At 45.4% G+C, this 72,089-nt stretch overlaps 2 protein-coding genes across 3 annotated transcripts; one reads left to right on the forward strand and one right to left on the reverse strand.

Annotated features, from left to right (window-relative positions):
* Positions 1 to 1,618: 1,618 nt before the first annotated feature.
* RPL28 (ribosomal protein L28) lies at positions 1,619 to 19,258 on the reverse strand. Of its 2 annotated transcripts, none has more exons than XM_086930421.1 (5): positions 19,154 to 19,258; positions 14,898 to 14,986; positions 10,668 to 10,791; positions 7,344 to 7,462; positions 1,619 to 1,758 (listed from the first exon to the last, which is right to left on the reverse strand). In XM_086930421.1, exons 2-5 carry the CDS (start codon positions 14,976 to 14,978, stop codon positions 1,669 to 1,671), a joined length of 414 nt encoding a protein of 137 aa, XP_086786547.1. In that variant the 5' UTR covers positions 14,979 to 14,986; positions 19,154 to 19,258; the 3' UTR covers positions 1,619 to 1,668. The 2 variants fall into 2 exon arrangements, with proteins under 2 accessions (XP_086786547.1, XP_086786548.1); XM_086930422.1 differs by having other exon boundaries at positions 19,032 to 19,156.
* A 507-nt stretch (positions 19,259 to 19,765) lies between these two features.
* CHLSN (cholesin) lies at positions 19,766 to 36,548 on the forward strand. The gene is made up of 2 exons (XM_086930420.1): positions 19,766 to 19,855; positions 34,103 to 36,548. The coding sequence occupies exon 2, from the start codon at positions 34,136 to 34,138 to the stop codon at positions 35,042 to 35,044; it is 909 nt and encodes a 302-aa protein (XP_086786546.1). The 5' UTR covers positions 19,766 to 19,855; positions 34,103 to 34,135; the 3' UTR covers positions 35,045 to 36,548.
* The last annotated feature ends 35,541 nt before the right edge of the window (positions 36,549 to 72,089 follow it).

The following is a 72,089-nucleotide window of genomic DNA, read 5'->3' on the forward strand; positions in this document are numbered from 1 at the left end:
GCCCCCTCATAGAGGGCCTTTATAGCTTTAAGCAGGGTGCCACCACTTAAAACATGAAAGAAAACTGTGGCTCTTAAATGGGGCGGCGTGAGGAGGGCTCCAAGGTTAAGTGGGTCCGGAGGAAGGGAGGAGAGAGTCCATGATATATAGGAGTGTGGCTCGGATTTGGCCATCCTTGAACGCGAGTCCAGGATCTCTTGCTGGGTAGATCACGAGGCGAAGTCATCAAAAGAACGAGAGATGTGAGACTGGTTCAGGACAGATTAGCATTTTTGTATTTCCGTCCTAGAGGTCATTCAGCCTACTACAAAGCACCATTCTAGGAAGGCAACGTACATAATTGGAGGGTGCAAACACATCTGCGCTTACCACCACTGGGCAAAGGAACTGGCTGCTCACCTGACGTGTGTTGGTGTCACTCACTACTTATTACTTGGGTCATTCTTCAAAAACGACCCCACACCCAAGGCGTGTCTTATAGCTCACAAATCCATGCATAACCAATCAAATCACTAAAGTGATTCTTCAAATACTTGTTTGTATTACAATATGTACCATATGCACCTGCCTTGGTATAAAGGGAAAATAAAAGTGTGAGGAACAGTTAGAATATTGGAATCAAGCGGTAGGATCAAACATCACATCAGAATGTGGGGACAGGGCCTTTGAAAAATGGGAACAAGGAGAAAAGAACAAGAGGTGAGTTGAACCCCAGGATAAACACGAGCACTCAGATCAAGATTACAACAAAGCAGCTATTTTTAAATCTTATGATAAAGCCACATAAATCGCACTTCAAGGCTGTCAATGAAAAATTGCATACATTCCTAGACCCCAAGCACAATCAACGTCGAAAGAGAAAACCTCTTTACAGAAGGCGGAAGTGGCGCTGCTTAGAGATATAGTAGGTTGAATAAGGGACTTTCTACAAAGCAGAATATTCAGTATGTAGTGGGATGATCACGGCTCAGTATGGACAGATCAACTGTAGCATTAGGATAGTTCTGTAGGGTAAGGATCAATGTTACAAATGTAGTCAAAGAGGTGCAGAAGGAGTTGTCCGATTAGAAATTGTAGCGGCAGAAAGAGAAGAGGCACATCTCGGGGATTAAAAGGAAACTGTATGACTCCGCAGACTTTAAGGAAACATGTAGAGGGGTGAACACGGGTTGCTCTTGCCAGCAAGGAAGTTAGCAACTATCTACTCTACGGTAATTCCCAACGGATGAGAGAATGAAGGGGCTGAGTGGAGGGAGCAGACGTTCCGATGTCTGGTTAGATCTAAAACTGAGGAGAGGGAAAGCCTTCCAGCGGCAAGATCTGATTAGTATTAGTACAGGACAAATGTGCTGTACAAAAAATAAGCAACCCATGAAACAAGCTGGAACTACCTTATTTGGTACTGGCCTATTACAAGCTAAGAGCAAATGCTTGCTATTAAAAGTTAGCTTCCTCTCCATTCACAGGGTACTTTTCTGTCTTAAATAGTGGGTTCCATGCTAAGGTCACACTTTTGGACAGGAGCCTTGTGTCACAAACAGCCAGGGTTAAATCCGAGTAATGTTGTCTCACTCAGCTAAACATAGTAGCTCTTCACAAACAAATGACCGATACAAAATCATTGTTATTTTGTTGTTTTATTATATTCAATAAACTCTATGAAACAGGTTATGCAGTCTTGGTAGCCCTGGTACGCTTCTTCTTAACCACCACAGGCTTCTGGCTTCTCAAGATGGCACTGGCACGACGGAGAGCCGCCTAGAATAAATTGAGAGTATTACTAAAATACTGAACTTGTTTAATAACTTCGCATACAATTACTGCAAGCAAAAATTACAATGTGCAAAAACGTGTACAATACAAATTCAAACGCAGTCTGGAGTGCAGAGAAGAAAGTTGGTAAAACCTAATCACAGGCTTTAAATGGAAGGGACTGACCCAAACACATGTAAAGCCCAGTTTAAGCCCCCACCTTAGCTTTACTACACTTTCAAAGAGTATCACTATTCCCAATTTAAAGGGTGCGTAAAGGTGGAGCATTAGGGGTGCAGAGTAGGTGTATACTGAAAGTTGGAGTAAAAGAAGTGCACATCTACAATAACTGAAGGCTTCTGGGGAGGTGGTTGGACCCTTGTGAATCTGCAGCACTACATGCTACAAACAGATGCTTACAAGGTAAGTAACATTCAGTTTGTATGATGTGGCTGTAAAAACGTGCTCTGCATAGACAGTAAGGTAGTACACCAGTTAAATGGGGATAGCTGGAGGATGTTGCAGAGGATTGAAACAGTTATTAGGACAGCTTGGCCAAATCTTGTTTGCAGTCGTGCCACAAAGTAGTGTTTTGCGAATGTGTGTGGAGCTGCCTTACGAATGTCAGCTATGGATATTTTTCAAAGGAAAGCCATAGTAGCCCCGTTTTTGCAAGTGGAACTATTGATGTAGACGAGGGCATGCTTGACAGGTGTAAAGGGCCCTCTTAGCCATCAAGTCTGGTTGTGGGTAGAAGAATGGGCGCTCAATGGTTTAAGGCAGTGGTTCCCAAACTTTTTTGACCTGTGGCTCCCCTGACCTAATCGGCAGTTGGCCGTGGCTCCCCACCATTTTTTTACCGGTGGGTGGCGTGTACCTCCTGTTATCTTCCTTAAAGTATTTGGGACGCAATGAAGGTATTATATTGGTTGGAATGCTTGAATTATTAATCTCATCCACTGGCTGCATCCCAATCCATCGTTTTTTTCCCCAACAGAGTACCTGGTCCCAAACCCTTATTTATGCCAGCTGCTGCTTTCGGTACCTTTTGGTACTGAGACCCGCTCTGAGAAAATGGAACATTGAGCTTGGTCTGTCGTAATCAGTATCCCCAGCCTTATTTTTACACTAAAAAGGTCTGTCCTTCCATCTGTGTGCCCATCTATATCCAAACATTCAACCATTTGCACACCTATCCACAATATATCCTTCCGTCCATCATTTCACTCATCCATCCCTCCATAGACCCTTTCACTCATCCATCCATTATTCATCTACCCACCCTTTCACCCCATCCATCTGTACAATCATCCATGCATCCACTCTTCCACCCAGCCATCCACTTACTCATCCATCCACCCATTCACTTACTCATCCATTCACCCAGTCATTTATCCTTCCACCCATTCACCCTTTCAGTCATTCATCCTCCCTTTCTCTCTCCATCCCCTTTTCACTTATCCATCCATCTACCCACCCATTTACTCATCCATTCATGAATCCATCCACTGATCCTATTACTCATCCATTCTTTCACTCAAACCATCCGTTCACTCATCCAGCCATCCGTTCTCTCATCCATCCACCCTTTCACTTCACTCATCTATCCATCCTTTTGTCCATCTACCCCCTTTCACTAACTCATCAATCCTTACATCCACCCTTTCACTCATCCATCCATTCACCATTTCACTTATCAATTCATCCATCCACCCATTCACTTGCCCATCATCTAACCTTTCATTCATCCACCCATCCATCCTTTCACACACCCATCCACCAATTCACTCGTCTATCAGCTGCCCTTTCACTCATCCATCCATCCACACACCCATCCACACTTTTACCCATCCTTCTACATTTGCACCCATAGATCTACCCTTCCACCCATACATCCATCTATTTACATTTTCTCTCATCCATACTTCCATTCATTCACTCATCCGTCCATCCTTTCTTTCATTATCTATCCATTCCCCCTTTCATTCATGCATTCATCCTTTCAGTAATCCATCCAGCCATTCCTTCACTTATTTACTCACCCACTTTTTCACATTATGAGCTGAGCCTTTGTTTGCAGAGTGGCAGGCAGAAGAGTCCCATCAAGAATGAACTAAAGCAAGGGGTGGGCTGGTGGAGAGTTCACTATGCCCCTGCACATAGGCAGACTGAAAACGTAGAAGTCATGCATGATGCACAGTGCCAGGATGTGAAGTTACTGTAACATGGTGTTGTTTCCGGGGCTTTAAGCGGTGTAAAAAAACTGGGGGGGGGTCTCTTCAAAGGGGGTGTTTGACGTAATTAAGAGCGCAGCTTAAAATACCTAGGCTAAAAATATGCGCTTAGCATAGTGTTCTGCCTCACTGGTATTATGGTGTCTCTGTCATTGCATCCAGATATATAATACAGCAAGTATCATTACACCCCAACAAGCCAGGACTATTGGCTTTGTCAATGGTTGCTAGTTCCTTAAAAAAAAAAAGGAGCAACCATGGCTTTGTTGATACAATATTGAAAATACTTCCGTTCTAAAATGACAGGACAGCGAGAGGCCTGTTCTTTTAAACTTATTTTACAGGCTTCTATGAATGAAGTGCTTTCTAACGTTGCAGCGTGGACGTTTTACTTTTTATGGTACAGAATGCCCTTCTGTACTCTGAGGCAGGAGGAGGCCGCCACATGGTGTCACACCCCCAGACTGCCCCATTGTCATTCAGTAAGTGGCAATCAGCGGCATACTGAATGACAATGGGCGGGAGGGGCTGCTCTCGTGCTCTTGGAGGAGTGCGAGGCGCCTCCAGCAGCAGGGGTGAGGCCTCACAGGGGAGCAGCGCTGCTCCTTGTGATGGCCAAAATTACAGATGGTGTGCGCGGCGCCCCTGGCACCTCCTTACGGGGCGCCGCGGCGCACAGTTTGGGAACCACAGGTTTATGGTGAAATGAGGATATCCCTTTGGAAAGCATTTGGGGTTTGTACTGAGGACAATTCTGTCATTATGAACATGAAAGAAAGTGAATTGCGGGCCTTCACCCTGGAAGAACCTAACACTAATGATGTGATGGCGACACTGAAAGCAACTTTTCAGGAAAGTGTAGCAAGTTCCTTTAAGGGCCTACTTGGTTCTCCCTTATTTTAGCCTAATGTAGGCTGCATTACACACAACACCTTTTATTTTGTGCCGTAATATTTTAGAAATATGCTGCACATTCTTGTTATTCAGTTCTTCCTGTGATTCAGACTGAACATTGCATACAAGGTTGAACAACTTAGTGCCCTGTTTTTCTGAGCTCGGTCAAGCAACATTTAACGTTTTAGACAACACGAAGGCACCGCTGCTGTTTTCCAACAGTGCACTTATATAAACTGACTTTTCATTTGAAAAGTAGAGAGGAGAATTCTAGCAGAGGGTAAAGGTCCTGGAAAGAGCGCACCAGCCTTGCACAACCTTAGCTTGCGTCTATGATACGGACAACTTTACTACAAATGCCAGGTACGGGGTCCTGTTCCAATTCCAGAGAAAACTGATATATCACAGTGCTCATGAAGTAAGGGTAGGTTTAGACAGATATATAATTCATCATGGTAGGGCTTTTCATTGTACAGTTTGCTCGTAATGTTGATTAATTTGCTCAGATGTAAATGTTTTCTGACCACAGCACAATTGCTTCAAAATCAAGCACACTAGTTCAATCAATATTGTAAGCTTTCCTTGTGTCTTTCTTTTGTTTAATATGGACATGCATAAGTGAGAAACAAAAGGTAATGATCTTTTTCCACTGTTCCCTTGGGGAGCAGAGTTGTGTTCTAGGTTGCCAATTCACCTGTTACTCTGGAAAGGTTAGGAGGGCAGGCAAGGCACTGTGAGCTAGTCAGATAGGTACTGATGTTGTATGGTGATTTAATCCCTACATTCTGTGATCCCAGACAGTTCTAGAAATTGTATGGGGCACAAGTGTAAAGGTTCAAATGGAGAGCCCATGAGTCTGGTATGGATAACATTAAAGTTACAGACACGGACAGGGGTACTCTGGGAGCAATACGCAGTCCGAGTCTTTCCATGAAAGCCTTGTTGACAAGGACTCTTGATAAAGGAGTGTGTTTCCTGTTCTGCAAACAAGCTGCAACAGCATCTAAGTGAAATATAGGCAAGACCCGATTTCTGTAGATGGAGCTAAACAGGGGTGTGGAATTTTTTCAATCTACTTGTTCAAGGGACAAAAGTTCTAGAAATCTACATGTCCTTTAAAAATCACTTGTCCCAGCGACTCCTTCAATCAGTCATATGGGCTAATAGAGAAACTAAATTTGTTTTGTTTTTGTGCATTAAGACAAACAAAACCAAGATTTGCAATAATGCTAAAGTAAAATACGAAATGTGAAGCTTTTACATGTCTTTCCTTTCTTCCTACCTTCTCTCCGGTTAGTTCTCTCCCACCCTGGGGGAGTGACCTATCCTGCTATCAAACACTAAACCCTGCCGAAAACATCCCCTTGGTGCAAATGAACTCTGCAGGCATTCCTGGCACAGAACCACAATGTCCCCAGCACACAGCACAACACCTCTTGAACAGATATGCAACCCCAGTGTAAACAGAATACATTGTTTAAATCGTTCATCCATTACAGACAACCCCTCCAGGTGCACACACCCATACGCACTATCACCCTGAAGATACTATGGCTAAGGGCAGAGGGGACAAGGGCAGTTGCCTGTTTACACCTGTTCGAGACTGATCAGGGCCAGAAATGCTGCACATTTCCCCATTTAGCAATACCCAGCCCAAACCATCCACAAACTTAAGGTGCTTATGGATCTATATATTTATCTCTTCTATTTTGGAATTTCCAATGCACTACCCTATTTCTCAGCTTATACAGTTATCAATATATCCTCTAGATCCTCTCATTTATCCCAAACCCCATGCCACTACTATGACCCCCAAAATAACCCTTTCTCGACTCTCTCGTACTCTACCCCTCCTTGTAGCATCTGACACCTTTCTACTATAACTATCCCCCAAAAGAAATCTTTCTAAACTCTTCTCTGACTCCTTCCCTCCAAAACTCCTTATTACTCATCCAAAGGCCTCCTCCTACTGTTAAGACCTAAAAAAAAATCCTTCACTCTTATCTCATTATCCTTTTGAACCAAAATTAACAGACTAACATGTTCACTTCTCAAATTCCATATTCAACTATACTAATTCACCACTAATCCTTTATGGGTTTTGAAGTGGCGTGCTTTAACAACCCATCAGGGGTAACAAGTGCTATATGAATGCAAACCTTTCTTCCCCTTTTACCCTTCCGCTATCCTTCTCACTCCAAATAACTGACTAATATCCACCACTGAGATTACTTTCATATTTCACCATACTAATTCACCACCAATCCTTTATGGGCCTCCGGAGTAGCGTGCTTCAACACCCCATCAGGGGTAACAAGCGCTATATAAATGCACTACACCAGTTTGGAAAATTTAAAGCTTTAACTACAAGTAAGATGTAAATCGCTGTTTGAGTAACAAAGTTGCCTCACTACATCGGTGTTAGGTCACTAATACAAGTAGAGCAGTTTATTGAAAAGTTACCATGCGCAGGTCCTTCCTGTAGTTGTTCTTGCGAATGATGTGACGTAGGCTGCTCAGGGTAGCCCGAGCATTCTTGTTAATGGTGATTTTTTCGTAGGCGGAGACTGGTTTGCGCTGACCTAAGGAAAGAATGTGTAACAAGTAAAAACAAATTCATGGACACAATTGGCACAAAGACAGGATAAAAAACTAGCATCTTCTACAAAACTAGCTTTAGTCTTTGTGTTTGCTTAGTATTCGTAAATTATCCAGGACAACCCTGTGAATTGTGTAAGATAATGGTTCTTAACCAGTGGCAATGCCTGCTCATGGAGTCTGCGACTGGTTGGAAAATTAAATATTAGCATATGTATTAAGTACATATACATAAAACAAACAAAGTTACAATCATTAAACGTGTAAGAATTCTCAACTGGAAGCTAAGAATTGAGTTTGTATCCTCTTCATTTGAGGAAAAGCGCAAACAACGCAAATGGACTCTAGTCAGACCCTCCAGGATTTCGTGATTTGCCGCAAAATCGGCATTTTTGTAAAAATGCTGCGATTTTTACAAAAGTGCTCGCGAAAATGAAGGAAGTCTGCTATTCACTGTCTGCATACGAATAGTAGCAAGTATATCGTTCCTTCATTTCTCATTTAATGAAATATCTACCTCCATAAGAAAATGTAAAAAAAACAATTTACTAGTGAGCAAAAAATATCCATACTAACGAAAATGCAATATATATATATTTTTTTATCACAAACTTCTTCTGATGATAGCATGAGAAAGGCATGGCTGCTGAAACGTGCCTATTGTTAAGCATTCAAAGAAAGGTCCTAAGAACAGTTGGATTAAAGTGAACAATGATTACCATCTCTAATGAAAGGTATGCCATGACATTTTCTCCAAAACTTTAAAAGGGACTCAACTTTTAGAAGTATTGTACACTTGCTTAAAGTATTTTTAAGATTGTTTCCCAGCCTACACGAACCGAGTCACTCGTTTAGGGTTGCAATACTTGCATTAATTAAAAATCCCAATCATCAATTATGATTCTCTGCACATATCCTGGAGAGGTTGACAACCTTGCATGGTCTCTCTCTAGCAGTAGGGGCTCGCAAATGGTGTGCTGCGGGGTAGTAAGGCAGGGCTAGGGAGGAGCAGGTTGGGGGTAGTGGACTCCGACATACGGCGGAACGGAGTAAAGTAAGTAAATAAATATAACAATTTACCTTGCGAGCGCTGCATCGCTAACTCGGCGATGCAGCGTGCGCAAGGTAAATTGTTTTATTTATTTACTTTACTCGGTTCCTCTGTATGTCAGAGTCCACTACACCCCCCCCCCCACCCTTCCCCTCCTCCGTCTTACTGCACACCATCTGCAAGCCGCCACTGCTCTCTAGTATACTTGTCTTTATTGTAAGTGCCCAGTTCTGACAAAACTTAGGACTTTGACTTAAAACATTTCTAAATCTAACTGTGGGAATATATATATATATATATATATATATATATATATATATATATATATATATATATATATATATATATGAGAATCAAAAAAAAAAAAACTTCGCAGGATTATTTATATTTTAAATATTTGTTTTTTTAAAGGGATCCACAAGGTCTATGGATTTGTAATGCTTTCCTATGGCATTAATAGTTTTAGCAGTAGAGCATTCTGACCATGACACCGGGTTGCATTTTTCAACATTACATGTAATGGAACAGACATTAATTGGCGAAAAGGATGTTACCATAGGTAGATAATTTCAGGTATGAAAAGGTTTGCCCAACACAGGGGCAGGTGAACATTAAGTGAAGGCACAGTCTGGGAAATATTTATCCCTGCTAGTGAGTGCGGCTGAACAAACTATCCAAGCGCGCTCATGGGCCTTCAAAGGGGGTTCAGGGGTGCTGAAGCAAGGTAACCTTCCTGAAGACAAAGGAAGAGGAGTTGATGAAGTCACCGAGACGGAGACACATAGTAAACATTGTGGGTGCCAGCAGCCGACCTCCCATTCCTAAGCAGAGAGATAACATGTACACCATCAATCCTTACATCACAAAACTTCTACAGCAGTTATGAGATGAACAAGAGATTTTTGAGCTGCTAACATGGGCCAAACAAACATTCAACTTCAGCACATACACTCAAACTTCATGTTATAGCAAAGTTGTACTGCAATAAATCACGAAAATAGGTTTAAACAAAATTAAGTATATTTATTTCTTGTTAATATACGTAAAAGCTAAAATAGGAAGCCCTTTTTAATAAACCTTTCAAATTTAGAAGTTGCATTAATATATGAAAGTATGGGTTGTTCAAACTCATCAAGATATATTTAAATACAGGCACATTGGAAGGTGAGGGGGGTAACAGGCAACTAGAGCATGGGCGTCAATTCACTAAAATCTTAGGGGTAGTGGAAAGGACATCAAAGGAAATGACACCACATCAGGGCTGGACTGGCCGCATCGGCCATTTGCCAGACAGGCTGGAAGGGTGAGTGCCAAGATGTTTTATTGATGTGTCGTAATTTGCCTCAAAGTAAAAAGTAAAAGGTCAAAGTATTGCACTGTTGTATAGTGTCTTTATTACGAGTTTCTCCTCTGCTGCTCCGAAGTGGATTCCACAGGTCATATACTCTTACTGGTTGCATAGTTTCCAATTTCTTTTGGTATCTCCCTGTCCCTCCAATCTGGACCACCCCCCAGAGCATACACTAAAGTAGGTTCTAGAATGCCGTTTCCCACCGGATGCTGTCCGGCCATCTTTGATGAGTTTCTCCGAACCTTTACTAAAGCAAATGGAGGATTGCATTTCCAAGGGCTAGCAGCCTTCACCTGTGGGCTGTTTCCTCTGTTCGATATCCCAGGTTGCCTATTTCAAAGTGGAATACTCTGCTAAAAAAGCTTCCATTGTTTTAAAGCTGAAAATGAATGATTATGAATAAAATAAAGTGATACAAAATGCTGCAAGATTTCCATATTTGTGCCGCTAAATTTGCTTATCCATTCTGCAATATCCTGGGGGGGTCTGCCTAGTAAGGATGATTGGTGGCCCACCTTGAAACAGCACTGGATGATTGGCGGCCCACCTTGAAACAGCACTGGAAAAATATCAGGAAAGCTCTGAGGATGTTAGAGGAGGCTCATAGTCCTTCACAGTTCACTAGTTCCTAACTTAACTTTTACAATGACATTAATGATAATGCAAAACTAAAGATGTTCTTCAAAGGGCAGCAATACATCAGCCCCACATTTCAGCTCTGCTAGTAGAGATTCCCAAACTGCACTAAAGCATGAGTAGATGCTTTTAAAAATAAACAGAAGCACACCTGCACGTTTCTTCAGAACCACAATGACTCCTTTTCCATCAGCTGCCGGCTCCACACCGACTGTTTTCCTGTGGATGAGTCCATTGTACCGGAAAGAGTTCCTGGCCTTCAGATTGTTGGGCTCCTTTAAACAAAGAATAAAATATATATCACTGCATGATGAAAACAAGGATTTTCAATGCAAATAGGTCTCGCAAAAGTTTGAACTATTGGCACTGTAAATGACAATGCCTTTTATTTAAGTGTTTTGAAAAGCAACCCATAAAAGGCATCGTTATTTCTAATGGCGATAGCTCAAATTGTTCCCAAAGGCGAGACCACTTTTATAGAGATCAAACCTCTTTCTTTAGACGATGCGCATCTTACTCAGGTTACAGTGAGCAGCGTCTATTGAAAGGGGAAATGCCAACATCGGAAGATCTCCTGATAGCCATTGCTAAAGGCATTAAATCAGGCTCCCCGCATGATCCTGCCCCTGCCAAATTTCTGAACAGCGCCATGAGTCATCTGGCACCCTATGTTGGCCATGTTCTATCTACCTCCTTTGACACCGGCACGGTCCCTCTCCGGTGGAAACAGGCAGTCGTACTGCCTCTGAAGAAAAAACCCAACATCAGTGTGTCCCAGCTTAGTAACTTACGCCCCATTTCGCTTTTACCCTTCTTTTCTAAACTGGCGGAAAAGCTGGTTAACCAACAACTCTCCGCGCACATAGAGTCCAGAGGCCTCCTGCACACCAACCAATCGGGCTTTCGTGCACGCCACTCCACAGAATCAGCCCTCCTTTTTTCAACTGAGGCACTGAGGAGGCACGTAGATGCGGGACATGTGGCAGCACTAGTGCTTCTGGACCTCAGTGCAGCCTTCGACACTGTAGCACATCATACGCTGCTGCAGTGTCTGAAGAAAGGAGGGGTGACAGGCCGGGCCTGGTTATGGCTGGAATCTTTTCTCACCAACCGCAGCTTCTCGGTAGAGCAAGGAGGAGCACGCTCCGACACCTTTGACCTTGGTCAAGGAGTGCCGCAGGGCTCAAGTCTCAGTCCAACCCTTTTTAATCTATATGTCACCCCAGTGGCTTCTACGGCAGAACGATATGGGGTAGAAGTAGTGACATACGCAGACGACACACAGTTGGTGGTCGCTCTGACCCAACCTGCTGAACAAGCTGCCGCTAATTTCTCAGCATGCCTCCAGGACATGGCGGGATGGATGGCGAAGAATTGCCTCCGTCTTAACGGTGACAAGACTGAGGTGCTGATTGTTGGAAAACCTCCCTCAGTCTGGACATCTGCCTGGTGGCCACAGACCCTGGGGCCCTTTCCTACCCCTAGTGATCAGGTCAAGAATCTGGGAATATGGGTGGACTCGAAATTGGACTACGACTACCATACCAGACGGGTAGCCGGTACGTGCTTTTCGATCTTACGGAAACTCCGCAAAACCATCGACCTGCTCCCTGAATCATCTAGGAAGACCCTTGTCCACGCCCTGGTCACATCAAGATTGGACTACGGCAACGCCCTATATCTGGGGGCCAATGCCTCTAGCCGGCGGCGACTGCAGACTATCCAGAACGCTGCCGCCCGCCTGGTCCTCCGGTTGCCCAGAAGAGCCCCCTCAAAAAAATCCCTACAGACTCTTCACTGGCTCCCGATCAATGAAAGAATTGATTTCAAAGTCCTTTGTATCAGTCATAGGATAGTACATGGCAAGAGCCCGGCCTTCCTTCAGAACCTTTTATGCCCCTACACGCCCACTCGTCAACTCCGCTCGCTAGGAGCAGGCCTCCTCGCTGTCCCCAGACACAAGAAAGCCAGAATGGGAGGAAGATCCTTTCGCATTCTGGCAGCACGTAAATGGAACTCTCTCCCCCTGAGCTTAAGAGCGGAAACATCAGAGCTCATCTTCCGTAGAAAGCTCAAAACATTCCTCTTTCCCAATGATTAGCCAGTCTTGTTTGTCTAACGGAGTCGATGGCTCTTCTGACAGCGCGGGGACACACGGAAGTGTAACCATGCGCTCTACAAATTCAGAAATAATAATAATAATAATAACATTAAAGTGAAAGCACAAAATGGGACGCTTTCACTTTAAAAATATTTTTTTAAGTTCCTGTAGGGCGACTGCTAAAGTGAACGTGAACCACGCTGCAAATTAATTAGGTAAATCAGTACAGCCGCTAAAGTGAATGCGGACCGCACGGATAGTTAAATAAAAAATCGTGGCTGCTTAAGTGAAAGCGGAACGCGCTGTAAATAAAGTGTGGCCGATAATTTGAGAAGCGGACCGCGCTGCGGGCGGCATGCTGTGAAGTCGTGGGTGGAATAGGGGAAAACCATTAAAGAAAACAGTGCTCCATGACTAGATAAAGCAGACTAACACCACAAGTAAAAAGTCCAGTCGTTAAACAAGGTCAAGGTGCACCACTTCAGAGTTTGCATGAACTGATAACTTAGATGAGGTTAACAGCAATAATCACATTAGTTGTTATTTTTGTTCTTTAAGAGTTCTTTAATTGAGTTCAGTTGTAAGTAACAAATCACACACAGGAGCTACAGCCGACGCGTTTCGTCCTCTTGGGACTTCTTCAGGGCGAAGTGAAAAATAGGATAGTGTCCTTATGTCTTCTCTCGTGACTATCAGGGTGCGTGGAAATATCTGTAACGATTTGTCATGCTCGATAGGGCATATCAAGAATATGGATGTTGATCCAAAGAGAGCTGGAACCAGGGTAGTGGAAAATGTAGGTTTAGTCTGGCTATCTATTGTAGGCTTGTTGTAAGAAAAGGGGTATTAAACCTTCTGCTTAGGCACTCTTAATAAAGTGAGCTAAGGCATCCCCTGGTTCCTATATCCACCTGCAGTACAACGTCCTCCTCCGTCAGGTAGCAGCAGCCCCTACCTGACGGAGGAGGACGTTGTACTGCAGGTGGATATAGGAACCAGGGGATGCCTTAGCTCACTTTATTAAGAGTGCCTAAGCAGAAGGTTTAATACCCCTTTTCTTACAACAAGCCTACAATAGATAGCCAGACTAAACCTACATTTTCCACTACCCTGGTTCCAGCTCTCTTTGGATCAACATCCATATTCTTGATATGCCCTATCGAGCATGACAAATCGTTACAGATATTTCCATGCACCCTGATAGTCACGGGAGAAGACATAAGGACACTATCCTATTTTTCACTTCGCCCTGAAGAAGTCCCAAGAGGACGAAACGCGCCGGCTGTAGCTCCTGTGTGTGATTTGTCACTTACAACTGAACTCAATTAACGAACTCTTAAAGAACAAAAATAATAACTAATGTGATTATTGCTGTTAACCTCATCTAAGTTATCAGTTCATGCAAACTCTGAAGTGGTGCACCTTGACCTTGTTTAAAGTAATTCAGTTCATGTTTTGAACCAACATTGTAACGGTGGGTGTTATTGAAGTGTGCACACATATTGTCCCATGTATTATAGTGTGGGTCTAAACTAATTTTGGGAGAATATTTGACCAGGTGCTGTTCTGGTGGGAATCCTCCACCGTTGTTCTTTTTCCAAAACAAAAAGTCCAGTCGTGGTGAGGTTACAAATGCAGACATGGTGGTACCAAGGAGGGACTAGTAAGCCTATTGAAAAAATAAAAAGCAACTATTTTGAAAGGACTAACATGAACCAATTTAAAAGACGGGTGGAGCCTTTTTTCCCATACCTCAATACAGCATGCCTCTCAGACCAGAGCATGCGCTGCCCAGGCTCGACCTAAAAACGAATGTGTTGTACCGAGGGGCACAGAATTCAGCATGATCATATTCAGCATGATCACACCTGCCATAAAAACTGCTGTCCAGGTAACAATCAAAGGGTAAATCAGCAAGCTTTTGTAGTTAAATAAAAAAATTAAAACACAGTAAAATTATGTATATGGGTGAATTAGCCATTCAAGCAAACAAGACGATACAGGCAAAAAAAAATTATAAGCACACCTATCTATTTAACCCCTTCCACGCTGACGACGAGCTGGGCTCGTCATGGCGTAGTCTCCTCGCACGCTGATGACGAGCCTAGCTCGTCACGTAACATGCGATTTAAAAAATCTCAGCGTGCGAGCGGAATTCCGCTAGCGCACATGAGGTTAACTCAATTTATAAAACTAAGAAATGCCTACCAATTAAATGTTTGCTCTTGCATCTCGTATGTAAAACATAGATATCAACCTTACATCCATAGTTAAACTTACCGTACTGTAAACCTGCTTGTTCCGTTTAATCAGGAAACTAGAGGAATTGCGAATAATCATCCATTGCAGGTGGGCAGACATCTTCACACCTACAAAAAATAATGTCTGATTAGCTTTGTTTAACTTCAGTACAAACATGAGAACTTGGATATTTTATTAATTTAAACTGCTTTAACATGGCAGGTGCCTTAGTGAACAGAACAGGTGCACCTACAATGAACATTGTCATAGTTGGCCTTCGGCACACAAGTCTCTTGCTATATAATAAGTTATAATGTTATACATTTACACATGCAGTTCCTAACCAGGGGTTGGTGGGCTACTGGGGTCTCCAACTCAGGGTAACATGGTTTTGAAAATAAAAATGACCAGATTGATATAGTATATACTTAAAACTCTAAATAAATAGGGTGGCCTAAATTAAAGCATTGGTATTAGCCAATTAAGAGCATGCATTAGGAGTGACAAGGCAATATGCTAGAGTCTAGGACATTGTACCATTTTCTGAACTGAATCTAGACTTTGAAAAGCTCCATCTTCCCAGTAAAATACCGATTTTAGCATATGTGTGTGAATTAAATATACCATCATTTGTGTACTTGTATTTTTAGAATATTTCCCAAATTTCATAAGGGGGATGCTTCCAGAAGTGTTGCAGTATAGTACACAATCAATGTTATCTATTGCTGATTTAGGTGTTTCGAGGCTAAACCGAATTGCACACTTCTTTACAAGTATGTTAATGAGCTATCCAATCTTTTGTCACTAAATGGTTCAAAGTGAAAAATAAAACAGTGAAAGAAAAATTCAAACTTGTTGGGTTTAAGACAAACCATTTCGACACAATGCCCAATGGTGTCCTCACGACACGCAAGAGATATGGACTAACATGTATACAATACCCTCGATATTCCAGGTGCAAAGCACTGAGAATTGAGTTATCATGACCCTTGTCACATGATTTATAAAGGGATGACATTACACAGTTATCACTTCGTAAAGATGGACATCAAAACTCTTCCCTTGGGTGCCAGGAAGAGCGTAAAGTCAAATTGAATCCTAAGCTGCATATCAATTATAGGTTTTGGAAACCTTTTAACCCCGTGGCCAGTATACAAAATAACTATGGTCCTCGCATACAACTGCAATCACGTTCTTTGTCTTGCTAGATTAAACTTTAGACAACTGCAATTCAATCAAGAATAGACCACATGAATGGCAACAAAATTGAAAGACCAGCACCTCTCAATCCAACCCATAAGAGAACACATTAGTAGCCAACACACGTAGAAAATGTGTCACAGAACAGGAGCCCATTCCTGTGGCGAATACTGTGAGCATGAAAGTGGAGGCAGTGCAGCAACTGAAACGTCAGAAAAAATTAAAGACCCACGATAAACCATACATGCATAGGCCTACCTCCATAACATGGTGGAGGGTAATAAGGCATGGGCAGCCTTAAATGGGGCCAAAGAACTAAAGCTGTGACAACGGCAACATCCTGAAATGTCAAATGTCACTAGGCCAGATTCAGCTCAATGTGAAAACCATGAACAGTTCAGACTAGCATTCGCCTCAAAATCCCTACATTTTAGATTGATTGGAAATGTATTTTGCTCGGTTCGAAACAGGGCTCCTGTACTAATAAACCTGTCTAGAAGTAACTCATTGAAACAAGATACAATATTTGCTGCAGGAAGCTAGAATAGCCATTTCGAAAGCAGCCCGGCTTTGCGCACATTCGTTTTTGCTCATTCTCCTGTCTTTGGGTAGGGCTGAATTTCCTGTGCTTAATTGATCGCAATCCTGTCAATGTGCAATATAAATGAAAAGCAGGATGTGAACAATGATGTATACCAAAACATACAGGAAAGGGCAGCCTGGAACACCCTCTTCTGCCACAGTACACTGACTGGAGATGCAGGAAAATCTTAGGTCACACTAAAGACAAGTTGTGCACAACGCACCAACATTCTGCCACTTATTTGGGACGTGTAGCATTAATTCTTGGACACAGAACGTTCCACACAAATTTCCATGTGATCATTTGCAAAAATAAATATTTTTTGAATTCTAATAAAAGGTTATTGATTCAAAGATTTCTGCGAGTAGTTGTGTCATGGTGGGATTTGGGAAGTTTGAAAAATCGAGTACCCAAGTTTAATAGCAAGAAAAGCTAACAGAATGATTTTGTTAAGTAATTTTGGAAGGCTCTTCTCGATCATTGATTGGTCACCTTTTCTGTTCTTTGCTGCATTTTGGGTGTTAAACTGGTACTAATGAAGGTGAAACCTTTTCCCAGATAGGGTCAACGTACAAAAACAGAATGAGGCAATACTGTAACAAAGACCTGCTGCATTATTTAGTCAACCCTGCCAGTTAATTCGGTCCATCCCTGCCGCAATATTCCAGTAGCCCAGACTGCCCAATGAACGTACCAGCCTTCTGACAAACAAGCATTGGCAAAGCCAATAGATATCACTATCATAATTTAATACCAGTCTGTTGGTTTGCCGTTTGTAACATTGCTTAAAAAATGTCAAACAAAATACCATTTCAAAATACAGGTGGAAAAGCAAAGACATCCCAAAGTACCTCAAAACTAAATTGAACTGGTTTTAATATTTAAAAAATTGCATTTTTTTCTGCCCTTTTATCTGGGAACTAAACAATTAAAGAACAAGGAAGTGTCCAATTGTAATGGGTGACTGTTGCCAAGGCTTTATTAACTTTCCATAGGATTCAAACATTTGGTTCTCTGTGGTAGCCAAGGGAGCAGATTTATGGACCTCCAAGAAAAAGGTCATGCGTAGCACTCCTTTTGCCCCAGACGCCGGCTGAGTGCAGCAGATGCCTCCCCAATACCAGAAAGAATGCGAAAAGAAACCTCTCCCATTGAGTCAGAGTGAAAAAAGGTAGTTCCCTTAATGTATGCAGTGTAAGACTACAAATCAGCCAATCAAGTAGCCTATACAGAGGTTACAGGGTAGGGACATACAAGAGAAAGAAGCATATGCAATAGGTCTCACATTTACGCACATGAGCTATTGGCATTGTAAATGACAATGCCTTCAATTTACATTTGGGCTTTTAAAACAAATATAAGACATTGTCAATTACAATGCCAATAGCTTAAAGTCTCTCAAATGCGAAATATATTGCATTCCAAATACTTGAAGGCATTGCTGAGTAGCCCCTTTCTGTCTCCAATGTCCCCTAAAGAGCTCCCCGTTTTCTACAAGTTACACAAGCGGCGGTCACAACTGCGCATTAAGGACCCTCCTGCAGTAAGAGAAACTCAAAGTAGTGCTCACAGACTAGGGCCAGTCCTCATGGGAGATTACAAATGAAGACAAGGCGGTACTAAGGGGAGACTAACAAGCCTAATAACAAATCAGATGGCAGAACTTAAGGAGGACAATAACAATTGTGTGCAGAGAGTGGGCAGGACTTCAAGTACATACGCCAATAAAGCACTGCCCAGGCTCGACCTAAAAATGCCAACAAATAGGCACTTCTAGGAGTTAATAGGGATTCGACAACCTGTCTGTTAAGTTGGGCCTAAAAGAAAAGACTCCAAATATACTGCTACAAGCTTCCTCCATTAGTATCAAAATCGGTTTTAAACTTCTTGGTAGCATTATACTGGTGGCTCGGTTTTCTACGTGCACCAAAAAGGATGAGGGATATATGTGCATCTTACACAAGGCAATCTTAAGGTCCCATCCTTGGACGAACAGTTGACTTTTTAACCAAGGGGACTTTGCATTAGGGGGCATCTATCTACTAATTACAAGGTAATTAACAAAAAAGTACTCAAATCTTAGAATAAAAGTTATCGGACTAAAACCCACCACCAGCTGCCGTCTCGCGTGACGGACTATGAGCCGTGTGTTCGTTTTGCATTACGGCGATGACTTCAGTCTTAAAGTCAAATACACAGAGGGAAAACGTGCGTAGCACAAAATATGCCTCCCTGTGCATAGCACTACAAAAAACTATTTGACAGAGAGCAACTTTGCAGCCTCAAAACACGCAAGTGTAAACCAAGCAAACGAAAACTATTTTAATAGCTTCTGCTACTGGAAGGCCCCCACGAACAGATTACACGAAGCGGGAGATAGGCGGCTTAACTGAATCGAGATGAAGGTATCACGGAACAATATAGGGAATGCGTGTAATATATAACGTCCGGTTTCACAAGACAACGATTTATTCACGGGAATTTGAGCAGTCCGACAGCAACTACACGTTACCTCGCTACTCGTTGGTCAGAGAAAAGGGAAAGGAAGTAGGCGGAGCGGGAGAGGTCTTATCACCTCTCTTCCGGTCCACAAGCCCATGCGCGGGTGGAAGTTGCGTCAGAATTAGGGTCGAAGCAAACATGAAAAGGGGGCTGTTATTAGTCTTGCAATTAGCGCCATACGCTGCCAATAACGACTATGATAGGAACGAACTCAAATTGTGCCCAGACCCTCGCTCATACATACTTTGTTTTAATATTCGCCCACATTGAAAGTTGAAAAAAACGACTAGCATTATTTGGTTGTGAGGGTTAATGACCGCCTTTGAAAAGGGTTACATTATTAACTCGCTAGGAAAATACTTCTTAAAATGCTTGTTAGCAATATTTCCAAACATTTGCATACGCTAATCTGTAGTGGTGAATAGTAAAGTGTATGAGACTTGCACTGCAATTTAAGCGATTCATAGGATTTTCAAATAACATCAATGTTACTTTGAAAATGGTTATCAAGGGTACAATTATTTCTGTTCCAAGATGGCCTCCAGATTTACCAGAACAGGAAATGGGTCTGTCTTTTGTCCCTTTTCTTGGAATGAAATTAACTCAGCAGCCATGTTGAAACAGGCAGGAGAGGCGCATTACTGAATGAAACATGGTTAGCAGCATGGCCATCGGAGGTTCCTTGATGTAGATCATTCTACGACAGAGTAAGGTATAACCAAAGTGCTTTTCGTTTGGGAAACTTCTGAGACGTAGCAGTGGTTGGGGATGAGGACCAAAGGTGTGAAATAGAATAAAAAGTCATATTTTCTCATGGCGGGTGTTTTTAAAAGTTCTGAGATGGTTTCACGTGTCAGTGGGTCAGCTGGTCTTGTTTTAACATTTCCTTTTTTTAACATGACCAGGGAAAATCATTTTTTTTTTTTTCTTTCGAAGTTTATTTCTATAGCAAGGAGTCTTTTATTAATAATGCGCTGTTATTACAGAAAATGAGCTGTTGGTGTGTTACTTATCTTTTCATTATGTAGTGTCTGTTCGGTGTAAGCATTGCATATTGATCGTCTTTAGGTGGTTTGACGGTTGTCATTTAGTTTCTCGCCGAGACACCATGCTCCGAAACCCTGGACTTTCTTTTGACAAATTAATTGTATTGTCGTGGAAGAAGTAGGCATTTACAGGTAAAGATTGAGGCTGACTAGCGCGAAGCTCTCAGGTTCCCCAGGACCATTCCGTTCAGGTTTATTTTTTTTGCATTCTGGGCCCTGTGATTCTGGTTTTATAAAGTGGTAAACAGGACTGACTACAAATCCCAACGTGCAATGAAAAATACTAAACTGGATGCGCTACACACGCATGACCTGGAGGACTTGAGAGTTCTGGGGTTTCCATTTTTAGGTCTCGCCTGAGAAAGCGCATTTGCTGTCACTTGCACGATATTGTGAATAACTATAGGAGAATTAGAGCCTGCATATTCCTGATCATTGGTTGGCCCCTTCGTTACTTTAATTTCCTTGCTTCTTATTGGACAGCTGCAGTTAGGCTTCCTTCCTCTTCATGTGTTTATCCCTCCCCTGGACCATGAATGCATTACTTGTGTCCTTATACTGCTCCTTTTGATGGGCACAACTTTTTTATTTTCATTTAGGCACTCTACAAGATTATGGTTTTTGTTCTGCTGGCTCCCTCATGTGCTTCTCCGAGGGCGTCCTGGGCTCAGAACTGCTGACTTTTGAGCGGGGAAATGAGGTTTTGATCTTGGCTAGGCTCAACATCCTGTGATCCTGGGCCGATTATCCCCAGAGTACTTATAAAAAAGCATTTGCAATGCAATAGGTCTTGCATTGGTGTGAGTTAGAGTTATTGGAGTTGTAAATGATAATATGTTTACCTATGTATTTTGTTTTGGCGTGTAGTGGATGTATGTGGTGTGTTGTGGAATTATGTCGGTTTTATTGGAAATGTTAGTTGTGGAACTGTGTGTTGTGTAGTGTATTTGTGTAGTATATTTATGTGGCATGGTGAATAGAGAGTGGTGAGAGCTGCAGAGAATAGACAGAAAAAAAGAATGAGAGTGATGGGTAGCTTATGTAGGAAGCAGTTATTGAACTTGAGATAGAGGAGCAGAGATGGAAAGAAAAGGATAGAAGGCTATAGACGCATAAAGTGGGAGGTTTTGTGTATGTGGATTCACCCTAAGAGGAAAGCGTGGGTTTGAGGGACGGAAACAATGAAAAGTTACTGGGTAAAAACTGTGCTTGAAGACCTGAAGTTAACCACATGAAGAAGTGGGAATAGTGCGTGAGAGTACGAGAAAGATGGTTGAGAAAGAGTTCCAGAGAGAGAGACCTAGAGAAACATGTGAAAGGGGCACCTGAGGGGGGTGAGATGTGGCTAAGTGCACAGTGTGAAAAGGTACAGGAAGGTAGCCTGTGTGAGAAGGCAATATAAAGAGGAGACAGTGTGAGTGAGGGATTAGAGAGGGCAGTGGTATTTTGGGATGAGACTGGGGAGTCGGAGTGAGTGAGAGAGAGAGATGAGGGGAAGTGGGTATGTGCATTCCACCACACATTAAATACGAGCAGGCCCTTTGCAAAGAGTAAACACTAAACCTACCTACACATGAACATTCAAAGACCACAAAATAATGAACTATTAAAAATAACATTATAATTTAAAAAATGTAGCGAGTCTACATTTTCGTATGTATAAATGTGACAGATAAATGCAGCGTTTGCACAGTTTAACTTTTCTTTGTTTCTGAAGAGCAAAAATATTGTTGCATGTGGACAAACCCCTTCGCAGACAGGCACCATCATCAACTTTTTACACCCTAACAACGGGCTTCTTCGGATCTTGCAGGAATAATTCTGCAACTATTTCAGGGCGTCAAACTACCTGAAAAGGGGTTTGTAAATACCCAAGCACTCAAGTTTATTGTGTTTTATTGCCCACGTGCGAAGTGCGCAAATTGCTTTATGAGTTGAACTTTTTTTTTTTTTTTTTTAATGATCGCGGTTGTATAACCAAATCACAGGAACAGGTTGGTATTGTAAGGGAACTACACAAGAAAGCACATGTTGCTTATGTGAGTTTTTGGGTGTTCACCTATATTTATGGAAATCTCCTACAAACACTTCCATAAGAATAGATTTGCTCATGGCAATGCAATTTCCACCAAAGTGCCGTAGTTTTAACATGATCAAATCCCGTTTACAAGATAGGTGCCACCCACCACATTATGCGAATCGGGGGCAACCTTTCCTCTCTGCGTTTCCTAGCATGCACTACGGCAGGATAGACTGCAGAGCACCTTCTAAGCGAGCAGAAGTAGCAGACCCTAAAAGTGAATACTTTAATAAGCCAGGCATTTACCCAACACTGCAAAGGGGTGTCTGCCAACAAAAATCCGCACCTCCCAAAAAATGAGTGACATGGCGCATACAGCGAAAGTAAAACAAGTACTAGTATGCAACAAAAACAGGATGCTCTGAAATATCTGCAGCTGACATGAGTAATATCTTGGGAGTATTACAAGATGGGGTGTATATTTTTACGACAAGCTAACAAGTGCTATGGGGTTGGAACTATAGGGAAATGTGTACATTTGCCATGTTTTCCAGTTACACCTTTAAGGTTACCCCTTGAATAAAGGCGTCACGCCGAGTCCTGTGCTCCTAGTTAATGACGTAAGTGACTACTCGAGTGCAATTTTACTCAACCGAACCAATTGAACTAACGCGCAGTAACGTGTTGCTTCCTCCCCGGACCCCAACTCTACTGACCGTCTTGAAAAAAGGTGTTCCAATGAGATGATGGGGTGGCAAGGGACACCCGAAATCACACATACCAGTAGACCACATTCAAGAGGGAAACTCCTGGATTTGTATGCCAAAATGCCCTATTTTCACTGTTGGAGCGGCCTATGCTTCAATAGAAATCATTGTGGAAAATACATTCCCCCTATTTTATTAACAAAGTCTCCCACTAAAATGTTGGCATGATTGCTTAAAATGCAGATTAATAATTAAAAAAAATCGAAGGAGAACATCGTTGACATGGACACCTACATATGAAAGGGAGGCAGGATCATTGTTTGAGTGACGAGGAACAAAAGGGCGAACAGCTCTGAGTAACAAGTGTATCGAGTAACACTTCGGAGCCCCCGCCCAGGGGGGACTTTGTAAGAAACTAGCCAAAATAATCATCTCGCACGTTCATGCTGAGGGGCGAAGGACACTTTGAAGCTCTTCTTCAAGACAATTGGTTTGTCCCTTCTCTCTGCTAAAAAACGCACTCGCTTTTCTTTGCTAAAACTGCCTTATGACCACTTTAAGGCACCTAAAACAAAGCGCAAACTTATAACTCGTAGGACAAAGCAGACCTCGAACGCACTATACAAATATATATAAGCCTCTCGAGGATCGTCACATATTATCGTTTCCTAGAGGGTTTCACTGGCTCACATTACCCGGAGCAACTTATCCAGGTCTGGTTTTGTTTGGTTTCGGACTCTTGCATTTCTGCACTTTTCATTACAAACACAGAGCTGTATAGAGCAGGTTGCAAACAAAAGGCAAGACAATTTACCTACATGAAAAGCGGGTACTAATTTATCTATGCCTAACTCTTACCTATCACAATGTTGTTTTGCCTTTGCTGGGGTTGGTGGGCAAGCGCTGCTCCAGAGACAGACCCCGTACTATCTGGAAGTCCTACATAACGATCCCGGAGCTGCTCACCTGTTCCAGCCCGTCTCCAGCGCTGCAACCGAAGACTCTTCCTGCTTGGGATCCTGTCCATTGTCTCCGACACCGGACTTCAAGCCGCTAAGTTAAAAACGACCAATGGATATATAAAAAGGGCACATATATACATTGTGTACATATAAAAAGTGCAATGTAGAATATGCTATAAAAACAAACATTTTGCTCACTCAATGGAAAGGAGGGGGGAGGATTGGAAAGGAGGGTGAGGGAGGTGAGAAAGGAGAGGGACAGAGAAGGGAGGGTGGAGGAGCCCGGGTAAACACAAGACAACGAAAGCAAAACCGGCGGGCATGGTGCTGATAGAGCTGGGCTTTGTGAACTCTGCCTGAACCTTGATGCACGCAGAAACCTGATCTGTTACTACACGCCTCCTTCAGATAAGAAATACCTTCACGACAGCCGTGAAGCAAGCGATCCAGTCCGGAGGGGCCGTCCGAAAATTAGACAGGGTAGTAACCAAAAAGCATCCTTTTCAATGGCAAGCCAGCGTTTAGCATAAACTCTGACACTACTGTAGAAGACAGGAAGTCTTATTGAATCCAAGAATCAGGTGTTCATTAAAGAAGTTTATTTCCAAAGGTTTCCAATCACAAGAGGAGCGCCTCATCAGCCAGGAGTCCGACTAGCAACTGAAGATACACAACGGACCCCTGGCCTCTGAAGGCTTCATACATTTAAAAGAATACATTCTCTGACATTCTCTGCATGCGCTAGCGCATGCGATACCAATACAAACCCAGCACGAGATGAAAACACTTTTCAAATACATTACACTACATCACCTTCCCCCTTATACAGAAACACAAACAAAAACAGCAATAATCAATAAGAAATAAATTCATTATATCTTGCAGGAGCTTTTCTGATAAGTCCACTGCGACTACAAGAAGGGACAGCAGAATTATCAGCATTGCCAGAGGAAGGAGAAAAATCATCCGTGGAAGTGAGAGAATGAGAATCCAATTTAATATCTGGTTGTAACCAATGCATCCAATCACACCCCTCCTGAGTTGACAAATTTTTCCTCTTACAGATAAGTGCAGCTTGCTCCCCAGTCAATTTCGCCAATTGTCTGACATTCCACCAGCCCTTGTCACCCAAGAAAACAGCATTCTTGCTAACTTTAACAACCTGGACGGGACTTGAAAAAACAGAAATCCCTTTTGCAACCCTGTAGGGTTTCTTAATCATAACCCAGTCTCCCATAGCCATTTGAACATCCTTCACACTTTTGACTCTATTAAAATTCTCTTTCATCGCCGACTGCTTATGCTTAACTGTAGCATTAAGCTCATCATGATTCAACATACACTGATTTGAATCCATCCTACCCAGCCAAGAAGGAAATAAAGGAGAATGCAATATTCTTCCCCTCAACAATTCGAAGGGAGACACCTGAGTGGTGCAATGAGGAAAGACGTTATAATTCCAAATTTTCTTTTCCAGAAATTTAAAGACATCCACCCTAGAGGCCAATGCAGTTTGAATACCTTCCTTCAAAATCTTATTCCCACGTTCCACTAAACCATTGGAATAAGGGGAATAAAGCGCCGCTTTAAGTTGTTTCACATCATGAACCTTCAAAAATCTACACATTTTGTCTGACACAAAATGAGTCCTGTTATCCGTAACCAAAACCTGAGGTGCCCCTTCCAGTAAAAACACCCTTTCCAAAAAAGAAATAGTATTATCCGAATTCGGGGCCTCCACGAACCTGTAATACATCCACTTTGAAAAGTAGTCAATAGCCAAAATAAGGTATCTTTTCCCCTCAGGAAGTACATTATACAGACCTGAAAAATCCAGACCTACTTTCTCCCAAGCAACCTCAGGAAATTCAGAAGGTTGCAATGGAGAATCATGTGTTTTCCAATGCTTATCCGACAACAAGCATTCCTCACAGCTGTTTACTAAAGCCCTCACCAGGGCATCAATACCCGGCCACCAATAATGAGATTTAATCCTCATGCATGTTTTCGTCACACCCAAGTGACCATTGTGCGCCAGCTTAACAATAACATTACTCAAACCGCTAGGTGGAACAAATATGTCACCCCTCAACAAGACGCCATCTTTCACAGAGAGTTCCTCAGCAACTTGAGCAAAATTCTTCAAGTCCCCCGATAAATTCCTCATGTCAGCCAAACCTTAGAAGAAAACTCCACCGCTTGAGACAAAATGACATCCTTCAAACTAGCTTCTTTCCAGTCCTTTTCAAAAATGGCAGAACTCAATTCCTCAACGGCATCTACCACCGACACACATTCCACGTCCTCCTCCACCATATCATCGTCATCATCCTTATCCATCAACATCCTGGATAAACAATCAGCCCTGAAATTTTTACCACCGGCAATATACCTTAACGCGAAATTAAACTCTTGAAGTTTAGAAACTAGTCTGGTTAACCTAGGAGAAAGACTGTTAGAACCAGACACCTTGCTAAAAATAAAAGAAAGAGGTTAATGATCCGATAACATTACAAATTTACGACCCCAGATGTACATCTTAAATTTCTGAGCAGCCCACACACAGGCCAACGCCTCTCTCTCAATTGTGCTATAGTGTTTCTCAAAATCTTTCAAAGACCTTGAAGCAAAAGCTACAGTTTGCTCATTTCCATCCACCTGCTGACTCAACACTGCACCCAAACCTTTCATACTAGCGTCTACTGAGATAACACAGGGAGGATCATCCCTGAATGCATGAAGTGACCGCGCTGAAACAATCAACTCCTTGACTCTAACGAAGGATTCATCCAAATCCTTAGACCAAATGAATTTCTGACCTTTCTTAAGAAGTAGACGAACTGGTTCCACCACCTGTGCATAATTTTCCACAAACCTGGCATAATATCCTGCCAGCCCTAAGAAAGAACGCAGAGAATCTTTATCCCCCGGAGGTTTGGCTTCCATAAGAGCTCTGACAACAGAAAACTTTGGCTTGATACCGGACTCCGAAATCATATGGCCCAAGTATTCCAACTCAGACACCCCAAACTTACACTTGTCCTCTCTCAAGTCATCCCTCTTCCACCCAGAATGGACAACACTTTTCTCAATAAAATGTTATGTTCGTCCATTGTCTTTGCAAAAATTAAAATATCGTCCAAATACGCTTGAACCCCCACCAGATCTTTAAAAAAGGAATCCATCAATCTTTGAAAAACACTGGCTGCCGATGCTAACCCAAACGGCAGCCTCAAAAACTTAAAAGCGCCGAATGGGGTAACAAAGGTAGTCAGCTCTTGTGAATCTTTTGACTAGGGGATCTGATGATAAGCGGATTTTAGATCCAAAAGTGAAAACCATTTAGCCCCACCTAGATTTGCCAACAGTTCCTGAATCTTTGGAAGAGGGTGACAGTCAATCTTAATATTTTTGTTGAGACCCCTGAGATCCGCACATAATCTTTTGTCGGGCTACGACGATGGGAGAGACCCATTGAGAGGATTCAGAGGGTTCAATAATTTTGTCATTGCATAAATCCTCAAGCATTTTCTTAAACTCTGCCCTGACACTCAAAGGAACTGGACGTACCTTATAAAAATCTGGAGTTGCCCCTGGAATTAATCTAATTTTGTGTTCAGCCCCTTTCACCAGACCAATTTTATTGCAAAAAACATTCTTGAATTCATTCAAAAGATCCACTTGATCAATTTTTGCTTCTTCTACAAAACAAACAGGACACTCTCGCACCTTAATAGGATTTTCATCACCTGGGACCAGATATAAACCCATCTTAGCTAGGTCCTTCCAACCCACAATATCCTTTCCTTTTATCGCAACATAAATCTTAGTAACAATAGATCTCCCAAGAACTTGTAAATTTCCCAAGAAAAAACCCAACATATCTATATCTTTCTCTCCGAAAGCTTTCGGGTTGACATCAGATTGTGTTAATTTCATATCTCTCCCCCACTTGTCGTAAAAAGTAGTGTCCCGGAGAATTGTAATGGGCGAGCCCGAATCCGCCATTATATGTACATTAATGTTATCAATTGAAGCTTCACATATAGGCCCCTTAATAAAAACAGAACCCTCATCAGCATCCACCATTAACATAAGGTTGTCCAAATTTTCACAACATTCATCCATGTCCACATAGTTAACTTTAACTGGTTTCTTTTGAAACCTACATACTTTTTGAAAATGGCCAATTTTCTTACACAAAACACAGCGTTTATTAACAGCTGGACACCCTTTAAAATTCCCAATATGGAATTTAGATCCACACCTAAAACAAAAGTTTTGTTTGTTTTGATTAAAATTCGGTTTACCTTGCCACTTCTCTTTATTTTCTTTACCAGCAATAGCATATAGACCTTCCTCCGTCATCTCCTCAGAAACAAAATTTACTTTAGGAGATGAATCAACCATCATTGCCTTTGTAGAAATTATCGATCTTTTAATACTAAGACTCAGATCAATAACTTCTGATAAAGACGGATTCTTACAACTGAGAATCCTTTCTTTAACTTTAGGAGAAGCACAATTAAACACAAATTGGTCACGAATATAGTTATCAAGCAGAGGACCAAAATCACAAGTAATTGCCAACACTCTTAAAGCAGAAATATATTCATCAATTTCTTTCGTCTTCCTTTTGTTTTCTTTTATAAAATTTATGTCTCTCTAACATAATATTAGGAGATTCCTCAAACTGTTTTTTTAATCTTGCAATAGCCTCAACATATACATTCCACTGACTATCACCAGATTGACCAGACGGAGGAGGAATAGGTATTAGACTCTTAAAAATAAGTTGTGCCGCTTAACCTAGACTACCAAACAAAAGAGCAAACGTCCTAGGAGGTGAATAGTCAGCAGCATCAATAGCCATAATGTGGTTCTCAAATAAGCCAAACCACTCCGACCAAAACAAAGTAGGTTTTCCAGTCTTTTCGAGAAAAGGAGGAGGTGAGTGACTTCTCTAACAGCATACATGTTAAAAACAAAAAAAATCACAGAATTCAGTAACCACCAAATAAATAAAGTGATGTTGAAATCACTAGTAAAGAGATCGCATAACCCAAACCAAAAGTGAAGAAGACTTGGTGAGCTAATTGTTCACACAGTACCAAAAAGACGAAGAAATGTCTTCCAGAACGATAAACCTTCCACTTGCATGAAGAGAAGTGTGTGAATCGCCGCTAAGCAGATCACACGTAAACTGAAGAACTGAAGTTTTCAAAACTTCACCAAAATGGCCGCCGAACGTAACGCGCAACGTGAAACATCACACGTATTCCCAGCATGCACGGCGAATAGGAAATTACCTTGTGACAAATATCATGTGACCCTCCAAACGAGTTAAGAAATCACACACAAATCACCACAAATCCGACCCCTCGACAACTCTGCTCCTCATCAAGACGCAAACACCTCTGTAGAGATTCCAGGAAAATTCCTTGCCCCAAAATAATCCTGAGATGTCGAAAAAGAAAACAACTTGTAGAAAATCAATCCCTTTCTTCTCTGTACGAAGATTCCCAAAGCGTCACAGAGATAAAAAGGTCTCAAACGCTGAACGCGTAGAAATCCAAGAAAATCACCAAACTGTAGAGCAATCCCATTGCGTGGGTCGGTGATTGGAAACAAAATCCCGATCGTCGCCAATATGTAGAAGACAGGAAGTCTTATTGAATCCAAGAATCAGGTTTTCATTAAAGAAGTTTATTTCCAAAGGTTTCCAATCACAAGAGGAGCGCCTCATCAGCCAGGAGTCCGACTAGCAACTGAAGATACACAACAGACCCCTGGCCTCTGAAGGCTCCATACATTTAAAAGAATACACTCTCTGACATTCTCTGCATGCGCTAACGCATGCAATACCAATACAAACCCAGCACGAGATGAAAACACTTTTCAAACACATTACACTACAACTACCCAATGAAAATGATGGGCGGGGGCGCGCTGCAACGCTAGGCGAGACCTAAAAACTGGGGAGAGATAAGGAGAGGCTTGTAATTACGCTATTTGTTTGTTCCTACAGGCTGTTTTGGGGTTGAATTGACATTTTCTGTCTCTAAGGGCAAATTAAATATTATAATTGTTCCTGTGGCGGTGGGTAGTTGTAGCCCAGCCTTTCACAGACTTGATTTAACAGAAGTTTATAGCTGCATGGTATGACATTTTCTGTCTCTGAAAGGTAAATAAATACTATAATTGTTCCTACTAGATCTGGCAAGTTTTCTGATAAAATAGTGTTTTGGCTGTGGGTAGTTGTAGCCCTGCCTTTCAGATACTTGATTTAACAGAAGTTCATAGCTGTATGGTAAGATCCTTGCCTTGGGTCTATGGGTTGCAAGCATTGCTCACGGGTATGTGTATGAATGCAAATGAACCTCATTTGATTCCTGTTCAAGCTGCACAACAAAGTTCATCACTGAATGAACCCAATAATCGAAATATATATATTTCATCTTCACTTTTTTCACTGTTTGCTCCTTTACTTTTCTCCTGGTTTTGTTTGTATGTCAACAATCCATTTTATTTATTCCCATTTTTATGCAAAACTCTCCATAAAAACACAGCAACAAAGTCAGTTTTCACATGTCGCGCCTTTATTTTAAAAGTTGACCAATGCATTTCGGGATACTTCCCTTCGTCAGGGGTATCTAAAATACAAAAATAGATATGTGAAACCATCAGCATCATTGTTTACACACCTAATTACTTTCACATACTGAATACTTCTATTTTACTGCACTCGTTTATGCAAAATTCCTATTGACTGAAACATGCTGCATGTACCACAACCAAAATCCGTAAGAAAACTGCTATTCTATTTTTTACCATATTCGCCAACATGAGCAATCCCTGTTGCCCATTCTAACTACTGCAACCTAGACCTCTCACTTTTCTAACATTTAGTGCTTCCATAATGTTTGTACCACGTAGTGACCCATAGAACCCCTATTTTATGATATTTACAGTGATGATCACAACACACTTACCGGGACATGTGTTGATCTTCACTCCTAAAAACCCAATTTAGCCCAATTTTTACATAGCTCGACAAAAATGTTAAACGCCATTCTATTTTTGGATTTTCCATAGTATGCCCCCGCGCATCTCTCCTTTGTCAATAGTAACAGCACTTAGGGCCCGATGTAGGTAATATTGATTTCCCGATTTTTAATTACCGAATTTTACCGATTCGGTAATTGAAAATCGGTAAATCAATGTGCTTGACATGTAGGTATTTCCAGATGTGGAAATACCGATTCTGTAACATTCGGTATTTACCGATTCTGTAAATACAGAATCAGTATTTCCCATTGATTCCGATGGGCTTCAAAGCCCATAGGGATCAATGGGAAATACCAATTCTGTATTTACAGAATCGGTAAATACCGAATTTTGCAAGGGTGCAGGGGGTGTCATTTTGACACCCTCTGGCACCCCACAAATAGGCATGTGCGCCATGTGGCACACAGACATGCCCTAAGGGCATGTCTGTCTGTCACATGGCTAGGTGTGCATGCACACCTGAAATCGCTATTTTACCACACAATAGGATTGTGTGGTAAAATACCGATTTTGTAGGGCCTTGGGACTCAGAAGAGTCCCACCTACATCTGAGATTTACCGAATCGGTAAAAATACCGATTCGGTATTTTACAGAATCGGTAACTTTACCAAATCGGTAAAGTTACCGATTCTGTAAAATTGTGCCCCTACATTTCAAATCATGTATACCGGTCGGTAACGGCCGAAAATACCGATTTTCGGCCGTTACCGACCGACCTACATCTGGCCCTTAATGTTAGGCAGGTGAGCGGTGTAGGTTGCAGTAGTTAGAATGGGGAACGGGGATTGCTCATGTTGGCGAATATGGTAAAGAGAGGAAGATCTCTTCCCACAGAAAAGGCAGACTGCTTCTAAAAGCATGCTCTTGAATGCTTGTTTTTTATTACTTTGTTGTGTAAATCAGATGCTTTAGCCTCGGAACGTTTGTGATATTTTCTATTTATGCCTCAGTACCTTTCTTTGTACTTTTTTAGGCATTAACTGATTTTTATTTATTTATTTTCCTCAACTTAAATATTTGGTCATATGATCAAATTCTGAATGTTGTAATAAATCTTGCATGTTAAAAGTAAAGTTAATATACAAGCGCTTTGCTATATTTTACTACTAAACGCGAGTGCAGTTACCTTGCAGACAACCGGGTCTTGATTTAAATGGTGCAACAGATGCAGTAGCACCGGACCCAACAGTTGACTCCTCTATGCACATTTATATTGCTATATTTGACTACGAAACAGGCAGTCACAATTGCAGTTACTTTGCAGTTAAAAGGGGCTTGATTTGAATGGTGCAGCCGGTGCACTGGCACTGGGGTTAAAAGCTCTAGGGATCCCACTAAACCCAGATTATTGCTAAAATGTAAAACTAAACAGTCAGTCACAAGTGCAGTTACCTTGCTGACAGCAGGGTCATGATTTGAATGGTGCAGCAGGTGCAGTGGCATCAGGCCTAAAGTTGTCAGAACTCCTGTAAACACATAATATTGATATATTGTACAACTAAATAGGCAGTCACAAGTGCAGTGATCTAGCAAGCACTAGGGTCATGATTTAAATAGTGCAGCAAGTTCAGTAGCACTGGGACCAAATGCTCCAGGCTCCCCACTAAACATCTAATATTGCCATATTTTATACCTGAACAGGCAACCACAAGTGCAGTTACCTTCCAGACAACAGGGTTATGGTTTGAATGTTGCAATAGCACTGGGCCCAAAACTTGTCAGAACTCCTCTAAAAACATAATATTGCTCTATTTGACTACTGAACAGGCAGACGCAATTGCAGTTAAAAGGGACTTGATTTGAATTATTCAGCAGGTGCGGTGGTACCTAGCCCAAAATTTGCCAGGACATCCTTGAAATGCCAAATACTGCAATATTTTACTACTATACAGGCAGACACAATTTCAGTTATCTTGCAGTTTAAAGGGGCTTGATTCAAATGGTGCAGGAGGTGCAGTGGCACCAGGGCCAACAGCTCTCGGGACTCAACTAAATGGAGAATATTGCTAAAATATACTACTAAACAGGCAGTCACTAGTGTAGTTATCTAGCAAGCACTAGGGCCATGATTTCAATGGTGCTGCAGGTGCTGTGGCACTGGGGCCAAAAGTTGTCAGAACTCCTCTAAACATCAAGTATTGCTATATTTAACTACTAAATAAGTAGTTACAAGTGTAGTTACCTTGCAGGCACTAGGGTCATGATTTCAATGGTGCAGCAGGTGCAGTGAGTGACACTGGGCCCAAGTCTCTAGGAACCCCTCTAAACAACAAAATCCAATATTTTACTACTAAAGAGGCAGTGAAAAGTGTAGTACAGTCATGATTTAAATATTGCAGAAGGCGCAGTGGCACTGTGGCAACAAGTTGCCATAACTTCTCTGAACACTTAATATTGCTATCACATCAATTAATTATATTATTTCCATCTTTCATTACATTTTTCAAAATGTTGCTCTTACTTACCCGCACTATTCCACTAGTAACAGCACAATATGTTGCCTTTTTGTGCATAAACAAGTCATAACACTTTAACAGACTTTCTGTAACTTATATTGTACAACTACTCAGCAAGCTACAATTTACAACAAAAAACATCTTATTATTAATCACGTAGACGAAACCCAATGCTTGTTTATATTTGTAATACACATGTCGAACAACAAAGCAGAAATATGGAATTAGTGCAATGCCAGACTAAATTTGTTCCATTTGTAAAGTCTAGTACAATTGTCATGTTATGTACTTCACTTTATTCTAATCACTGTAATCTAAAAGCAAAGTTAATTTATTGGGGAGCAGTTACAAATGATAGTGAAATGTGTGAGGGCGAGACAAAGTATCAAGGATGTTTGTATGTGAATGCTGCAAGTGGTTCTACGAATATTACATGTTTCGCCTATGTGTTGCATTCCACAGTTCATTTCTTTTCTACATGATGACTATACATTTCCTTTATGTATGTTTTGTCTTCCCTTGCTTCCTGTAAAGAATCATGAAGTGCCTTACAACAAGCTTGTCCTGTCTGTGGAATAGTGGTTAGCACAAACGGTCTAAATGATGGCTAAGGGCAATATTTGCTTGTAACACGCACAGGTTTGATAAAGCACAACTTTTTTTGCAAATAGCATTTCTCTTTTTTATTTTTGTTTATAGGCTTGAGAGTTGAACCATTGGCCAGCCAGCAAAATGGGCAAAAACCGGAAGAGGCATGCAGAAAGTGAGTCGTCTATCAACAGGCCACGGAAATCCACAGAGAACTTTCTTCCAAAGAAAAAGAAAGTGTGTGAGGAGGTGTCCTTGACATCAAAAGGGATAGAGGATGAGGAAGCGCGAGAACGGACGATGAAAGATAGCAGGGAGCTGGAGAGAAAACTGAAGAAAGAGCAGAAGAAGCAGAGGCGAGAGGGAGTTGTGTGCACCAAACTACTCGACAACACCTCTGAAGCTTCACGGACATCAAAAGGGATGAATAAGATTAAGATGGGACAGCCGGTGGCTGTGGAAGAGATGACCTCTGACAAGAAGAGGATATTTGAGAGGAAACTGAAAAAAGAACGTAAAAAGAAGGAGCGATTGGGAGCGGATGGTGGGTGTACTGAGGCAGCACATGTCAACTCTGGGGCTTCTCAGGCCTCAAACGGGGTAAAAAGTGTGGCAAAGCTAAAGACTGAGGAAGACCTGACCCCAGAAGAGATGAGGATAATTGAGAGAAAAATGAAAAAAGAACGTAAGAAGGAGGAGAAGAAGCTAATGCGGGAGGGTCATGTTGACACAAAGAAAGCGGAGCCGGAGAAGCCCTCGGGCTGTGACCTAGCGCTGCAGTATCTGACCAGCTGGGCCCAGAAGGCGCAGAACTGGAAGTTCCAGAAGACCAGGCAGACCTGGCTGCTGCTGCATATGTACGACTCGCAGAGGATCTCCAGGGACCACTTCACGGTTCTGCTGGACTACCTGGAGGGCCTGAAGGGCAGCGCCCGTGATCTGACTGTGACCAAGGCGGAGGCCGTACTGAAGGAAAACGAGGCCAACACAGAAGACAGCTCTGGGCTGGAAGTGACTGAGCGAGCCAGACAAGTCATCCAGCTGCTCTCATGAGGCCTCTTGAACACACAAAACTGTTCTACCCAATGTCAACTGTAGTAGCAACGTTGGAGAACTTACGCTGTCTGGTGTGAGTAGGCCATCCAGCTCTGTTCATAATTGGGCATTCTGAGACATGCATCTTGATGTGTCTCCAAATGCAGGACTTCTTGTACCGGAATCTAAAGAAAAGTACAGGACTAGATAAAACCTCCAATAAGTGACCTGGTGCAACTCCTGGCCAGTATTTTAGAAGATGAATTTTCGCGTGTTTGTTGACTCCTTTGCAAATGCTAAAGGTGAATCTAATACTGGCCCTGCCTTTAGGCTTATTAATGAGTTAGCATTCGTCTATACATGTAGCCATTAATAAAGGCCTATGTCAGTGCCACTGTCTTTGAAGGTATGCTTTTGCTAGCCTTTATGCTGTGGGTCTAGTTTTCCCAGACTGTATTCCAGTGTTTTTCATCAAGTAACTATACAGTCCTCGTCCATAAGTTGCACATTTCGGGTGATGCTTCTGCAAATTATTATGTTATGTTTTTAGTAATTGATTATTCTGTTGGAAAAAAAGAGGCCTGGAAGTATTTCCCATAAAATATTCTGTACAGTCATGATATTCTATTATTTTGTTGACCATAGTTTATACACCTGTCGTATTGTGTGTGATGGATGTATGGCAAATGTTTGACAATTATTTTCTTGAAACATAACCCTCTGCTCATAATACTCAATTTTTTTTACAGCACAATAAAACATTGGGTAAAGAAATACCCTGAGGATAATAGTATTTGTAGGTATAATTAAAGTAATCTATTGATATCTTATTGAAATCCTAATTGTAAAATGTCCTTGAATATCTGTTCACCCAGATGGCGAGCACTTCTATCAGTCTACACGTGGGTATGTATTAGCATTCCAATACCATGCTGTCATTCATCTTTGTTTATGGGGTGATTTAATGTCTTTCACCAGCAGATCTCAAGCAACCACCAAAAATGACTTCTCAATACACCTAAGAGTCGGTGATACTTTAAACTTTTTCGAGTAAAACTATTCGCCCCAGATGACGGATTGAAGGAGATTATTTTCCCACAATCAAAAAATAGTAACGTTTTCCGATTAATATATATACATTCAAAGCTGTAAGTTTTGCTGGGTTGTGTCTCATTTGAGGATGAAATATTTGTTTGTGATTTCATTAATGGTTTTTACTGGAGGAATTATGACAAATTTTCCCATTTTTACAAATATATACAGGTGAAAATGTGTTTTCATCTCAGTATTTTTAAACATGTAAAAATATAGAAAGAATGTCTATGAGTAACTTTCCATGCTGATAATAAGGGAGGAGATGTGGTGTAGTAGCTCAGGTGCTGACTTTGAAACCTAGGGTTGTGAATTCATATCCCGGCTTTGTCACTTGACTGAAAATCTTCAAATTCTTGACAAATGATTAAATCTCTGTGCTCTTAAAATTGTAAAAGTGTGAAAAATTATTAAATTATATGAAAAGTAATGTCTTTGTGCAATTCACCAACTAATATTATACCTTTTTATTGCATACCCCCTCTCCTTACTCTATTATGTAAATTCCCCTTTTGTACGTAGCCAGGTTTGGATTCAGATCTTTACTACAATACTAATGCTTCTTTCCAGATGAATTTAGTGTTTTAATATACAAAGCTGCTCAGTACTAAAACCAGATAATCATCTGATTGAGGAAGTATGTTTATTGGTAAAATAAATGTGAAAATAGACTGAACACATGATGTATGAACAGTTGTTGATAAGAAGATGGGTCAAAATAAATATGGATAAATGGAGACTGAAATGTTAAAAAATAAACATCCTAAAAATCGGAGCACTATTCATGAGTATGACACAGGTGCGATTAATACTTTTGACTGAAATTAATGCAGACTATGAGGGAACCTTTGAATCCATGTCTTGGTGATCTCGAAAATGTGAACAAAAAGAAGTTGAGTTTGTCTACAAATGTAAGAAAATGGTGAAAAATAGTTTTTTTAACCCCTTCGTGCTAGGCCTTTCTCCCCCCTCTCCCCATGCTAAACCTTTTTGGGGGGTTATTTGGGGCAGTTTGCGCTTAAGCCCCTGTAACTTTTTGTCCACATATGGTGTTCACACCAAATCTGTTTTTTTCTTCAAACCTCCTGAGAATTCTAATGGTACCCAGGGTTCGCAGATTCCCCTTGAGAGGACTAAGAAATTAGCCAAAATACAGAAAAATAGGAGAAAAGTGCTGATGAAGAAAGTGTCATTTTTTTCTGTGCAAATGGTATCAACAAAGGGTTTGTGGTGCTAAAATCACCATCTTCCCAGCTTTCAGTAACAGGCAGACTTATGTCAGAAAACCAACATTTTCCACACAGTTTTGGCATTTTACTGGGACATAGCCTATTTTTGCTAATTTTCTGCTTTCAACCTCCTTCCAGTTCGTGATAGAAATGGGTGTGAAAGCAATAATCGATCTAGGAAAGCTATTCATTTTCGAAAAGTAGACAAAAGTCTTAATTCAGCAAGGGGTTATTTGTGTAGGTCCTTCAAGGTTTTCCTATCGAAACTAACAGTTGAAATAAAATATCGAAATTGAGTTAAAAATAAACAGCCATTCGTGCCAACGTTTTCACCTGTAACTTCGAAGTATGGCAGATTTTGAAAGCAATATACCATTTGGTTGCAGTGATTTATAGGGCTTGTAGGTTCACCAAGAACCCGAGATACCGAGCGCCAATAACTGAGCTGTGCCTTGCAATGGTTTTTCATTGTGTACTCGGTATATAGCAACTCATTTTGTAAAATATGAAGAGTGAAACATAGGTATCAAGGATATATATACCTTTCTGGAATAGGAACAAAATATAGAGTTTAGAAGCAGTAGTTATTTGCACATCTCCCAAATTCTGAGTACCCATACTAGCATGTGAATTAGAGGACATTTATCAAAATGACTTCAATTTTTTTACACATTGTCTTACATTTGGAAGGCAGGAATGCATAGAAAGTCAATTGGTACTAACATGTGTTCTACTGTTCTGTGTTCCCCCAAGTCTCCTGATAAAAATAGTCTCTCACTTGCCCACGACAAGAAACTGCCCAAAACGCAACATGGGCATATCACGGTTTTCAGAGTGAAAACGGACCCTTTTCTTGCAATGTGTGTGTGGATTTTCGACCCTAGCTCAGCCAGCACCTAGGGAATCGTAGAAAAACCTGTACATTTTTTAAAACTAGACACCCAGGGGAATCCAGGATGGGGTGACTTGTGTGGCTCTCACCAGGTTCTCTTAGCCAGAATCCCTTGCAAACCTCAAACTTTATTTAAAAAAATATATATATTTCCCCACTTTTCTTTGAAGGAAAGTTCTGGAATCTGTGGGGAGCCACACATTTCCATCTACACAACATTCCCGCAAGTCTCTCAATAAAAATGGTCCCTCACTTGTGTGGGTAGGCCGTGTGCCCGCAACAAGAAATGACCCAAACGCAACCTCGGCACATTACATTTTCCAGTGAAAACTGATCCTTCTTATGTCTCGCTGAACCAACGCGCATTCGTTGTTCAGCGAGAGTAAAGTAAAGAACTTTTAAAAATGCTTCCAAAGTCTGCAGGCGGATCGGGTACAGTGCATGTGCGCCGGGCGCTCGCACCATTTGTCCGCCTGCAGACTTTGAGAGCAATTTCGCGGCTGCTTTGATGTTTTCAGTGAGCCGCGCGGCCACTGAGAACATCAAAGCTGCCGCGAAAGTGCTCACCATTTGTCACCCCCTCCCTTCCGGCTGGCATTTCCCCCTCCCTTCTCGCCCAGTCCTTGTTTCCCTTGTTTTTATAGTACATCACACCACAAATCTCACATTTTGTCTGCAAGTCCCACAACTTGGACCATTTTCTTTTGAACTTCTTGACAGGAGTCTCGTTCACACCTGGAATTCCCTATTGCAGCGAGAAACTGCTTTAAATGGCACTGATTTACGTTGAGGGCATTGTGTACACTCCGTTTGATGTAACCAGGTTCCAAAATATGTATGTCTGTGTGTTCTTTCACAGTGCGTTTGTTGGAGCACTCTAACAGTTTTTGTCAATGTGCGTGTAATGCGTGCTGTAAAACCATTTCAAAGTGCAGTTCATCACTTACCAGCGAGTACACAAGTGAAGCCACTTTCTTAAAGCAGTACCCTTCCCCCTACCCCACCTGCCACAGAGCTCTCAATTTTTCCAGGTTCACCCCCCAACACACACAACCCCACACAAACACACACAACACCACACACACAACCCCACCCTCACACACACACACACAATCCCCCCCACAAACGCACAATCCCCCACACACATGCACAACCCCACCCCCCCACACACAACCCCTTCACACACACAACCCCACACACACACAACCCCACACTCACACACACACAACCCCACACAACCACAACCCTGCACACACGCACAACCCCCCCCACACGCACAACCCCCCCCACACACACAACCCCCCCCCACACACACAACCCCCTCCACACACACAACCCCTCCACACACACACAACCCCACACACACAAACCCACACACCCAACCCCCCCACACACATACAACCACACAAACCCACACACACCAGACACACTACCCCCCACACACAACCCCTTTGTTCTGTGCTAAGACCTGTGTGTTAAAACAGTGAAATGGTTTTACAGCAAGGAGGTCACTGTTTTAACACACAGGTCTTAGCACAGAGCAAAGGGGTTGTGTGTGTGGGGTAGTGTGTGTGTGGCTGTGTGGGGGGGGTTGTGCATGCGTGTGGGGTTGTGCATGCGTGTGGGGTTGTGCGTGCGTGTGGTTGTGTGTGGGGGGGTTGTGTGTGTGGGGGGGTTGTGTGTGTGGGGGGGTTGTGTGTGTGAGGGGTTGTGTGTGAGGGAGGGGTGTGTGGGGTTGTGTGAGGGGGGGTGAACCTGGAAAAATTGAGAGCTCTGTGGCAGGTGGGGGTAGGGGGAGGGTACTGCTTTAAGAAAGTGGCTTCACTTGTGTACTCGCTAGTAAGTGATGAACTGCACTTTGAAATGGTTTTACAGCAAGGGGTGCAAAGTGCAGTTCATCACTTACCAGCGAGTACACAAGTGAAGCCACTTTCTTAAAGCAGTACCCTCCCCCTTAATCCCGCCTGCCACAGAGCTCTCAATTTTTTGAGGTTCACCCCCCACACACACAACCCCCATAAACACACAACCCCCACACAAACACACACACACCACACACACAACCCCACACCACACACACAATCCCCCCAAACACACACAATCCCCCACACACATGCACAACCCCCCCACACACATGCACAACCCCCCACAAACAACGTCCCTCACACACAACCCCCTCACACACACAACCCCACACACACACAACCCCACACACACAACCCTCCACACACAACCCCACACCACACAACCCCCCCCCCCACGACCACAACTCCACACACACATGCTCTGTAAAACATAAAAAGCACCACCCACAGTTTTCAGTCGCTCCTCTCTAAAAACCGGGACAGGAGCTGCATTTCCTGAAATTTTCCCGGACAGCAGGTGATAAACCGGGACCGTCCGGGCAAATCTGGGACGCCTAGTCACCCTAGGTAACAAGCATTTACAATGCAATGGTTTTGCCTTTGTTAAAGTTAGAGCTATTGGTATTGCTCTTGACATTATTTTTATTTATGTTTTTTTAACATAAATAAATGGCATTGTCATTTACAATGCCACTAGCTTTATCTCAATCAATCAATCAATCAGTGACACTTATAAAGCGCGCTACATACCCGTAGGGTCTCAAGACGCTGGGGGGGGGTGGGGGGGGTAGCCGCTACTGCTCGAACAGCCAGGTCTTCAGCTTCTTCCTGAAGGAGAGGTGGTCTTGGGTCAGGCGCAGGTCGGTCGGGAGGGAGTTCCAGGTCTTGGCGGCCAGGTAGGAGAAGGACCTTCCTCCTGTAGTCGCTCTTCGGATGCAGGGGACGGCGGCGAGGGCGTGGTTGGCTGATCGGAGGTGGCGTTTGGGAGCGTAGAAGTTGACTCGGCTGTTGAGGTAGCTCGGGCCTTGGTCGTGTAGGGCTTTGTGTGCGTGGGTGAGGAGGCGGAAGGTGATTCTTTTGTTGACGGGGAGCCAGTGAAGGTCTCTCAGATGTCCGGAGATGTGGCTGGTTCGTGGGATGTCGAGGATGAGTCTGGCTGAGGCGTTCTGGATCCGCTGGAGTCTCTTCTGGAGCTTGGCGGTGGTACCGGCGTAGAGGGCGTTGCCGTAGTCCAGTCGGCTGGTGACGAGGGCCTGGGTGACGGTCTTCCTGGTCTCGGTGGGGATCCACCAGAAGATCTTCCGTAGCATGCGTAGGATGTTGAAGCATGCCGAGGAGACGTTGTTGACTTGCCTGGTCATGGAGAGGGAGGAGTCCAGGATGAAGCCCAGGTTGCGTGCATGGTCTGTCGGTTTGGGTGCGGTGCCCAGGGCGGGAGGCCACCAGGAGTCGTCCCAGGCGGAGGGAGAGGAGCCCAGGATGAGGACTTCCGTCTTGTCCGAGTTCAGTTTCAGGCGGCTGGTTGTCATCCACTCGGCTACCTCTTTCATCCCTTCGTGCAGGTTGGCTCTGGCGGCGGCGGGGTCGTTGGTCAGGGAGAGGATCAGCTGGGTGTCGTCGGTGTAGGAGATTATGCTGAGGTTGTGTTTGCGTACGATGGCCGCGAGGGGGCTCATGTAGACGTTGAAGAGGGTGGGGCTCAGAGATGATCCTTGGGGGACGCCGCAGATGACTTCGGTGGCCTCTGACTTGTACGGTGGTAGGCGGACTCTCTGTGTTCTTCCGTCGAGGAAGGAGATGATCCATTCCAGCGCCTTGTCCTGGATTCCGACGCTGCTGAGGCGCCGTACTAGGGTGCGGTGGCAGACCGTGTCGAATGCCGCGGAGAGGTCTAGGAGGATGAGGGCCGCTGTTTCTCCGTTGTCCATCAGGGCTCGGATGTCATCGGTGGCGGCGATGAGGGCGGTCTCGGTGCTGTGGTTGGCTCGGAAGCCGGACTGTGAGGGGTCGAGGGATCCGTTCGTCTCGAGGAAAGCGGCCATCTGCTTGTTGACGGTCTTCTCGATGACTTTGGCTGGAAACGGGAGGAGCGAGATGGGGCGGTAATTCTTGAGGTCGGTGGGGTCCGCTGTTGGTTTCTTGAGTAGAGCGCTGAGTTCGGCGTGTTTCCAGCTCTCAGGGAAGATGGTGGTGTCGAAGGATGTGTTGATGATGTCTCGCAGGTGGGGTGCGATGACAGCGTCGGCCTTGTTGAAGACGTGGTGAGGGCAGGGGTCGGTCGGTGATCCGGAGTGGATGGAGTTCATCGTGCGGATGGTGTCTTCGGTGCTGATCGGAGTCCAGGCGTGGAGGGTGGTGGTGGGGGGTGGTTGTTCGGTCATGGTGTGCGTTGGTTGGTTGTTGAAGCTGTTGTGTATGTCCGCGATCTTGTTGTGGAAGTATGAAGCGAGGGAGTTGCAGAGGTCTTGCGATGGGGTGATGTCGTTGTTTCCTGCGCTGGGGTTGGAGAGCTCTTTGACGATGTTGAAGAGTTCCTTGCAGTTGTGTGCGTTGTTGTCCAACCGGTCCTTGAATGCTGTTTTCTTGGCGGCGCGGATCAGCTGGTGGTGTTTCCGGGTGGCAAGTTTGAAGGAGGTCCTGTTGTCCGGTGTCGGTTCCCTTCTCCAGACTTTCTCGAGGGCTCGGCAGTTCTTCTTGGAGCTCTTGAGTTCGTCGGTGAACCATGGGGCTTTCTTGCTGCCGGGTCTGCTGGGCGGGGTCCTCAGTGGGGCGAGTTCGTCCGCGCAGTTGCTGATCCATTTCGTGAGGTTGTCGGCGGCCTGGCTGGGGTTCGCTGAGCTGGCAGGAGGGTGCTGGCTCAGGGAGGTGGCGAGCTGGTCTGCTGTGATCTTGTTCCAGCTTCTGCGGGCGGCCTGTTGCTGGTGGTGGTGGGTCGTTGTTTTCTTGAAGGTGAAGTGGACGCAGCTGTGGTCCGTCCATTGAAGCTCTGTGGCGTGGCTGAAGTTGATGTCCTTGCTGGATGAGAAGACCGCGTCGAGTGTGTGTCCGGCGAGGTGGGTGGGGGTGGACACCAGTTGCTTGAGTCCCAGGTTGGTGAGGTTGTCGAGCAGGGTGCTGGTGTTGCGGTCGTTGTTGTTCTCCAGATGGAAGTTGAGGTCTCCCAGGAGGATGTAGTCAGCGGAGGGGAGGGCATGCGGGCTGACGAAGTCGGCGATGTCCTCGCAGAATTGTGTGCGTGGTCCAGGGGGTCGGTAGATCAGGGTGCCTCTGAGGGTGGTGTTCGGGTTGGTGTGGATCTGGAAATGCAGGTGTTCGGCGGTGGTCAGGGAGTTGTCGGTGCTGGTCGTGAGACGGATGGTGCTCCTGTGGATGATGGCGATGCCTCCTCCCATCTGGTTGGCGTTTCGGTCCCTCCGGACGATCTTGTAGCCCTCTGGGATAGCGATGGCGGGAGCTGAAGAGGCGTTCATCCAGGTCTCCGTGAGGAAGGCAACGTCTGGAGCTGTGGTGTCGAGGAGGTTCCAGAGTTCGATGGCATGTCTCTGGACGGAGCGGGTGTTGAGCAGGATGCACTTGAGGTGGGTGCTGCTGGTGTTCGACTTGGCGGGTGCTGGTGCGAGGCAGGTCCGGATGCAGGTGAACTTGCAGGCGTGGCAGCTGAAGGGTCCGTGGGTACGTCGTGGAGTGGCTTGGTGGCATTCTGGGAGTCGGCCGGTGTTGAGAGCGGTGAGGGTGGCGGCGGAGTACGTCAGGCGGGTCGGTCGGGGTCTTCGTGGGCCAGGGGTCCTGGCGCTGGTCGCGATCCGGTCGCGGACACACAATGACACAAATCTCGCAAATGACACACACAAACACACACAGAGCCCACCCACACCCACACACAGCCCCCCACACACACAGCCACACAGAGCCCCCCACACACACAGCCACACAGAACCCCCCACACACACAGCCACACAAAGCTCTCCACACACACACCCACACAGATCCTTCCACAGACACCCACACAGCACAAGCAGGCAACAGTGGCACACGGAGGCACAAGCAGGCAACAGGGGCACACGGAGGCACAAGCAGGCAACAGGGGCACACGGAGGCACAAGCAGGCAACAGGGGCACACGGAAGCACAAGCAGGCAACAGGGGCACGAAAACGGAGGCACAAGCAGGCAACAGGGGCACACGGAGGCACAAGCAGGCAACAGGGGCACACGGAGGCACAAGCAGGCAACAGGGGCACACGGAGGCACAAGCAGGCGACAGGGGCACACGGAGGCACAAGCAGGCGCCAGGGGCACGAAAACTGAGGCACAAGCAGGCGACAGGGGCACGAAAACGGAGGCACAAGCAGGCAACAGGGGCACACGGAGGCACAAGCAGGCAACAGGGGCACATGGAGGCACAAGCAGGCCACAGGGTCACGAAAACAAGCACAAGCAGGCAAAAGAGTCACAAGCAGGAATTGTAATTTAGACCGGGCTGAAGTGGAGAACGGTCCGTAGGGAAGTAGTGCGGCTGGTGCAGTGGTACCAGGCCGAAAGGTGAGAGGGGATGTCTGCACCCCAGTTTGGACAGTTTCCACTACCCAACAGGGATTGGTGGGAGGGGGGCGTACTTCTTGCTCGCTTTAGGACTGTTACTTCGGGGACGCAGTGCACGCTCTTGCCTGCTGCCACTGGGGCACGACAACAGGCAGGGAGAGGACAGGCTGGGAGAGGGCAGGTTGGGAGAGGGCAGGCTGGAAGTGGACAAGCTGGGAGAGGACAGGCTGGGAGAGGACAGGCTGGGAAAGGTCATGGAGGGGACAGGCTGGGAGAGGGCAGGCTGGAAGAGGACAGGCTGGGAAAGTGCAGGGAGGGGGCAGGCTGGGAGTGGGCAGGCTGGGAGTGGGCATGCTGGGAGTGGGCAGGCTGGGAGATTTGGATAAGAATAAAAGATTTGGTCAAGTTGGGGAGTTTTGCTTTGAAGCTAGTTTTTCTGGTTATAAATAGCTCTATTTCTCCAGTGGATTAATATTTCCTTCTCTGGTACTTTAGCATGAAATGAAAAATGCTTAGTGTTCAACTATTTATTGACCCAATTTGGAACATACAGCTCAATAAATGGAAATATCGCATGTTAAAACGTATTGTTGAGATCAGTTCCCTTCTGCAGTAGATATTTACCTGTATGTCTGATGTGATTTTTAAGATGTTTCAAAGCCTGGGCAGGATGAGTGGTTTTTTTTTAGCTGGGACTTTTGTTACAGGAAGCTTGTCAGTATGCTGTATTCTCTGCATGCTTCAAGTAGGAGTGCTGGAGGTTCATGTTCTGAGGGTAAAGGAACTCAACAGCCAGCAAAGGGATTGTGTCATTCAAAACATCAAGGTGTGTAAAAGCCTACGTTAATTAAATCAATGTCCTCAGAACTGGACTATCGAGACAACAGCTGGTCTTACTTGGCTGACAGGTAGGACAGCTTGGTTGGGTGAAGAGGGGCAGTGGAGTAGCCGGCTGTATATTGCAGGTGTCCGGCGTGCATGGGTGCATTCCTACACTGAGCGGTCTGTCCCGCTGGTATTAGGTCATGTGATCTGCCTGCGACACTCCGATGTGTTCAGCAGGCGCATGCCCCCAGCTGAGCTGTCTGCGATGCATCGTTTGGGCACGCTGTGCTAAAAAGCTTGTTCTTTCGTGGAGGGGCGTGGGAACAGAGGCGCGGTATGAGGTGATGCTTGTGGGAGAAAGTTCCTGACACTTGCAGAAGAGCGCTTCCAGCTGTGATGACAGAGCCGTGAGGAGGGAGGGAGACCCTGCAATCCTTTCCAGATGTCTGCAGTAGGCAGCGCCAAGCCGTGGATTAGGCCGCGTACTGCGGCTCCCAGGCTCGCCTGCAGCGACAGCCTGGGCCCGGGGCCAGGCTCGCAGCTGCCTCGCCCCTCCCTACGGGCCTTCTAGCGCTGTCTGTGCTGCCTCGGACCTTCTAGCGCTGTCCGTGCCGCCTCGGTCCTTCTAGCGCTGTCCCTGCCGCCTCGGTCTTCTAGCGCTGTCCGTGCCGCCTCGGTCTTCTAGCGCTGTCCGTGGAGCCTCGGTCCTTCTAACACATTCCTCGCTGCCGTGGCTGCGTGCATTAGCCGGTGCCGTGAATTGCTCCGGTGTCCTGCATGTCTGCAGGCAGGTTTGCAGCCCCGTGCTTGCAGCCTCTCCGGGGCTCCGGTTTTTGCTGCTGTTTTTAAGCCCAAAGGCTGCGTTTTTCCGCTGCAGCGCACTGCCGTGTCTGGCACTCGGGGTTTTCAGCAGTCCTGGCACAATGCCGTAAAATGCTATTTTCTCCTGTGGTACTTCTGATGCATAAGAATAATTTGTTGTGCCTTCTGCTGTTATGTGATGCCTTCTGGGTCTGGTGTGCAGGGCTCGCAGCCCACGCAGTTAATTAACCCTTTGTGGGTTCTCCGTGCAGCGCTCATTGTAGCAAATAAGTTTCGGTGACACAACCTGGCTAACAACCCTGTTTGAATATGGCACGAGGTAAACGGAGGGGGGGGGCGGAAAGGCACGGAGAGCGGGAGGGGGGTCGGGAACAGCCACACACTGACAGCGGGAGGGCGAGAGGGGGCGGGAACAGACACACACGGACAAAGCAATCAACAAAAAAACAAAGCACTCACCTGGACATCTTCCGGCAGATCTCTTGCTTCCTGCTCTCCACTCCTCCTCCCGATGACGTGGCAGAGGCACGGCCGGCTGGGCCAATCCCAGCTCGGCCCTGGCTGGAGGCGGACGGCTGCTTCCTTCGGCTGGCCGGCCTGAGGAGAGGGAGGGAAACGGGCTGCCACGGAGCGGGAGGGAGGGGCTATCGAGCGACTTTTGTACAATCGTCCCGAGCAGGAAGGCAGGTGCCGGCAATGCCGGACCAGATTCAGGGGCGTTCCCGGCTTTTGGCTGACGTAGCAGGACGTCGCCAAAAGCCAAAAATTCTCGGGAACGCCCCCGAATCTGGTCCGGCATTGACGGACAGGCCCGTCTTCCAATGGCTAGCCTCCATTTATGGAGCTAGCCAATAGAAGACGGGGCGGATTCCAAGCCCCATATACTATTCTCATTAGGTTTTTCTAGCACATGCGTACTTCCTACGCATTGGCTAGTCAAAACCTAAAAATGAGCCCTAGGTAGTCAAAGATTGAAACTCATTCCAACTGTACACCATGGAGTTTAGGGTTTGCTCTAGATGTTGAACGAGGATTGAGAACCTTATACGAGGTCTTGCCGATGTTGACCTCCAAGCCCCTCTGCCCGCAGAAGCACCCAAACTGGACCAAGAGCTTTTGGAGCCCCATCACAGATCTAGAAATCAGAAGGCTATAGTCCGCAAATAGTAGGGCTGGAATCCTAACACCAGCAAGGCTCGGTGCATCATTCTCACAGTCAGCCAAATACACCACCAGACCAATAATAAATAGCAAAAATAAGGTAGGGGCGAGAAAGCACCCCTGTTAAACTTCCCGATTAACAGGGATAACCCTGTTCACCCTGAGTTCCGCAACGTACCTGTGCAAAGTTGTCAGAGTGTAAACTAATCAAGACCTTCAAGAGATACTTGGGGATGCCCACTTCTTCTAAAACCTTCCAGAGGACATCCCAAGAAACAAAGTTGAAGGCAGATCGAAGGTCAACAAACGTCATAGCCCCGGAGAAGTACATACTTCCAAGGCAACAGCTGGAACGTAACACTTGGTCGATGGTGCCATCTCTGAAACCAGCCTGTAGTGGTGTCAGTATAACTGCGTCCATGAGCCACTCACGCAAACTAGCCAGGATGACCTTACTAAATATTTTCTGCGTACTGTCGAAAAGGCTCATGGGCCTGTAATTAGAGGAGAGGAACCGGGAACCCTTTTGAAATATCGGAATTGACTCAGCCCCTGCCAAGGTGGGTGGCATTGGTGCGCCTTTCGAAACAGCATTTAAAAATAGGACAAATTTCAGCCCCAAATAAATCCCCTGGAACTTTGTCCAAGCCTGGGGCTTTGTTTGGGATGATCCAGCCCAGGGCAGACATAACCTCAGAATAAGGTATACGATTGCTGTCATAATCAGAGAGGTCTAGTGGAGGATAAACTGGCCAAGCACCCAATGGGCCACAGCCATATGTAGAAATCGGAAGCGGGAGAGTCGAGTTCAGAAAAAAAGGCAGCCCAATCTGCTGCTACAATATTATTTTCCAGAGAGGAAAAATTCTCCAGCCATTTAATAGCTAAGATTTGCCAAAAGGAACAATGGTCTCTTTCCTTAAGCTTTAACAATTTGTATACTAGAATACTGTATGTACCATATTGATAGCTGCCTTATTCAGAAGTGAAATAACCTACATCTCAAGGGAAAACTCATCCAAGACCACCTCGTTGCTCAAATTTGTTTGCTGGTTATGATAAATCCTCATCACCTTCTTAAGTGAAATCAACATAAACCATTGACCTTAAAGACACCAATAAAAGTAATATAATTTTTACCATATGACTATATAATGGTACGTTCAAACAGAGTTGCATACAGCAGGGTTGCCTGCATTTTCCAAACATGATTGATCACAAATCATTTCTTCACACTCCTCCCATCCAGATATGAAAACGTCACTCAGTCCCTTAGGGAAATACCAAGTTGCTCCAACCATCAGTTTTCCGGTTACTCCAAAATATACAAACCTCAATGATCATTCTTGAATTTCTCTTGTGGATTAGGATATGTCGGGGAATCATAATACACCATACCCCTTCATTACCTCCTCGTCCTGTCTTCCTAGCCACAGTAATTACCCATGAGCCTCCGCTCCACACAGAACTCCAAGTATAAAACAAAAAAACGCTCTAGTCTCCCTCTCCCTCCTCCAAGATGGCCCCCAGTGGCTCCAGCCAATCCCATAAAGGGATACCGAAATACCAACACAACCTGTTCTTTTTTTCTGCAGTACTCCCAGTGCTGTGTTCCCTGCTGGTCAGGTGAGTGGGGCTGGGGTCTTGCTTGAGCAACCCCTTGTGCCCTTGGGTTTTTGGATAGGGGAAGTTAGTTTTCGATATTTATTTCCTTCGTGATGTTAAAAGTTGATGTTTAAAATTGTGTTTATTCCCCTTTTCTATTGCCAGGCGCCTTGTCCTGCTTCAGCGGACTTGTGGTGCTTTTTATTCTGCGAGTTCGCATGGTGGGCTCGCTTCTTGGGGCCGCTCCTGCGCTTCATGCTGAGCGGGAGTTTATGTTGTGGTGTGCCCCTTGCCGACCGCGCGTCCTGTATGCTGGGATTCACGCAGTCGGCTGAAATCTTTGCCGGTTTCTTGTTTTTGGGCTTACCTGCTGGCCGTGATGGTTGTGGACGGCTGGGGTAGGCGCGCTGATGTCGCGCTGCTGTATTGTGCCTGTTGGGGGTCTGGAGCCTAGTTGGGGAGGCCCACGTGGCTTCCTCAATGTTTGTCCTAATTGGGGGGCGTGCCATGGGTGTTTTCCTTTGGTTGCCTGGCAACATCCAAACTTTTTTGACCGGTGAAGGGGTTTCTGTGCATTGTTTCACTGAGTGGAGAAGCAAAACGATGGTTGGAGCAGCAGGCCCTGCTGCAGATGTCTGGCCCGGGATCAGGGTTTCGATTCCCGCCTCGGCGGCTCTTGGACTAAAAATTTATTGGGACATCGTGGTGCGTGGTTCTTCGTGTTTTACTGATCCTGCCCCCTTAGGGGATTTTGGTTCTGGTGTGACTTTTCCTTATATGGGATGGTTGCAGCATATGGGCAATTCTGCTGTGGTTCCTGCTTTGCGGGATTGATTGCCGGTTCCTCCTGTCTAATGGGCGAGGATTGTTGACGCTCCTTAGGTTGACTCTGGCTATGATGTCCAGGATCGCTTTGTGCAGGGTGCCGACCTTAAGGAGGTGCTGTGTCACTTTTAGGACTTGTACTGGGTTTTTCCTGGGTCGGTCGTGCCTCTGGGGGATGACTTTTTCACGGTATCAGTGTCCTGAGCCTAATTCTTTGCCTCTGCATTCTTCTGTATTGAAGGTTTTTGGGCATGGGTTCTTTTTCGCGTTTTTTTTTAAGACGCTATCCTCTGTTGGACTTTGCTGTTATTTTCACGTCCTCGGTTGGGGTTGATTCATTGTTGTCCTGTATGTTCTCGCAGGGGGCTGTTGTTTCTGAGGATTCCTCTCCTGCGGATCCTGTGGTTCGTATGGTGGATGGGGCGATTTGTCGCACTTGTGCAGCTGCCGGATTTTATATCCGGGCTGCGGCCTATTCCTCCTGCGCGCTCCTTTCCTTGATTAAGGGTTTTCAGTCTTTGGCTGAATTGTTGGGCCAGGGGGACGATGTCTCTTCTACTCTGGCTATGTTGGAGCTGCAGGTTCGCCTAATTTCTGATGTCTCTTTGATTACTTGGAGGTGGCGACTTCTGCGGCGGGGTCTTCTGTTGCTGCGAGGCGTCAGTTGTGGCTTCGCTCCTGGAAGGCGGATGCTGCGCTGCAGTGTCTCCTGATGACAATCCCTTTTTCTGAGGTTTGGGTTTTTGGTTCACCTTTGGAGATGGTGATCATGATGGCGGAGGACCGTGTAGTCCTTGCTCCTGAACGGGCTGGTCGATTCCGTTCCTTTTGTTCTCGGGGGGCTTTTGGTCCTTCCGGGTGGGGTCGTGATGGTCGGCCCTTTCGTGGGAGGGGGCGTGTCCGGGGTGGGCCTTCTTTTGGTTGTTCTCGGGTGCTTCCTCATCCTCCGCTCCCGCTTCCTAGTCCAGGCTGGTTCTCTACTGGTGTGGGTCCGGTTAGGGGTCGCGTCACTTTCTTCGTGGTATCGTGGCGCTGGTCTGTGTCAGATCAGTGGGTGCTACAGGTGGTGTCAGGAGGTGTTCGTCTTGGATTTTCCCTGGCTCCCCCAGACGGTTTCATGTCCACTCCTTGTTCCAGAGACGCTTTGATGCGAGTGGCTCTTTTGGGAGGTGTCGAGTCCCTTGTTCTGTAGGGGGCCGTCGTTCCCGTGCCTGACGATCAATTGGGGTTGGGGGTTTGTTCCATCCTCTTTCTGGTGTCAAACCGCACATGGGATCTCAGACCTGTGATGGATTTGTAATGGGTGCATTCTCTTGTTCGTCGTTCGACATTCGTTTTGGTTTCCCTCCAGGTGCTCCTCCCTCCCTCTGAAATCTCATGGGGATTTCCTGGCCTCCATGGCCTTGAGGGATGCTTATCTGCATGTGCCTGTTCACCCGGATTCTCAGAGGTTTCTCTGTGTCTGCATCCTGGGTCGTCACTTTCATTTCCGGGTACCTTCGCCCAGGATTTTTACTATGGTTCTGGCTCCTCTTATTGGCCATTTGCAAAGGCTGGGCATTGGTGTTTTTCCCTTTATCGCGGATATTTCGATCTCTGCTTCTTCTCTTCGTAGTCGGAGGTACATGTCCGGTAGGTGTGCCTTGGACTGGTGCCTCACGGGTTCCTGGTGATTGTTCCAATATCCTCCCTGGTCCCGGCGCTGGTGTCGACTTTCTTTGGGGCTCTGTTCGGGTCTCGCTTGGGGATGGTGTTCCTGACCCCTGCTCGGATTCTGTCCCTGGTGTCTACTGTGCGGTCCCTGTTGTCGAGGCCTTCTCATCCTGTGAGCCTGTGATTGCGGGTTCGGGGTCTGATGTCTGCATCTTTGTTGACCGTACCATGGGCTCGCCTTGGCATATGTCTGTGGGTGTCCCGCACTTTTGTTGAATTTGGAACCCCTGTTCCCTAGATATGAGTGTTTTGTTCCCTGTGTCCCTGGGGTTTCGGGTGGTCCTGGTGTGGTGGTTGGCAGCATGTCGTCTGTCCAGGGGCCGCCCGTTTCTGGTTGTTCCCTCGCGGGTTATCACTGCCGATTCCGGACTGCTGAGGTAGGGTACTTCTCTGGGGGTTTCTATGAATCGGGGGGTTTGGCCTCGGGCGGTGTTGTCTTGTTCTTCCAACTACGAGAGGCTGGGTCCTTCCTGTTGGGTCTGTTGACCTTTTCGGATCTCTGCGGGGTCACCGTGTGTGGGTCCGGACGGACTGTCACGTTGCCTCGGCCGCCGGTTTGTTGTTGGGCGGAGATGTGCCTGGCGTCCCTGTCTGAGCTTTTCCTGACTGGTCGGGAGTGCTTTGTGACGGATTGTCTGAGCCGTGTGTTTCCATCCATGGGGTCTTTGTCCCTGCCACCCTTGATGTGCAGATGGTTGCGGTGGATGCTTGGGTCTCCGATTGTATACCTCTTTGCTTCCCGGACCTCTGCTGCATTCCGCTGTTTTTACACGTTTATGCCTTGTCTGGATGCTTGGAGTGTGGTCGCTCTGTCGTTCCTTTGACCGAGGGGCCTGTTGTATGCCTTTCCTCCTGTTCCCCTGATTCCGAAGGTATTGCGGGAGATCAAGAGGGTGGGGTCGTTTGTCCTTCTGGTTGCTCCGGGGTGGTGCCGCCATCCTTGCTATTCCCTATTGCTGGAATTGGCTGTATCTCCGGGCTGGACATTACCGTTCGTGCCTTATCCTCTGTTGGGGTCCTCTTCTGCCTCTGCTTGTGTTCCGGTCCCTGGGTCTGCGGGCCTGGCTCTTGAGAGGGGATCGCTGTTGCGTGCAGGTTGTTCTTTGCAGTTGCTGGCGTCATTCGGCAATCTCGGAGGCCTTCTACTCTTCAGTCCTACGCTAAGCATTGGGATAACTTTGCCTCTTGATGTGTGTGTCACAGGCTGTCGTTGGCTTCTTTGGACCCTGCTCGGATTCTGGATTTTTTTCTTGATGGTTTCCTTTTGGGCTTGGCCATTTCCACTCTCAGGGCTCAATGGGCTGCCATTCGGGCATTTCATGTCCTGCCTTTGGTTCAAATTTCTCTTTTGGTTGCTCAGCTTTTTAAGTCGCTTTCTTTGCCACGTCCCCGTCCTATCTTCTGTTCTCCTCCTTGGGACCTTACTCTGGTATTGCGTTACTTGCAGTCGGCTCCTTTCGAGCCTTTGGAGTCGGTGGGCCTGAAGTTCTTGACACTCAATGTGGTGTTTCTTATGGCTATTACATCTGCCAGGCGTATTGGTGAGCTGGGTGCCTTCCTGCGGTCTGCTCCATTTTTGGTAATTTTGTTTGATCGTGTAGTCTTGCGCACTCATCCTACGTTTATTCCTGGGGTGGATTCTTATTTTCACCTTTCTGCTGAAGTGGTTCTTCCGATTCTTTGTCCTGTTCCTTCCTCGGCTGAGGTTTGCCTTCTCCGCCTGTTGGATGTGCGTCGTGCATTGTTGGTTTATTTATCACGCACTTCTTCGTTTTGTGAGGTTGTCAATTTGTTTGTCAATTTTGGTTTGTCTCGCCAGGGCCTGAAGTCCTCCCTGTCCACTGTCAGTCGTTGGTTTAAGGAGGCCATACTGTTGGCTTATGGTTCTGTTTCTGGTCTTCCCCCTCTTACTGATCAGCGTCGGTCCACCGGATCTGTTTCTGTATCGTGGGCCGCTTTTGAGGGGGTGTCCATGGAGGATGTTTGCCTGGCGGCCACTTGGTCGTCCCTGCATTCTTTCTGGTCCCATTATCGCCTTCGGATTGGGGGGTGGGGGTTCTGTTTCCTTTGCCTCTTCTGTACTGTCGGCTGGGATTCCTTGAGGTGTATGTTTCTGTGGAATATTTGTACCTCTTGTGATTAAAATATGTTTCTCTGCATGATTTCTGTGGAGTGTTTTCCTTGCATGAAGCTGATTGCTTTGGTATCGGCTCATGGGTAATTACTGTGGCGAGGAAAACAGGACGAGGAGGTAATGCCCCCGGTTACTTACCGGTAATCTTCATTACTCCGAGTCCATGTCTTCCTCGCCACAGTATGGTTTCCCTTCCCTCCCGGCCCTGTTGGTGGCTTCATGTCTGCGGCTTGGTTCTTCAGGTCGTGTTGGTATTTCTGTATCCCTTTATGGGATTGGCTGGAGCCACTGGAGGCCATCCTGGAGGAGGGAGAGGGAGACTAAAGCGTTTTTTTGTTTTATACTTTGAGTTCTGTGTGGAGCCGGAGGCTCATGGGTAATTACTGTGGTGAGGAAGACATGGACTTGGAGTAATGAAGATTACCGGTAAGTAACCGGGGCATTAACACCAACCTATACCTTCATCATGGGCGTCATTTTAACACTTACAAAACAGAAAATAGTAGTGGGTCTAACAAACAAATTGCTCAAGTATGTGTCTGGAAGGTAAGCTATGAACTACGTGAAAGAAACAGCATCTTTCCTGTGTGGAAAAATGCCCATCAGCTGTCGATCCTGGACGCCCTGTTCATCATATGGGTTTCCTTCACACCAGGAAGGTAGATTTTAAACCAATTCAGATGGTGGGTGTGGAAACTTACTATGTGTTTCCATGTGTCAGGGTCAAGAGGGACAGCTCATTATTTTTGGGAATAGAAAGGTGGTTATTAAAGTCAGTTTTCCATTCTATTACCCAATTTTATCTGTTCACATCACAGTTCACCCTTTTTTTCATCTCACACATGCACTGCTCCTGAGCTGTCCCTCTTGACCCTGACACATGGAAACACATAGTAAGTTTCCACACCCACCATCTGAATTGGTTTAAAATCTACCTTCCTGGTGTGAAGGAAACCCATATGATGAACAGGGCGTCCAGGATCGACAGCTGATGGGTATTTTTCCACACAGGAAAGATGCTGTTTCTTTCACGTAGTTCATAGCTTACCTTCCAGACACATACTTGAGCAATTTGTTTGTTAGACCCACTACTATTTTCTGTTTTGTAAGTTTGTAGTAAGGGGCTATAGTAGCGTGGTCTTTAAACTTCCCCTTGGGCCCTCCTCCCTCCCTGTGTATTATGTCATTTTAACACTACCACAGTGTGTAAATTACAACACTTGCTTGAACTGTGCAAAACTCCCCCAAACAATGTCACCCCTAGTACGGGTAAAACTCAATCACCGAGTCTTGATCCATCATATCCCTGTTTCAGTGCCAACCCATCAAGTTGTCCAGGTGCTTCTTCATTTGGTTATTTGTATCCCCGCTTCCTTTTTGGATGATTACGATGACTGATGTGCACACCTATTTAGGAGCTGCAATTTGTGGGATGCCGTTTAGACATATTGTTAGTAGTACCAAGATGGCGCCCATAAAAGCGGTGCAGGATGATTGTAAATCCTAATCCTATTAAAGAATGACGTTGTCCAGGGGACCGCTGCATGCTCCCTCACTGCCATTCACAGATTTTAGTGTTTATTGCAGCACCCTCTCTCTTATGGACTGGGACAGCAATAAATAAATGCAAGTAGGCATTCTGCGAATGCAAGTGCAGGTTTGGGAATCTGCAGGCAATTCCAGGCCTCCGTCCCTGCAGTCACAGCCTGTTCTGAAGGATTTGAAGATAGAATCGTACATTAATATTAATATGACAGGATTTGGCGAATTCTATTGAATGGTCGTTTTGCACTGTGAAGTATCTATACGTTCGTTGTAGCACGAAATCGCAGTTTTTTGCACGCCGACAGCTTTGCAACCCCACCATTGGCACAAGTGCTCCCTCCATTGGAGCACACACGAGATCTGACTTCTGCATTTAGCAGAATTTAATGGTGAGTTTAATTTGCCACCGTATTGCCCATCCATGTTCAGACAACGCTGGTACTTACTGTGCGCCTTCAATAGCCACTGCCCCTGCTCCGCGTCACTAATCAATACTTGTACACAGTGCTTGGAGCGTTTGGTGCCCTTCACAGCTGGCACCGGGAGCAAGGGCGCGCGTCATCTCTCTTCCGTTGTGTAATTGGTCCAGCCACTTCTAGAGCTGTTAAAGACACGTTCGACGCCACTGTCCACGGACAGAGTAGTAAACGGACGTCTGTCACCTGTGGCCCGCAGACACCCCTGCCTGTGCCTCCAGGGAGGCCGGGGTGGCATGCAGGCCCCCCTACTGTGCTGCCTCCTCTGTGCCCTGTGGGCAGCCAGCCTTCCGTTCGAGTTGCAGGACATGATCAGGGAGCTGCAGAGTGAGAATGCCATGCTGCATGCCAGGGTGGAGAACCTGACCGAGGTGTTAATGGAGCTGAAACTCTACATCTGGAACCACTCGCGAGGTGAGTGTGTGGGAGTGTGAGGTACTATGTGGTACATTGTGGTATAATGTAATGTCTCTATAAAGCTCTGGCCTTTGTTTTCTTATTACCAGCGAATTTTGAAGTCACAACTCATGTTTTACTAAGAAAAACGTCACTCGGAGTTGCATGGAAAAGTTTATTCCAGGTTACTTGGCATGACAGCTCTGTTGTGCTTTCAGTTGCACTAACTGAAAGTGAGATGCTAAGCGGGCACTAGATGTTTGTGTTTTATATCGTTTTACTTTTGAAAATGATTAGGAGAGTTAATAGCCTCAGGAAAAAAGAAGAAAACAGTGCTAACGTTCACACACTATTCTGGAAAAACTCCCATGCGAGAGTGGTTTACTTAGGAGAAAATTGCTCAGCGATAGCAAGATGCAAGTTCGTTTTTGACACCCAGAGCTCCAGCACTTTACATTGCCGTCCACCATCATACACCTGAAAATGTTGACATTGCTCCTGGAGTATAAAATTAAATGAAGAAGTGTTTACACGCTACGATGCAACACAGAACGCCCTGTCTATCCAACTCCGAGCCATTAAAACGTATATTTCTTTCATTTGATTGAAAACATTAAACTCTCAAAATACATTGTTTTTCTATAAGTGAAACCATTCTTTTTTATCAGTTGTTTAGCTTAATGATTGTCAAACTTTGAGCAAATTTGACTGTCTTGTGTCCATAAGAGCACACAGAGTGTGAGCACATATAATTATTATTGCACCTATCTGTACATCAATTATAGGGAATAAAGCGCTCCCAAATGAACGCAATTACGATGTTCCATTACTATATAAAGGTATTGTGGCCTCGTGTCATAGTATCATGAAAGTCATTCGTTCATTTTGGTTTCTTGATTAGGTTCAGTCAGGAGTATTTTATTCAGTATTTACTAGTGGAGCGTCAGTTCAAGATTTAAGGTGGGGTTTTTTCTTCATTATCCTCTGTATGCTTCAATACCTGTCTGCAGGCGCCTACTATTTCTCCTGTTCTGATTGCTTGAAATACAGTCTAGGTTGAGGATGATGTTTGAGCGGCCAGATGGTCCTAGGATGGTCCTCTGGGTGAGGGATAACCAGATAGTACTAGAATGGTCTTATGGGTGGAGGATTACCAGATGGTACCAGAATGGTCCTCTGAGGAGGGGGCGAATGTTGCTATGTTTCACTGGATGGTGGATGGCCAGATGGTGCTAGGATGGTCCTCTGGGTAGGGCATGGCCAGATGGTGCTAGGATGGTCCTCTGGGGAGGGGGTGCAAATGGTGCTATGTTTCACTGGATGGCCAGATGGTGCTAGGATGGTCCTCTGCGGAGGGGGGCAAATGGTGCTATGTTACACTGGATGGTGGATGGCCAGATGGTGCCAGGATGGTCCTCTGGGTAGGGCATGGCCAGATGGTGCTAGGATGGTCCTCTGGGGAGGGGGTGCAAATGGTGCTATGTTTCACTGGATGGCCAGATGGTGCTAGGATGGTCCTCTGCGGAGGGGGACAAATGGTGCTATGTTACACTGGATGGTGGATGGCCAGATGGTGCCAGGATGGTCCTCTGGGTAGGGCATGGCCAGATGGTGCTAGGATGGTCCTCTGGATAGGGCATGGCCAGATGGTGCTAGGATGGTCCTCTGGGGAGGGGGTGCAAATGGTGCTATGTTTCACTGGATGGCCAGATGGTGCTAGGATGGTCCTCTGCGGAGGGGGGCAAATGGTGCTATGTTTCACTAGATGGTGGATGGCCAGAAGGTGCTAGGATGGTCCTCTGGGTGTGCAATGGGCAGATGATGCAAGGATATTGTACTGTATTGTATTGTAATTGCATTTATATAGCGCTTACTACCCTTGACGAGGCGTCGAAGCACTTTTTCGGCAAGTAGCACGCTACTCCGGGACCCATAGAGGATTAGTGTTGAATTGGTATAGTGAAAAATGCAAAGACATTTTAAGTGGTGGATAGATTAGTCAGTTATTTGGATTTGAAATGATAGCAGAAGGATAGAAGAGGAAAAAGGTTTGTATTTATATAGCACTTGTTACCCCTGATGGGGTGTTGACGCACGCTATTCAGGAAGCCCATAAAGGATTAGTGGTGAATTAATATGGTGAAATATGAAGTAATTTCAGTAGTGGATATTAGTCAGTTATTTGGAGTGAGAAGGATAGCGGAGGGATAAAAGGGGAAGAAAGATTTGCATTCATATAGCACTTGTTACCCCTGATGAGTGTTGAAGCGCTTTTCTGGCGAGTAACATGCCACTCCGGAACCCATAAAGGATTAGTGGTCAAATAGTATAGTTGAATATGGAATTTGAGAAGTGAACTTGTTAGTCTGTTAATTGTGATTGAAAAGGATAGTGGAGGGAATAGTGTGAGCCCTGAAAATGAAGTAGATATATACATCAGGCTGTTGCATTAGACTTGCGACTAATAATGATGTCGCAATCTGCTACAACTAATGCAACAGCCTGATGTATATATCTACTTCATTTTCTGGGCTCACACTATTCCCTTGGTTGCCCAATGTTTTAGTCCTGATGAAGACTCGCATAGCCACGGTCCAACTTACCTCTAGGCTCCAAGACGAGTCGAAACGTCGACGCTCTTTCTGATTACCTGGATTGTGTCACACGATTTTCTGGTGCAATATAATTCTTAGAAGCCATGTCTCCACTTAATGAAAATTGTGTATAGAACGCATTACACAGACCAGGCCACATAAACAAAATTATATTGTGACAACTGATGTATTTTGCAAAAAATGTGTAAAGATATTTGTATGTTTTTCTATTTTCTATCCCCTTCACTAAGCACTTTACACTCTTTATCTTATGCACACTTACTTTGGGCAACCTATACACTCTTTTGTATAGAGATAGTGATGTAGTCAATGAATTAAAATTGCTCCTGAATTTGTAATGATTGCTGTTGCTTTTCTTCTTTTTTCCATATGAATTAATACATTGATTGTATAGGGTTGATCTAGGAGACATATCCCATAATCGAAGGAACTTTGTAATGTGTTTTGATTTAATCGATTTTTGTGAAAATATTGGTTGAAGACCATTGTATTTGAATATTGTTGAAAACCCAGGTCTTTCGACTTTTTGGGTCAAACCATTTTTGATAATGGTTACTCAACTTAGAAGGCAGTGCCTAGGCCCAGTCACTTCCAGTGGTATAGGTTCCTCCCCTAGGCCCTACCGCCTAGGACTCCTGGGTAGGTTCCACCAGTTCCAGTGATGCCCCAACTGACAAAAAGGTTTCCCTCCTTTCCTTAAATATCCCTAGGTCAGGTGACCACTCTCTAAGGCGGCAAAGTGAGACCCCTCCCCTATTCCGGAAGGTTCCAGGAGCTTCCACAGTCTAGCTATGGGCAGAAAATGCGGGCTGGTGTTGCTACAGTATCTTAATGTCCCAGCCAGCTCCTGGTTACCAGGGTGCTACTAAAAAGACCACTCCGCATTAGCAGAGGCCTGTGGCAGCCACGTTGGTAGGAGAGAACACCTACACCTTAGCACAGATTAGCAGTGGTAAGGTGCCCAGAGACCTAGGTCCAACAAAAAAGGTGGTGGAAAAAACAAGGCAAGGGCGAAGAAAACGGGGAAAGGCCACCCTAGGGCTGACAGGTCTAACACATGCGTATGTATGAATTATACTAAATGGAGCGAATGCTGTGTTAGCTGGAAAACAAAAATACTTTGCTGAACTTAACGTTTAGCCTCAGGCATCAAATAATAGTACACGTTGTGGTGACTTGAGCGCTAGGCTCACATGCTGGACGGAATGACCCCACTGACCCCGTAGTAGGGTACTGTAACTAGCCCTGGGCACGTGAACCTGGCCCCTTTTATTAGCAGGGTCACCTTACCGGTGACACCTGTGATGGGTGGGTGTGCAGTGTGGGGGTGAAAACGGAGGTAGAACACTAGAACGTGTCCATCAGGACACTACACAAATTGCAATATGTGGGAACCACGCAGATTCCGAAAAACTAATTAACATGGCCCACATGAGCCTGATTACATTGCGGCGAGTTGGATGGTAACACTCCACAGCACACTGTCCGGCCGTACACGAAATTCACCATTCATGCACAGTCTGTGAGTCCCAGTGCAGAGATCGCCCAGGCTTGCTGAGCATGTTGATGCATATATGGGTCCAGACGTGCCTGCTTTGTGACGGTGCATTATCATATCCTATTCTTCTCAGTGGTTATGGTAAAACTGAAAGCCTTTTTAGGCCTCGCCTACGCAGCACGCATGCGCTGCATAGGAAAAAGACCGTTAGCCATCGATTCCCTTTTCAGGCAAAAACATGCACACGTTGCATTGCTTTGAATGGCAATGCGTGCATGTGTGGCGATTCCCTTGTGAGAGCGAGCAATAGTTCCTGCTCGCTTCCACAAGGGAAACCAGCGCAGGCCCCCTCCTCTCTCCCCTCCCTTGCCGCCTCCTTTCCGTGCGAGGCGCGGGCGCGCTTGTTTTATTTTTGTTATATCTTCACGAGGAAACCTTCAGGCTCTATACCTTATCAGGCAAAAAAGCATTGCTTGTATTTGTTGTACCAGTGTAAACTTTTAGTATTCAAACATCACTAAGAAGTGGCCTGTTTTGAATTTCTAAAGGAGATATACTAATCCGACAGTTTTTCTTATCGGCCATCTAATTGCTTAGATTTAGAAAAACGTAAAATTAGGTTTTAATCATAAATAGAACCCCGTCACCAAGGCTTGATAGCAGGAATAAAAAAGTTGAAATTGCAGTCCTAAGAAAGTCTGGAAAGAGAAAGGCTCAGAGAGAATCTCTGCAGTGTTTACTGCAAGTGATTGCTGTTTCCATACCACTCATGTATGTTTGTGTGCATCGCTTGCCAGTCTTTCTTCCCCTGCCTTCGCGCTGTTGTTTTGTTTAGGTGTGCTTGTCATATGTGTTTTAAGATTGTGTCTTTAGCCCCTAAAGCAGATGGCATCATAGTAAGCCGCTCCCCAAACGATTGTGTGGAAGGGAAACACTTCAAAAGCAAACTTTAGAAGACTCTGAATGCCCTTCTAACTGGCAGTCATTTGCATTGAAGCCCTTCCCTCCCCTTCACACCAGGCTGCACCCGTTCTTTTTTCGGAGCTCAATGAGGTCTTTCAAGATTAGATTGCCCGGAGCGACCGGTACCAACCCCGACTCGGCTCTCTAGATTTTTCCAGTCTGGGAACCGGAAATGGGTCGACAGCGGGTCGGAGCCGGTGCTGGACAAAAGGTAAGACTTTCTTGTGATAGCCGTGTGGTCCTGCTTTTTTGTAAGTTGTCGTTTGTGTAGTCTGTAGCTGCCAGGTTTTCAGACTACTTATGTGTGACATTTCCAAGGCTTCAATGTGCGTATTAGGGCCATCCGATTGCCAAACGTGTGAAACTTCGAGGGACACGTTAGCACGAGTAAACCGAGCTGTGAAGTCTATGTAAACAGACAAATACAATAAACTACCACCCTTTTTCGCAATGTGAAGGTCACGTAAAGCCTTGAAACTGTTGAAACACTACTGAAATGGGAGATACTTACCTGATTCCCTGTCTAACATGATTGCGTACTGTAATTGTGGCACCAGGTTGAAAGACTGGGTTTTTCTAAGACCCAGCGGTGCCAGGGGACAACACCTGAAACCTTCGTGGGTTACCTGTTCCGGCGTACAAATGACAGAGACACGGGACACTTCCTTCGGCGTCAAAGATCAGGGTTTATTTACTGCAGGGAACACAGAAGTCACAAGAAGTACAATGTATGTAGGTTCTAGGAGACTGCTTCAAATTGCATCTGTGGATCGCTCCTTTTATACAGTTTTTCGTCATAGAACAACATGGCAAACAAAAGGTTACAACCCAGCTCCCACAGTAAATTTCATAGGGGGTCGCTTTCATGTATTCAGGGTCCCGGAACATAATTACAGTAGCATCGCTGGTTCCCAACTGTAAAAGTACATCTTCCCACCATTAGTGCATTCCATTCCGGCTGTAAACGAGTTAAGGAAGAGTCAGAAACAGGTGCAGAGGAAGACAAAGATAGTCAACAGATTGAAAAGAGTGTAAGGGGGGTGACATCGGAAACACGATTGCAGGATCAAAGGAGACATGCCTAATGAATGCACGGCTGAAACAATAGACCGGCATGGCAAGATGAGCCTCGAGCGGGGCCATCTGCCGTTGCAGCGTCATCCCCCTCGTCATAAAGACACCCTCAAAGGAACACGTGTCTTCTGCAAGAGTTTGGGAATCCTAGGGTCACGAAGCGGACAGTGTCCGTTCGCTGGCTACTTGAGGGCAAGAAACAAAATGGATGTCGAATCTAAAATGGAACCCGTGGGTTCAGATGAAGAAACCCACGAAACAGACAAACGGTTTAGGTCAGCATAGCGAAAACGCGTACACCCACTAAACTCGTCATTTGCGGTTCATAGATACCAAACTCGACCATATTCGAGCGAGTCGAAAACACCACTTACAATTATCACGGAACCTCAGACGCTCCTTTTGCCCTCATGTAGGCAAGCACTAGTCGATATCAGAATCGATCTCGATATTCATCAGACCATCCAGATGTTGCTGCAACATCATTCTATCCATCAATGTTTCTTTGGTAACAGGTGGCCGTCTTATACACGTCGTAGCACAGAGGCCACATAAGGCAGGACCACACTGCATACAAAGACAACACGTGAACAGAAATGCTACAACAACCCCAATGATCATCAGAATCTTCCAACCCCACGTCGACATTAGGCCCCAAAACCATCCTAGTAGCGTCCAATCACCTACGTCCACGTGTATGGACTCGGAGATCTTATGCAACTTTGAGATGGCTTGATAGACAATTGGAGCGTTATCAGGAATGAAAATGCAGCAACTCGAATGGATCACCTTACATACTCCACCTCTATCTGCAAGAACAACGTCTAAAACCATACGGTTTTGTAACGTCATAAGCCTGTCCGCCTGAAGCTCTGCTGTAAGATTACCAAGGGCACTTGCAGTGATATTAGCAGTCGATTCTACCACTCGAGTCAACTGTCTCAGGTTCCTACTATTGATCATAGGTCCCCAAAACGGCAAGAAACCTTTAAAGAAGTCTCCTGCTTCTTGACCGGCAGTGTCTTCTTCGCTAATTACGCCTCTCACAACTCTGGTCTTGTGATAATCCGACCCAACAGTAAAGGTCGGCGGCAACAGATTCGCAATATAACAGGTGCCTGAGAAGTCACGAGGCAACCATGTATATGCGCGGTCGTAACAGACAAAGTATGTACCCTTGGCAGTCAAAAGAGCAGGGGAAGAGGCCATCGGTAAAACATACGTTTCAGTACAGGCACTCCTCCCGAGCTGAGCTCGCGGGCTTCGGCCAAGACCTTTCAAACAGAAATTACCGAGATGGGGTACGATCCAGATCGGAGACGAGCTTTTAAGCTGCCGATCACCCACTGACATGCTATACTCAGCCTCACTCAGATCTCTGTATGCTCGCACCTCTTCCTCTGGGATAAGCGATGCGTCGAAGATATCCCTATCTAAATCGGCAATCGCTCTTGCCAAAGGCTTGTGGTACGGGCCAGGACCATGATCTGCAGTGCGTGGCTCTCGATGGGGGTAGGAATCTAGTGCGCTACAAAACATAGTTTGAAATGCTCGAGCTGAACCCTGGGAACTGTAAGGAAGGACCAAGTACGGAATTCCCCTATCCATGGTATGTGGCATTAACCCACACACCCAACAATTGGTAGTGTTCATCACCAACTGATGTTGATGAAGAAGCTGGACAAAGGAGTTGTTCATGAATTCCGCACGTCTAACCTGCTCGTGTTGAGGTAGAGGGTGAAAGGAATGAGGAGAAACAGTGGGGGTAGGTTTTGATTCAGAGGAAAGAGTAGGTGAAGCAGAAGGCAAGAACAATTGTATTCCAAAATATACTCCACCCACCAATAACATGGAAACAGTTAGGAACAGCAGGAACACCTGAAACAGAAAGCATTTGGTACGTACAACCCTGTGCAGTACTGATCTTTGCGCAAGAGTCTTCTCCACTTCCGACAACTTTGAGAATTCCATCCTCTAAAAACCATCCGCAACGTTCTTGACGCACTTCGTTCTGAGTAGCCATTATCAATTCCCAGGAGTTCCTAGGAATCGACGGCCTCCGACCTAGTGTCAGGAACCTGCTAAACAGAAGGAAGTACCCGCACGGCCCTACGGTCAACCCGGATGTAAGGTTCTTTTAATCAAACAATATAATACAAAATCTCGTAGCTGTAGAAAAACACACACGTGGAAAAGAACTCAGAAATTAAATAGGGACCACAATTGTTCAGAAATGTTCAAGATGATAATGGGGGGTAACGTGAATTTTCAAAAGGAGAAAAAAAACAAAAAGATTTTATTAGTCTTTGATATGGGAACGAAGAAAATATCTGCTTCTTCCAGGACGAGTCTGCTCTTCAAATAATTGTTCAGGTTGCGGAACAGAGTCCTGTCGGTCAGATGATAGTTCAAGTCTTGAGTTCTCCAATGGCAAAGGTTCAACAAAGTTATCTGATTGCACTGAAGTATCTCCCACAGGCTGAGCGTCACTGAACGGCACAAATTTCGCCGGGGTTTCTGTTTCCGATGCGGCGATACCGGTCCTCACCCACGAGTCTGCTGGTAAAGGTATTGGTACCTTCTTTGTGTGAGTGGCGTGCACCCAGTTTTTGCGGCCCTCCAAACGAACTGCAGTTCTCGTGGCGAGTAGAACCTGGAAGGGTCCCACAAACCTCTGCTCCAGGTTCCGTTTCCGGCCAAAGTTTCTGGTCACCACCCAATCTCCTGGTTGGAGCCGATGGCCAGGACCCTCCGTCTGTGCCGGCAGTGCTTCAAAGACCTGTTGATGAATTAACCTCAGTTTAGCAGTCAGATCATGGAGATAATCAATTAACATTGGGTACTCAAGACTGTCGAAAGACCTGGGTCTAGGAACCCCCCAAATATTTGCAGGACGGCCGAACACAATCTCATATGGGCTGAGCCCTACTCAAGAGTGTACAGTCGCCCTGGTCGACAAGAGAGCCAAAGGCAAGGCATCAGGCCACGACAGACCAGTCGTAGCCTGAATCTTTGCGAGTTTTAATTTTAGAGTACCATTGTACCCTTCAACCAAACCTGCTGACTGGGGATGATTGGCGCTGTGGAATTTTTGTGCAATTCCAAGGCCCTTACACACACTCTTCATCACACTCCCCACAAACTCACTTCCGTTATCAGACCATACAATCCGTGGCATTCCATACCGAGGAAAGTATTCCTTCAGTAGGACTTTCGCTGTGGACAGGGCAGTATTGTCTTTGAGAGGGTAGGCTTCGATCCATCAGGAGAATGCGCAAACCACAACTAACACGTACTTCAGGTTATTACATCGCTCCATATGGATGAAGTCTAGCTGGATAACTTCAAAGGGACATGTAGGAGGAGCAAAGTGGCCAGGTGGGGTAGGGGTGCCCTTGCCAGGATTGTACATCATACATACCATACAATTCTTAACCACTCTCTCAGCACACTTAGCGATACCATCATTCTTCCATACAGGGGACAACAACTTGCAGATACCTTTCGCGCTAATATGTGACAAGCCGTGCGCCATAGTCACAACAGCTAGCACATATGCATCCGGCAACATCCACCTCTGACTTTCTGACAAATCAATCCAACATCCGTTCGCATCCAACTTTCCTGTGCTCTCCTTCCACTTAGTCTTTTCAGTTTCGGTGGCCTCATTCTGAATTGCTTTCACACTTTCAACAGTATCCTCACACATACCAGTTTCTGCAGGCCACCTTACCGAACTCGTCACATACATTCTGGTTGCAGGGTTTCTAGCAGTCTCTTTAGCAATCTCATCCGCAAACGCATTACCACGACCAACATCATCCGTCACCTTACGGTGCGCACTGCATTTAATAATCGCCACCTGCTTGGGCAATGTAAGTGCATCCAAAAGTTCGTTCACAAGCTGTCCGTGCTGGATCTTCGTGCCATGCGATGTCATAAAGCCTCTCTCTCGCCACAATCGACCAAAACTATGCGCAATGCCAAAAGCATACTGACTGTCAGTAAACACATTCACTCGCTTTCCCTTCGACAAAACACACGCTCTCGTCAATGCAATCAACTCTGCCGCCTGCTCAGAATTCTGATTCAACCTCGCAGTTTCCACAACCGTACTCCATGTTACCACAGCATACGCAGTCGTCACATCACCATTCGGCAACTTAAAACATGAACCGTCCACATACAAAGTACCATCGGGGTCTGCCAATGGAGTGTTTTTTAGGTCAACACGACCCTTCGTTTCTTCCTCAGTTCGCAAATAACAATCATGTGGTGGTACATCGTCTGATTCCATATTGGTTGGCAACAAAGTCGCCGGGTTTAGGACATTACAGCGCTTTATTTGAATATGACTTGCCAAAAGCGTCAACTCGTAACCAGACAACCTTGCGCTTGTCAAGTGTTGGGTTTTCGTACGATTTAAGAGAGTGTCAACTGCATGTGGAACCATCACCGTAAGCATATTATCCATGACCAATCCTGCAGATTGTCGTATGGACACCGCAGCTGCCGCTGTCACTCTTAGACAACTCGGCAATGCTCTAGCTACTGGGTCCAAGGTCGAGGAAAAATATGCACATGGACGCTGCTTACCGCCAAATTGCTGCGTCAAAACACTCAACGCACAACCCTCTCTCTCGTGAACGTATAGTGTAAACGGCTTGCTGCAGTCAGGAGTACCTAACACAGGAGCCGAACACAACGCATCACGCAGTTCAGAAAAACTTTTCTGACACTCGTCCGTCCATGGCAAAGGAGTTGGAACATCCTTGCACGTGAGGGCTACCAATGGTTTCGCTAGCAATGAAAAATTCGAAATCCATTGCCTGCAGTATGACGTGATACCTAGAAAGGCACGCACATCTCTCTGAGTTGTTGGCACAGTTATTCGAGCGATCGCTGCAATTCTCTCTGGGGTCAACCTTCTTCCCTCCTTTGACAATAAGTGACCTAGATAGGTTACTTCTTGACAACAATATTGCAGTTTGGAAGGTGACACCTTGTGATGTAAGTCACAGAGATGCTGTAACAGAGACACCGTAGCAGTTTTGCAGATGTCTTTTGTGTCGGCAGCCACCAACAAGTCATCGACATATTGAATCAAGGCCGCACCAGCTGGTAACGCAAATGCATCAAGTTGACTCTTCAGGGCTTGGCTGTATATCGATGGACTCTCACAGTAGCCCTGAGGAGCGCGTTTAAACCTAAAGCTGCGACCTCCTAACGAGAAACCGACTAGGTCCCTACTTTCCTCAGCAATCGGAATGCTAAAGAAAGCATTCTTCAGATCGATCACTGAGAACCAAGAAGCAGATGCTGGAATCAGAGTCAGTAAAGCCGTAATGTCAGGCACCACAGGAAACTGAGGAATCACAATTTTGTTCACCTCCCGTAAATCAATAACAAAATGGTAAACAGGAGGCTTGGATGAATCAGTGCGTTTTAAGATAGGTAACACAGGACTATTGCACACGTTTCCCCGAGTCTCCTCGATAACATCTTTCTCGATCAAATCATAGATGATCGCTAACAACGCTCGCTCTCCATCAAGGGAGATACGATACTGGGGAATACGTGGCAATCGCACATTCGATTTCAATTGAACAACATAAGGGGAGATATCAAGCAGGCCCACGTCATTGGGACCTGTTGCCCACAAAGATGCAGGAAGAGAACTCAATTCCGGTGGGAGCTTATCAGATGACAGGTACATGGGAGAGATCACTCTCTGACCCAACGTAAGCTCCACTCCCGCAGGAGAACAATACAAAGTCGCATATAACCGTTTCAGCAAATCCAGGCCCAAAAGATTTTCACCACAACCAGTAGTCAAAATCAAAGGAGCTTTCAGCTCACAAGGCCCAATTACAAGGGGCAAAGGGCTAGAGACCGGATTGCTAACAGGGGCGCCAGAGAATCCAACGTAAACATTTGTTAAGCCAGACAAAGGTGCGCCAGGGAGTTTTGAATGCATGATGGAACTTTTCGCTGCACCAGTGTCCAACAGAAAAGGCTCAACTACGCCCGATGTGGCAACTGCGACGTAAGGCCCTCTCTGATCAACCGGAACTGATCCTACTCCCTCTCTTTGTCTGTGGCTGTCCTAGTAATTTCCGTCATCAATACCCTGCTCGATATAAAAATCGTCCACATGGTACTGCGCAGATCTACCTGACGATGAACCACGCTGATCAAAACAATTATTGGAATCAGATGAATTGTTAGAACGCTCATTTTGAGTCTGGCCAACACCACGACCTCTACCTCGCGAAGCCTGCTGAGGACCACTACGACCTCCTCTAGATGAACCACCATTATTTCGATCGCGCAAAACCGGACAATCAAACTTCAAATTACCCTCACCTCTACAATAGGCACATTGATTGTATCCAAGCATAGATCTCTGTGAAGAAGAGTCATTCCACGACTGTGACCTAGCGGATTGCGATACTGATCTATTCCGCTGCTGAGAGTCATTCTGATTTGAGCGCGGAGGATACGCTTGCTGCAACAGAACTTTCGTTTTGAGATCTTTCGTCTTTTTCTCCGCACGATCATTTTCCTCCTTCTCTCTATTTTCATAATATTGAGCCGTGGCCAATATCTGAGCAGAGGTAGAAACAGCCCACGAACTCTCTGAATTTTTCAATTGGTTGCTAAGGTCAGGTAACAAATTCGATACAAATTTATCTACAAACAGCCTCTGACCTCCCTCAGTGCTCATATCTTGACCACTGTGATCGATGAATGCCTCCTCAAATCTCATAAAGAAATCGGAGACACTCTCGTCCTTCTTTTGCTTACAGGCAGACAGTTTATCCCAATTAACTTTCATTGATGGCATAAGTGTCTTCATTAGAGTAATAATTCTCTGAGGCAAAGCCGTAATTAAGTGCTCAGGCTTAGCCCCACCAACCTGCAATCCGTCAGCCGCTGTAAGCGCAGCCCAATCACCACCTAACTCAGCTGCGTGATCTTCGCGACGTATTTTCGCCCAAACCGGTTGAGGTACGACATTGCCGAACAACATGTCGATGTCGGCAAGGTTCATGATCGTAGCATCCACTAATTGGGACAACTCTTTATAGTACCCTGCAGGATTTTTGCGGGGGTCAGGCAACGATTGCTTAACCTGCAAAATTTCCGATCGCTTCCATGGGAGGTGTATCCAAACTCTCTGGAAGTGCGGCAGGACCGGAGGGTTAGCACCAGGGCTACCTGGCATATACACTGGTGGAACTTCTCTCATGGGATACTGACCAGGCGTTGCCATCCACTCCTCAGATTCATCTTTAAACAATGCTCGAGGTATTATAGTGGGACGAAAGGATAGAAGATGTTCTATAGCACGTCGAACATTGCTACCCACAAGTATACCACTTGAAAACTGAAGCTGAAGTTCAGTTACGTCAACCGGTACTTCGTTTACTTCATCATTTGATATCGCTTCACGTAAAAATTTGCACATTTCATCAAACACGAATCTCTGTGTGGGCTCATTGAATTGAGAAAAAGTCTCAAAAATTATGCGCGGGGGTTTTTTAAGGGGATACCTAATCCAATTACGCGCCATTTTGATTAGCGTATCACGTTCCCTACCACCAGGAAGCTGACTTCGTCGTTGGAGAACATCAGCAGCATCGGACCCAAGAATCGGTCCAAAAGGAGAATAAAGGTTGGCAACAGCGTTAGGAATGCGTCTTCGAACAGACGGAGAAGAAGAAAAAAGTACAGGAGCAACAATATGAGAACTAAATACAGGAGCAGTAAGAGCGGTAGGAGTAGCCACAAGAGCAGAAGTGGCGGGAACAGTAAGATGAGAAGACATAGGCAGTGGAGCAGTAGGAACAGGAGCAGGTAAAGGAATAGGAACAAAAGGATTCGCAGGAACAGGACCAACGACAGGCTGACCAGCAGCCGCCGGGGCAACAGGTTGAGGAACAGGGGGAACCACAGGCACTATAGTATCCTGTGCATATGGAGGTGGCGACTTCAATAGGTATGATAACAAGGGATCCTCTACTGCTTCCTCTCCCTTCTTATCAGTACCCGTCGGTAAAGCGGGATAACACTTATCCACTGTCATACGTTGCAATCTATCAAAAACTTCCTTTTCCTTCTCATCTTTATCTCGCTGAAACTGCTCTGCATTTCTCATCGTCGTAACGATACCTTCTCTCTTATTACGTTTAAGCTGTTTGATTTCTTTCTGCTTGGCTTCTTTACGCCATAACCGAAAGGAATCGAACATGGCCAGCCTTGCTTTCTTTTTGAACAATTTTGCTTCTAAATTATCCAAAATCGCTGTTTCGAAACTACCATGAGGTGGCCAAGTAAGAACACCGTCATCTTTAGTATATCAGACCCAACAATCATTAAATGTGATAGGACCCACCCCATGGCGACTATATAATTCATAGACTGGAGTTCCAACTGGAGGTATCGGACATGAGTCCTCCAATCGGGAATCCGCACCACAACCTCTAAAGCAGCTAAACAAAGTACTACGGCCAGGCATCGTGCACACTAACCGAGTTTCACAAACGTCAAGGGTTATTGGATTACAATATCCTCGCAAAAATGCAAAACCCTCGGTTTTGGCGACTGCAATCGTCAAAATAGAACAACTAAGAACAAAATACGAAGAACCACAAATGCAATGGAACCATGCAACAACTAAGCACCCGCAACAACTAAGGATTCTGGGAGCGACCCACAAATACTTAACTCAAAGAACAATGGCGTCACCAGGAAGGCCCGTCAATCGTCTCGCTGTACCAAGGTCTACGCCAGGCGCCAAAACAGGTCGACAGTCAGGGCATCAGTCCGTCGCAGCCGTCAGGAGGCGGGGATCTTCGCGGGAAAAGTCTTCGGGCCACTTATTTCGACAACAGGATCGATGAAGGTGGGTGCACCTTCCCTCGGAGATTTCACACGAAGTTCCTCACGATCGTCGGGCTTTGGACCGGTAACACTGATGTCGCCCTACGTTGGGCGCCAACTGAAGGACTGGGTTTTTCTAAGACCCAGCGGTGCCACGGGACAACACCTGAAACCTTCGTGGGTTACCTGTTCCGGCGTACAAATGACAGAGACACAGGACACTTCCTTCGGCGTCAAAGATCAGGGTTTATTTACTGCAGGGAACACAGAAGTCACAAGAAGTACAACGTATGTAGGTTCTAGGAGACTGCTTCAAATTGCATCTGTGGATCGCTCCTTTTATACAGTTTTTCGTCATAGAACAACATGGCAAACAAAAGGTTACAACCCAGTTCCCACAGTAAATTTCATAGGGGGTCGCTTTCATGTATTCAGGGTCCCGGAACATAATTACAGTAGCATCGCTGGTTCCCAACTGTAAAAGTACATCTTCCCACCATTAGTGCATTCCATTCCGGCTGTAAACGAGTTAAGGAAGAGTCAGAAACAGGTGCAGAGGAAGACAAAGATAGTCAACAGATTGAAAAGAGTGTAAGGGGGGTGACATCGGAAACACGATTGCAGGATCAAAGGAGACATGCCTAATGAATGCACGGCTGAAACAATAGACCGGCATGGCAAGATGAGCCTCGAGCGGGGCCATCTGCCGTTGCAGCGTCATCCCCCTCGTCATAAAGACACCCTCAAAGGAACACGTGTCTTCCGCAAGAGTTTGGGAATCCTTGGGTCACGAAGCGGACAGTGTCCGTTCGCTGGCTACTTGAGGGCAAGAAACAAAATGGATGTCGTATCTAAAATGGAACCCGTGGGTTCAGATGAAGAAACCCACGAAACAGACGAACGGTTT

Source organism: Lissotriton vulgaris, chromosome 7, assembly GCF_964263255.1.
Source record: "Lissotriton vulgaris chromosome 7, aLisVul1.2, whole genome shotgun sequence".
NCBI lineage: Eukaryota > Metazoa > Chordata > Amphibia > Caudata > Salamandridae > Lissotriton > Lissotriton vulgaris.

Excerpts from the sequence above, each read along its gene's own strand:
- RPL28 (XM_086930421.1), bottom strand. The coding sequence starts at position 14,978 with ATGTCTGCCCACCTGCAATGGATGATTATTCGCAATTCCTCTAGTTTC. Across the intron at positions 10,792-14,897 it reads ACAAGCAGGTTTACAGTACG|GAGCCCAACAATCTGAAGGC; the intron begins GTAAGTTTAACT and ends CTTTGTTTAAAG. Across the intron at positions 7,463-10,667 it reads GGTTCTGAAGAAACGTGCAG|GTCAGCGCAAACCAGTCTCC; the intron begins GTGTGCTTCTGT and ends TTCTTTCCTTAG.
- CHLSN (XM_086930420.1), top strand. The coding sequence starts at position 34,136 with ATGGGCAAAAACCGGAAGAGGCATGCAGAAAGTGAGTCGTCTATCAAC.